The 72,089-nt window shown below is 40.4% G+C and overlaps 1 protein-coding gene across 2 annotated transcripts; it reads right to left on the bottom strand.

Moving 5' to 3' along the window:
* Positions 1-36,247: 36,247 nt before the first annotated feature.
* olfm1b (olfactomedin 1b) lies at positions 36,248-59,288 on the bottom strand. Of its 2 annotated transcripts, none has more exons than XM_034238931.1 (6): positions 58,777-59,288; positions 52,428-52,577; positions 51,115-51,270; positions 48,595-48,814; positions 43,150-43,256; positions 36,248-38,347 (listed from the first exon to the last, which is right to left on the bottom strand). In XM_034238931.1, exons 1-6 carry the CDS (start codon positions 58,840-58,842, stop codon positions 37,673-37,675), a joined length of 1,374 nt encoding a protein of 457 aa, XP_034094822.1. In that variant the 5' UTR covers positions 58,843-59,288; the 3' UTR covers positions 36,248-37,672. The 2 variants fall into 2 exon arrangements, with proteins under 2 accessions (XP_034094822.1, XP_034094821.1); XM_034238930.1 differs by lacking the exon at positions 58,777-59,288 and adding an exon at positions 53,920-54,501.
* Positions 59,289-72,089: the final 12,801 nt, after the last annotated feature.

Genomic DNA, 72,089 nt, shown 5'->3' with positions numbered 1-72,089 from the left:
TGGGCACAGGTAATTGGCCTCTTTTGAAGGTCCTTGTCTCATTTTGTCTCTAATTAACATAACAAAGCTCAAATGTCCAGACCTCCCTTCGTGGCTGCACTGTTTTTTCTATATTTCCATTTCACAGTATTCTCGATTGTTATCCCATTAACTTCTTGTTTCTCTTCACAATTTAATGAACAAAAGTGTTTTCATTATTATTTTTAGACTGAATTGTTTGGAATTCAGCTCATGTGTTTGGCTCTAACTACATGGATCCAATTGTTAAGCCATTGAATACATTACATTACATTGCATTTAGCTGACGCTTTTATCCAAAGCGACTTACAATAAGTACATTCGACCAGGAAGACACAACCTTGAAGAAAACAGAATCATATAAGTACATCAGGTTTCATACAGCCAAACATTTCAAGTGCTACTCAACTGGCTTTAGATAAGCCAGTCCTTTATTAGTATATAAGTGCTTTGTTAATAAATCTATCGCTCGAAGTGTAGTCGAAAGAGATGAGTTTTCAGTTTGCGCCGGAAGATGTGCAAGCTATCTGCTGTCCTGATGTCAATGGGGAGCTCATTCCACCATCTTGGAACCAGGATAGCACACCCACGTGTTTTTGCTGATGGGAACTTGGGTCCCCCTCGCAGCGAGGGTGCAGCGAGTCGTTTGGCTGATGCAGAGCGTAGTGCACGCGCTGGGGTGTACGGTTTAACCATGTCCTGGATGTACGAAGGGGCCAGATCCATTCGCAGCATGGTAAGCAAGTACCAGTGTCTTGAAGTGGATTCTAGCAGTTCCCGGAAGCCAGTGAAGGGAGCGGAGGAGCGGAGTGGTGTGGGAAAATTTAGGAAGGTTGAAGACCAGACGAGCCGCTGCATTCTGGGTGAGCTGCAGAGGTCGGATGGCACATGCAGGTAGACCAGCCAGGAGGGAGTTGCAGTAGTCTAGGCGTGAGATGACGAGAGCCTGGACCAGAACCTGCGTCGCTTTCTGTGTCAGCTGGGGACGTATCTTCCTGATGTTGTAAAGCGTGTATCTGCAGCAACGGGTTGTAGCAGCAATGTTTGTAGTGAAGGACAGGTTGTTATCTAGGGTCACACCCAGATTCCTTGCAGTCTGAGTCGGGGAAACAACTGAGGTGCCGATGTTGATTGTTAGGTCAAGAGTGGGACAATCTTTTCCCGGAAGGAAGAGCAGCTCAGTCTTGTCAAGGTTGAGCTTGAGGTGATGAGCAGACATCCACTGAGAGATGTCAGCTAGACAAGCAGAGATGCGTGCGACGACCTGGGTCTCTGAGCGGGGGAATAGACTGAAATACGTTTAATGTCATCTATGTTTCTTTAGTCATCATTTATAATAGCTAAGCTTTTGGATCATACTCAATAACTGCTTTTTAAATCACGTGCTTTTTAAATCACTTGTATTTTAAAGTGCACCTATCATGCTATATTTGAACAATATATTGTAGGGCCATACCTATATAAAGTATATAAATATATATTTTTTTTCAAAATACCAAACAGATCCTGCATTTTAGCCATGCCTCATTTCGCTCTATTTGCTCTTTCCAGCCCTGTTTTTATTGGGGCTGATTCTGTGACGTAGCTTTAATGCAAATGAGCTGCAGCTGACCACGCCCCCCTGCAGGAGAGGGGAGCGTGCTCTGAGATCAGCTGCTGGGCTGTTAGAAGAGGGGGAGAAAAAGAGATCTCTGTCCTCCGTGTTTTATTCTTATATGATTATATAGAGTCATTATTCATTTGTTTTAAAGCTCAATAAATAACAAAGAAGACCTTTGACCGGCATTTTTCTAATTTTGTCCGGAAGGTTTCAACTTTAACGGATATGTTGACCGGCGAATTTTTTTTTAACTGAAACTCTGCCGCACGTCCCTTGGAAGAGGCGGAGAGGTGGGTGTTTGTCATCTGCTGGTGGCAAACCGGAGAGAATTACAGTGCTTGCCTTGACGGGGAGGGATTGCATTGAATTACAGCAGCAGGAGCAAACACTTGCCTCGGGGAGGGAGAAAAAGAGCCACAGCGGAGAATAGAGTGGCGAAGTCACGCCCATCTACTTCCGGTCCATGGGACCTTATTTCGGAAAAATAATGTATTGAAGTCAATGGAGAGAGAAAACGTATATTTCGATCCTGTTTGAATTGTGCCATGAATTACACATATGATGTTTGTCAATCTTAAAAAATAATTTCCATGTCAAAAAAGTCACAGTTTGTCGTAAAACTGTTGAAATATAAGACTATGAAAAATACGCAACTAGAAAGACTACAAATCCCAGAGTCGCGTACGTGATGTCACAATTGTTTTCCTCCACTAAGAGATAGCTAAGATCAGCGCCATATAGATACAATCTATCTATATGGCGCTGGCTAAGATAAGATAACTTTAACAAGATGCTTGTGTGCTTAGTACCAGGTTGTTATCATACCAGCAATTGATCTTGCTCGTTCTTTCGCTTCCCGTCTGATGAAAGGACCAGGAGTGGCTGGATCAAGTTAGCTACCTAGCTAGTAGCTAGCACGTTAGTTAGCATTACAGCCTTGTCATTTTTAGTAGCCTTAATATGAAGTAACATTAAGAAACCCAAAATGTTAAACAGTAAGAGTAGTAGTCATATTTCGTGAACCCTTTGAAGAGTACTGTCACCGGTGTGATCATTCTATAATACACAATTTAAGCCCAGGGGAGAAATGCTAACGCTCGGCGATCGCCGTTCTTTTCTACTTCATGCTATCTGCACAAATGGTTGACATTAAACATTAAAAAGACCAGGCAGTTCAGAGAGAATCAAAGGAAGGCAGGCAGGCAGCTTTGCATGACATTCTTCTGGACGTGTTTCATTATGGTGATAGTGAGGGTAGTCAATCATTTTGTTGACAAGACAGTAGTGACAGCCATCTTGGTGACGTGTGTTGTTGTGGGAGACCAGAGATGTAGTTCATTGAGCGTTTCACACAAACAAATGTGGTACTTCACAGTTTTACGACACATTATTATTTTTTTGACTCGGAAAATTATCTTTTAAATTGACAAACATCATATATGTAATGCGTGGCACAATTCAAACGGGATCAAAAGATAATCTTTCTCTCTCCATTGACTTCAATACATAATTTTTTCGAAATAAGGTCCCATGGAGGTCCACCGGAAGGGGAGGGACTTCACCACTCTATAAACAGAAGGGCAACCATGGCAACCATGCGCGGGAAGTCTTCTTCGCTGTTTTTGTGGCAGACTACAGCACCACTTACTGGCCTGGCATATGTACTACAGCGTCTCCAGCGCTTTCGAGCGGCAATGGCCGGCCGTGGCCCAACCCCACATTCCCCTGATAGGTGGAGAGTTGCCCATATAGGCGGAGCTCCTCGTTCCTGACGTCAGAGAATTTTCAAATCTGTATCAGTCTGTATCAGATCCGTTGCAGCCCCGTTTTTAGAGATTTGGGTATGGAGGAAAAGAGAGAGGGTTGTGTTTTCTGACACTTGGTGAGTTCCCTGACACACCGGGGACACATATTCATGCATAAAAGACGTACAAAAGTGCATTTTGCATGATAGGTCCCCTTTAAGTTAACATCTTTTAGATTTTAGTGCTGTATTGTTTAATTCCTGATTCATGTTGTGTCCCAATAGGATTTCTAAAGTTTTCCATTTCCTATTGTGTGTTAACACTAGGGCTGTCAAGTTAACGCGTTAATAACGCGTTAACGCAAAACAAAATTAACGCCACTAATTATTTTAACGCGATTAACGCATGTGTATTTTTTGTCCTCGGCCGCCCCGTAGTTTCAGAGCGCATCGAGTTTAAAATACCATCTACAAGCTGATGCTGACAGCCCCGCTCCTGCCGCCCGCTTGTGGCAGACCACACTTCCACGCTCACCGGCAGGCACCGACTGGCCATCGGGAGGACCGGGAGGGTGTGTGTATGTGTGGCGCGAGTGAGCGAGAGAGAGATCTTACGTCACGTGTATTGTTGTTGTTAGCATCTGGTGCTAGCTAGCAGCGCTAACGGATATAAGGAGCTGTTTCAAAGAAAACAGAGGAGCGACATTTCGCCGACAACTGCGCCGAGCACTTGACTTTATGCAGGAAGCCAGACAGTGGGACATTGTACGAGAAGTCAGCACACTCAGCATGGGTAGTGCGCGTAACATGATTGCAGCGTCCAGGCAGCTCCCGTTCGAGCATATGCCTTGAGTTGCACATAGCTCCAACGATCCATCACACACACACACACACACACACACACACACACACACACACACACACACACACACACACACACACACACACACACACACACACACACACACACACACACACACACACACACACACACACAGTATTGTATTATTGAATGAGAGGTTCCAGGTTGAATTGAGGCGAATATTTGTAATGTTCAGAGGTTGTTGTGTTTAATATTCATGAGAATATTTGTCATTGTTCAAATGATAATAACATTTGCATAAAGCATATTTGTCCACTCATATGTTGATAAGAGTATTACAAACTTGAAAGATATTCCTCTAAGGTACATTTAGAACAGATAAAAAATGTGCGATTAATTTGCGATTAATCGCGATTAACTATGGACAATCATGCGATTAATCGCGATTAAATATTTTAATCGACTGACAGCCCTAGTTAACACATGTTATAGCAGACCATTAACATGCACATATTGTGCATGTTAATGGTCTGCAAAGGCTAAAATCCCTGTGTTCCTTCCAGAGGGAATTTCTCTCCCACACACTCCCCCCCCTGCCTGAAACGCCTCCATTGGTCTGCTTGGTTGACTTCCGTAACATAGTGACATCACTATGTAACACTGGTGCTTCTATTGGCTAGCGATCCTACACATTGTACGTGATAGGCTTATGAGCGGGACATCTCTAAGCGGTTGACAAATCACAACAGAGCCGGTCAGCTAACCAATCAGAGCAGACTGGGCTCTGGTTTCAGACAGAGGGTGAAAAGAGGTGCTGCAGCACGAGAACAATAAAGAGACATGTCACAGTAGAGGCACAAAATACAAATATGAAACTGAAAATAACTTATTATTGACCCCTTTAAATACTACAGGACCCAGAGTTTTGTCTGCAGAAAAACATTGTTTGGACGGCTAGTTTGTCAGAAATACAAAATAAAAGTAACTGGTTTATCTTTTTACAGTACAGCCAATGCAACTGTTGTTTTAATAAGGAAGTCTGCCAATAATCAAAAATGTTCCCATCATTTAATGAGCTTCCAGTGTGAGTTCTACCACTGAAATCTAATACAGTATATATCAAACTAAGTATCAAAATAAAGTCAATGCCATTAAAGGTTTCATATCTTCCTTAATTGAAACATAATGTCATAGTCTAGTACAAATCTGGTGGGACATTTTCAGATGTGACACTAATCACAGATGCCTCCCAGATACTACGGTACTAAAGATCACAAGGGAAGTGACATTTGTATAGGCTCAGCGTATTACTTTCACCCATCCACCACCGAAACTGCACACACACACACACACACACACACACACACACACACACACACACACACACACACACACACACACACACACACACACACACACACACACACACACACACACACACACACACACACACACACACACACACACACACACACACACACACACACACACACACACACACACACACACACACACACACACACTTCGCCCAGTACCATCCACTCCATCATATGAGGTGTCAGAAGAGGATCAAGAGATGATGAAACAGCTTCATGTGCCAAGACGGCTTGCTTTGATCAGATCCCCAAACCCCCCTCCTCTTCCTCTCCTGCTGCCTCCCTGCTATTTCCCAGCTGATGTGGGGAGGAAATGTGCCTCCCTGAAAATGAAAAAGTGTTGACCTCACTTTGTAATCCCCTGTGAAACTTGACATCTGAGGCAGGCAAAGTGTTAAAGCAGAAACTCTCCATGCTCAAAGAATGTAATTTAGCAAATAATTGCATGTTTTGTTGCAAGAGAGGAAATAAATAAATTCATAATTCATGGTTCTGGGATAAAATGTATGACCTGATTAATGAGAGGATATGCTGAGAGCTCAGAGGGGGAGGAGATGAAGACAGAGATGGAGTGGGAGGGAGTCTGTGTGATAACAAAGAAGATGGATGATACTCCGGAAGGTGAAAGCATATTTATTTTCTGTACTTTTCACTTAATTTTACATTTTTATTTGCACATTTGCAAGCTCACATGAACATTACCAGTGTCATGCATCACTTTATGCCTGGGACACATCACCCACCTCATATGGTAATAAGATCTACTTTTATATTTTGCTACTTTATAAATTAATCTCGGGATTTGTCACAGTTTTGACATGCAGAAAAGCAAAGCAGCCACCAGTGTCTGCAGTGACTGTGCAGGCCCTTTCTAAGATAACAACTAATTTCTCAGAATTGTTGTCACTTGTCATTAGCACTTCACTGATTTATCATGCCACTTCAATAAATTCAGAACCACAATGTATATCTTCTTATACAATATTTTCTTTATTGTAAGGGTCTTACACCTAAATTACTTACAATGCAAATCGATAGTCGAAAGTTTGTTCAGAGATTGATTATGCTAGTAACGGCTAATGTAGCCTTGAGCCACTAACCTCAATAAATATGTTTTAAAGGGGCCCTATTATGCTAATATTTAGGTTAATATTTGTATTTGTGCCTCTATTGTGACATATTTCCATGCTTTAATGTTCAAAAAGGACTTTATTTTTCTCATACTACCTGTGCTGCAGAACCTCTTTTGGGCTCTGTCTGAAACCAGAGCCCATGCATGGTCTGATTGGTTAGCTGGCCGGCTCTGTTGTAATTGGTCAACTGCTTAGAGATGTCCGGCCCCTTAGCTTATCATGTACAATGGGTTAGAGGGCTAGCCAATAGAAGCGTTAGTGTTACGTACTGATATCACTATTCTCCGGAAGTAAACAAAGGAGTCCAATGGAGGGGTTTCATTTCACTCCCTCTTGGGTAACTTTGGCATTTCAGCCTCTGCAGACCGTTTACATGCACAAAAAACTATATAACACACTACAAGAAAGGGAAAATCCTAAGGAACATAAGGACCTTTTTGGTAAGGCAAACGGAATTACAACTATTATTCACTTCTAAATACTATCTTTATATGAAGTGCATCCATAGTTCTTCCCTGCTTCAAGCCAGCCAATAGAGACAATCTGTATAACCGACCATGTCCATGACTATTTTTCTCTGTGTAAAGATACAGACATTTCCTTTTTCCTGGCAGAACACATGACCTTGTCTGGCCATCACTCTTTGTCTGCTGGGTTGTGTATCATTATGCCGTTCCAGATCCCTGACTCAGAAATCCATACTCTGATGCTGCCGCTGACAGCAATATGACTCCGCAGAGAGTAACAGACTAGTGAGGCTTGATTTTTGTCATTCTCAATATTTGTCATTTTATGTTGTAGAAGCTCAAAACACTTTTTCAATACGCAGAGCAAAGATAGTTGGAAACTGGAACAGGAACCCATTGCATCAGCTGCTCTCTTCCACAATTTGCCCCATATCATGTGAGAAATCTCATAATAAAGGGGTAATTTATATTATCCACGGCTCTTTGTTAGGAATTTGCATACTAGAGCAGTGCTGGCATCTATTAATAGGAACATGAAGATTCCAGGATTTCCGTGTTGCTGATAAAAGAGGACGAAATTAAAAGAAATGAGGCAAAAAGAAGGTAATTATGATTGTTCTATTTTGGATTAACCTAAATGCCTTTCATGCTCAGTCTGCTTTGTTGACCTTTGAATGGTGCTAAAATGCTACCAGAATAATGCATGCATATATGTGGTGTCAACAATCTCACTGAGAAGTACTGATTACTCAGACTCCAGCTGATCAGGAAGAAGCCTGAGAGCCACTCCCCCCCCCCCCAAAATAAAGAAAGATGTAAAGCCTCCTTCATAAAAAAAAGCCTCTTCAATAAAAAATAAAATGCCTCTTTAATAATGAACAAACACCCCTGCTGCAGGCAAAGTAAGGCAAGCATAAACTCATGCACCAATAGCAATGAAATCTGCCCTGATTCAGGTAGCAGAGAAACATGTAGTCAGTGGCGATCCTAGAGTCGATGGGGGCCCTAGGCAAACATTCACTGGGGGCCCCTCGAACCAGCTTTTCATCACCACGCACAGCCGACAGCACCCCAAAAATGTAAGAATTTCATGCATCGGCCTACAGTGGGAAAATTGTTTAATGTGGTGGAATAGAGTAGAAATATCAAATATCACTACTTTTCTTCTAAATGAAATGCTGACATTACAAAATGCATGGTTTTATACTGCAATGGCAGTGAGATCAAAAAATGTGGTTTGAATGGAAGTCAATGAGGCATTTTTGAGAGAAATTAAATAATTAAAATAATGAAACAGGCATTTAAAGGGTTAAAATCCTGACAATGATTGAATGTATGCTAGTTTTGAGTACGTTAGAAGTTGTTTAATTGATTCATGAAAAAAAAGTAGAACAAAATATTGATGTATGATGATTTAATAGCAGTTGTTTGGGGCGTGTACATTTTTGCCACGAAGGTGTCCAGAGGGTGCAAAATGCATCACGAGAGTATACAAAACATGAAAGAGTAAACGACATTGGATTTCAAACATTTGACTCAAAAGAAGACTTCTTGCAAAAACCCATGCCAAATGCTGTAACACAGCTGAAATGATCAAACAAATCAAAAAGAAAAGTCAGTAAAAATGTACAAAAAGGCCCGAGGAGGGCACAAAGGTTAATAAATGTAGTCTTTGATATGGTTTAGCCTTTCTCAGGCTACAACATGGTTACATTTACGCGATTTATCGCGATCTCTCGATTTATCGCGATCTCCCGATTTATCGCGATTCATCGCGATCTCTCGATTTATCGCGATTTATCGATTTATCGCGATCTCCCGATTTATCGCGATCTCTCGATTTATCGCGATCTCTCAATGTATCGCGATCTCCCGATTTATTGCGATTTATCGCGATCTCCCGATTTATCGCGATCTCTCGATTTGTCGCGATTTGTCGCGATCTCTCGAGTCGGTGGACGCGCTGGCGCGTCCAAGTGCACATTTATTTACGTATTTAATCATAGATTTTCGCTTGTAAGGAGTAGAAATATGATTCAGATATCTGCGGAATCGCTAGAATCGTAGCTTTTCAAGAGTATCTCCTGTGAGACTGTACCCAGGGCACCGCAGCCAATATTGCCGCTCAAAGCAGCTTGATTACACTGTGATTGGTGGATTTGTGTGTCAGTCAAGGACAGGCAGCCATGTTGGTCTGAAATGACCAATGGACACTGGAGAAATCTAAGGACCTACCCACCAATAAAAAAAACATATAACGGGTGTCTCCCATCAGTTTCAGTCTTTTAGTCTGTGAAGAAGATAGAGAAAATGGCTCGAAGGAACTTTACCGTTGCGGACGCGCTGGATTTTATTCGCGAGCGGCAGTGACGAAGATGGCTCATAAGAACCTGAAGGCTTCGACTCTTCTGAAGAAGAAGAATACAGGGACAGCAGGGATCCATTTGAGGATGGGTAAGTGTAAATATAACTTGTAGTGCATTTGCCATTTTGTGAGGAGTACCGCGAAAATGAACAATGGATTTATCAACCTTTTTATTTTCCCCTCTTGAACTTTTTCTCGGGACAAAATAGACTCTTGATTAGTAAACGTTTACTCTGTGTAAATGTTATTTATGTGTAAACGTTATTTTGACATGTATAAGTAAGGTTACATGTGTAGATGAATAAAAAGAATCCTTTATTCGTCCCACAACGGAGACATTTATAGACATGTATTTTTATTTGATCATACTGTTCTGTACAGATGAGACTTTGTCATAGACTTATTTACATGTGTGCCTGTGATTATTTTTATCATACTGTTCTGTACAGATGAGACTGTCATATACTTATTTACATGTGCATTTGCCATTTTGTGGGGAGGAGCACGAAAATGAACAATAGATTCATCAGCCATTTATTTTTTTCGTCATGAATTTTATCTTTGGACAAAATAGACTCTTGATTAGTAAACGTTTACTCTGTGTAAACTTTATTTATGTGTAAACGTTATTGTGGTGTGTATAAGTAAGATTACATGTGTAGATGCATGAGATAATCCTTTATTTGTCCCACAACGGAGACATTTAATTTATTTATATGTGTGCCTGCCATTTGTGGGGAGTGCTATGTAGTAATGGGGAGTACAATACGTGTGTGTGTGTGTGTGTGTGTGTGTGTGTGTGTGTGTGTGTGTGTGTGTGTGTGTGTGTGTGTGTGTGTGTGTGTGTGTGTGTGTGTGTGTGTGTGTGTGTGTGGTGTGTGTGTGTGTGTGTGTGTGGGTGTGTGTGTGTGGTGTGTTGTGTGTGTGTGTGTGTGTGTGTGGAACTTCGTAATAATTATTGTCCCACAATTTGTATTAGTTTTACAGAGAGGTTTCACAGCTGCCTGGGCCTAGCGGCCCACAGATGACATTTATCCAGGAGCCTCCAGCTGTGCCTGCCACCATGTTGAGATATACCGTGGATCAAGGGCCTTCACCACTGCCATCCCCACCAAGGACTAGCGGACCAGCATCACGACAGCTGCCTCCATCTCTGCCTGCGACGAGGTCAAGATACACCTCAGCTCCACCACAGCCACAGCCATCACCATCAACCCGGACAGCAAAGAGGTCTCGTAGAGCACACGTACCTCCCACACAGCCACCAGCTGCCCATGCACCATCACCCCCACCTGCACAGCAGCCAGCTCCACTGTCTTGGAAGACAGGCGAAGACCCTGACACTGCTCCCCCTGTCTCCACCTGCTCGCACACCCGGGCCACAGCTCAGCTCAACAGTATCAAACAAACCCCTTGACCTGTTCAAGCTGTTCTTCAGTGCACTAACAGTACAGACACTCTGTACCAACACAAACAAGCGGGCTGCACAGGAGATGGGAAAGGGTAAAACCTACAAATGGACTGACTTGACTGTAGAGGATTTCTATGAATACATGGGGCTGCTTCTATACATGGCCCTGCTGAAACTGGACAATGTATTGGACTACTGGAGGAAGGATCATTTTGTCAGTGTATAATGAAGGAAAAAAGTTCTAATGCTCAATTCTTTTTTTTTTTACACATCACATGAACCTTGTTATGTATTATGAAGTCATTATTCAGTCCTGATATATCTCAGTCCCTGCTGTGGTGAAAGTAGAGTGATTGACAGCTGTTTTACTCAGAATTCGAATTTATAAAATTTCATTTTAGACATGAATAACACATTTATATACAGTGTAATTCAAATATTTCACTACTTTTGTAATCCTAAGACTTTGGTAACCAAATCTAAAACACCAAAACAATTCGATCACATGAGTAAATTTGTGTTTTCACAAGAGTTTTGAAGATTTTCCGAAAATCGGATGTCAAATTTTAAGCTTTTGAGCTACTTATCTCATCAAACAGTGCTCTAATGTGAGTAATTTGCATATATAGCAATACTAGAGATTGTCCTGAACATTTTGATATGTAACACATGGGTGCCATGTTAGAAGAAATACATTTAAAAGGTGATTTAAGAAAACATCTAAAAATCGAGAAAATACCCTTAGACTCCAGAGGGTTAAGAAATACAAATCCCTCTTTGCAATGTTTACCAGCCTCCTTAGGCTTTTCAATCACAATAATTAAACTGGAATAAATACAATATTGTTAACATGAAAATATGATGTTATGTTCATTGTTTAGAGTTATTCTAAGGCTTTACTCATTGGGAACTCGGTATGAGATAGAGCACACTGTTGAGATGTCAAATCTGCCTGTTTTACACACTTTGACCAACAGGGGGTTTTGTGTTTAAATGAAGCCCATGATGAAGCCTCATGAGATGAACCCTTTTGCGAACCAATTGGCTGGAAAGCTTCATAAGGCTTCATCTCGCCATCACTAGAAACACGTACTGCAGCTTTGTTTCATATTGCTTAAAATCACACTGTGTAAATGCAGTTTAAGTCGGGACAGGATCATAGTGGCCTGAGTGAGCAGTTCTACCTCTTTGAATTATTTAAACAGGGCATCCCACACCCTGATTGGCCAAGAGGTGGAAATGCTCCAAGCTGTTGTCAATGATTAATCACGAGCCAGTCCTCACACCTGGAGCAACAGGTGATCAGAATTACCTCCAATCAACTCAGGGGAATTGTACGTTTTAGCTCAAATTATTTGTTGAAATTACAAAAAATTAGGACGGCCCTAGCATAGTTGTCAATTTAAAATATGTTTTCTCTAATTCTTCAGGTATATCCAATGTGATTTATTTGACCTGTGGAAAAAAAATTGTTTCAATTAAATGCAGTGGCTGCTTTACAACATCTTTGTAAAATGTTTACTGGCATTGGTTTAAAGCCCCATCTAGATGAGGCCGTAAAGAGGTGCTGCCAATTTCCTGCAAGGCGTCGTTGGAGATTTTAGTGGAAACCTTGGCTCTAAGTTCTGTTACAAATTAATTCACTTCTTTCTTTGAGATGAATCCAGTTTCTACCCAAAGATCCCCACAGAGCCCAAGAGAAGGGTAAACATAAATGACTGATTACAGGTGCTGGAATGAAACGGAAAAATACAGAGCTGAAAGCGTACCAAATGACAGCCATGGTCTGGGGCCTCATTTATAAAGCCTTGCGTAGGATTCACGTGGGAAGGTTGCTTACCTAGGACAAAGCAAATAAATACGCACAGACATTTTCCGATTTATAAAACGCTGCGTACCGGCGTAGTCCTACGCCGGTTTCCCTTTATAAATCACAATCAACTCAAAATGCGGCGCAGCTTTTGCCCATATTTGCCTATAAATAGTCAAATAAACGCCCATTCATTTTGACTGACTGCATGAAGAAGATCGCAGGAAATGACGACAGAACAGCTAAAAAAGACATCTCACACCGTGTCAGATTTGGGTTATTTTGGGGAGGTGGAGATAAATCATATTGTTTGGTGGATGCAGTTTGAACCAGAGTAGCAGCATGGAGGTCGGATCGTCACCAAAATAAATAAATAAGTGGTCTGAAAAAGGTTAATGACAAAAAAAATACACATAGCCTTCCTCAGGCAGTGTGTTTGTACCGGGGACAGGAGACACCCCCTTGATGAGAAACTGTAAGAAATGATCGGGGAATCCCTCTGGAGTGGAGTCATGACGACTGGATCTTAATTATGTTTTTGTATTTGGTGGTTTGTGTCCCAGCTGTTGATCAGCAACTATATCCATAATCCACCAGTTAAAGGAAATTACAACTAATGTGGTGTGTTATATTCAATCCGGTATCACGGCAAGACGTGAACATGTGACGATTTACCATGCTGGGAGACGTGAAGATGTCACGATTTCATCACTTCAAACGTGACGGTTACACGGTATTGTTAACATGGCCCAAACAGTAGAGAAATACCCGGAAATGCCAAGCAAATGCTACCCCGACGGTCGGTTGTTATTGTCAATATTAATATAATAATGATTTATTTTGTAATAGTCACACTCAATTTCGCCGATGTTCTTGTTGCCCCAGCTGGTCGACACCTCTTTTAGCAGAAACAAAGGCTACATTAATGTATTAAATCGATGTTAATCCATGTGTGTGGTTGTGGAATTAACGGACGTGACGTTGTGCGATTGCGTTGCCAGGCAACAGCTTCGGTTCATGTTAATTTACAAACTCTTCAACTACAACCTAGTTATATTTAAAAACATTTTAGAAGGCCTCACAAAATACTTTAATGTACATTAAAATGTAAATGTGAAGGAATGTGTGTACAACAAAATACACCCGTCATAAGCAATACCGGAAACAGACGTAGGCAAGATCCTCAGCTCGCTGATTGGATGGTTTAGCCGCAATGCACGCTGGGATATGGGGTTTACAGTATGCGATGTGAAATCCGAAAATATTTTTTTTAAATAATACTTTATTCAGAGTGTTGTTGCTTTTCTCTTTGCAAGTCATCACATAACGGCATTGTAATACACGGTTCGGCTGCATTAAATATTACATATCTGCCATAGTTCTCTATTTATAGAGCCCTGATGAGAAGACTTCTAGACAAACAGGAACAACTGCCGCCAAAACTGAAAACGTGACGCGGATCTTAAATATATAAGCAATTATCAAATCAAATCAAGTTTTATTTATATAGCACATTTATAAACGATTTTTGGTCGAGCCAAAGTGCTGTACATATAATAAAATAGCCTACAGTAGAGACACTTTACAGCAAATACAACAGCACAGATTGTTCAGAATATCAGTATGAGAAAAAACGACACCCTCTATCCTTAGACCCTCACATCGTACAAGGAAAAACTTCCAGAGAAAACCCACAGTTTAAAGGGAAAAATGGGAGAAACCTCAGGGAGAGCAACAGAGGAGGGATCCCTCTCCCAGGACGGACAGACGTGCAATAGATGCCGTGTGTAAATCGAAGAGATAATACATTTTACATCATATAGACCGAATGTTAGGAAATGCATGTGTCTGTAATAAGAAGATGAATCCACGAGGATGTCAGCTACAATCCTGTGGAAGCCATCAGGGAAGCAGCATGACGAGACCCAAGGCAGGACCGCAGAGACAGGTTCAGCCACGACGCGAACTCCACGACTTAATCCAGAACTCAGAGGATCCAGGACACAGGACTACAGCAAGAGGATCAGCCTCGACTCCAGATCCCGGCGTAGATATAGATGCAAAACAAGAAAAAAGATTTGGCTGGGTTAATCGGAACAAGAGAATACACAGACACAGACAGAGAGGGAAAAGGTCATTGGATAAAAGTTATTCTTGATAACCCTCTAGAAAGATCTCATGAACTTCCCCACTCAATCTATCAAGACCCGAGCAGTTCTATTAGATATATGATAAGAAACAGAGAGAATTAAACAACATCTTACATTTCTTTTCACACAATACGTCTCCTTGCAGTATCAACACTAATTCGGCTGACTTTTATATTTGATCCAATTGGTAGAGAGGCTGTGTTTACACCATAAAGGTGCACAGCTGATAGAAAGGGACACCTGGTGGTTAAAGCACGTTATTTAATTTTATTATTAGATATTAATAGGATCCCTATAAAGTATATTCATTACTCGTTATTCTCTACTAATAGTTAATTAAAGACTGTATATAATGACTATTTTGAACATCCCTTTCGAGGGGTGATCAATAACATTTCCGTATTTTATTTCTCCAAGTTATGTTTTTGTGTGCACTGAGGAGTCTCAAACAGGCGTTTGTTTAATCATTTTAAGATTGGCTTTAATCAATTTGTGAAAATTCATTCGTCATGCAGGATGGAGGTCGGATTGTCACTAAAATAAATAAATAAGTGGTCAGAAAAAAGTTAATGACAAAATACACATAACCTTCCTCAGGCAGTGTGTCAGTGTGTTTGTGCCGGGGACAGGAGACCCCCCCATGATGAGTAACTGTAAGAAAGTATTGGGGAATCCCTGCGGAGTGGAGTCAATTCATGTTTATTTTTTTATTTGGTGGTTTGTGTTCCAGCTGTTGATCAGCTGTGCCGTTGCACAGGGGCCAGAGCCGGCCAGGGGCCCATGCAAAAAAAAAAGAATATCTTTTAAATATCTTTTTAATAATTATTTTTGTTATTATTATTTTGTTGGGGCCCCAATGGCATTGACCGGTTCACCCAGTCTTCAAAGTAACCAAGCAGCCTAAATTAATTTGTAATTTCTCTGTCCAATGACCTTGCTCCCTTTCATGCCATGTGATACCTTGCTTGACGAGTGAAACGTTTAATTAACCTGTACTGTACTGTAGCTAGCAGCAGCAAGTTCAGCAGCATTATAACAAATGTAATAGCTTGCATTAATGATGTACAGCAAACCAAAGCACAAGAGCGGCGCTCAAAAGAGAAAGGACAAGAGAGAATAAGGAGATGTAACAGCTAAACTGACAAAATTAGACCGTTTTTTTTGTCATACATCGTCCTCGAAATCGAGCGCTAACGTTAGCAATGTTGATGTGCAGTGGCAGCCGGAGGCTAACGATAGCTCACCTGCCTCACCACCATCATTGCCATCTAGCTCCACAAGTGAAGCTATATCCGTGGCTGTGCAACCTTCTTCTCCAGCCAGCCAGGAGGAGAGGCTAGATTTGGCTGTGCCCGGCGGTGGTCCAACAGTTCCCCCAAGGGCCCCAACCGATAGGGGACTCTATGGCGCTATTGAGACCCCCGACGCCAAGATCAAAAGCTATATTATAGCAACCGGTCCATGTAGGCCTACCGGCCCATTCCCCAGAGACAAACATCAAGGAAACTGGTTTAATCCTCTTCTTAGTTCGCCGTGACATTGTCAGGCTGTGGTGGTCTGAGGCCAGGGCAGGCTGTTGTTGATAACCTATAAATATGGCGCTTCTGAGTAGTTGTGTATGTCCGTGCGTGTGTGAGCGCATCAGCGTGCGCTTATGTTTGGGGCGATGGGGGGGTGGGCCCCAAAACAATATTTGCACCGGGGCCAATCACAACCTTGTTACGCCACTGGTGTTGAGTTATATCAGCTGCCAAATCAACAAAATATATGGTGTTCTTAGTTTCCATACCTCCTGTGTTTTATGAGCGACTTATCAAGTCTTAGCAGACGGCATAAAACATGATTAAACATGATAGTATATAAAACCATGCTCGTATCTATACAACCTATAGAAATACAAAACGGCCTCAGTTTAGACGTAATTATCTCCTTCTGCATACCGCATCATTTATGAGAATACATGTCATAACATTAAGACAATATATTTGAGGTGGTTTTCAATATCATATCCGTAGGCTATATATTTATTTCTCCAAGTTAGGTTTTTGTGTGCACTGAGGAGTCTCAAACAGGCGTTTGTTTAATCATTTTAAGATTGAATTCTTCATATATGATAAATGAGGTAACATTCTATTTATGGTATTATTTCAACATATTTCTCTCCATTCTTCCTTCTGCCAACGGTGTCACATTTTCTCGTCTCTCCCGTTGTTGTGCTTAGTGCGTACGCATGGGTCAGAGTTTGCGTGGAGGACCGCACATTTTCCCGTCAAGTTTGTTTTTTATAAATTGCAAACATTGCTTAGAAACTGGCGTACGCCATCTTTTGAGCGTACGCACCGTTTATAAATGAGGCCCCAGGTCGTTTCATCAGACGGGAAGCGAAAGAACGAGCAAGACCCATTGCTGGTATGATTACAACCTGGTACTAAGCACACAGGCATCTTGTTAAAGTTATCTTATCTTAGTTATCTCTTATATTTAGTGGAGGAAAACAGTTATGACATCACTTACGTCATATGACTCTGGGATTTGTAGTCTTTCTAGTTGCGTATTTTTCATAGTCTTATATTTCAACAGTTTTACGACAAACTGTGACTTTTTTGACATGGACATTATTTTTTAAGATTGACAAACATCATTATGTGTAATTCATGGCACAATTCAAACGGGATCGAAAGATAAGTTTTCTCTCTCCATTGACTTCAATACATACTTTTTCCGAAATAAAGTCCCAAACTTGTGTGTGTGTGTTTTGACCATTTCACCACATGCAGTTACATTTAAAACCTCATTGTTACCTCAGCATGTAATTTGCTAAGTGAAGAGTGGTGATACGGGACCAGTAACATGTAAGTGAGAACATGAGTGCATATATCTGATTCCTATGATTGTTAAAAACCTAATTTGAGGAAAACCCTTGTGTTAACGCATCATATTTACCATCATTATAGGATCCCTTTTTGTGTGTGTTATTTGTTATTATAATGTGTTTTGGTCAATAATTGGCAAGCTACAGTGCATGATATGCACTGCCCCAGGGGCCTCATTTAAAATGTGCGGTCCTCCACGCACACTCTGACCCATGCGTACGCACTAAGCACAAAAACGGGGGAGAGACGAGAAACTGCGACACCGTTGGCAGAAGGAAGAATGGAGAGAAATATGTGGAAATAATACCATAAATAAAATGTTACCTCTCATGTATCATATATGAAGAATTCATTTGCAAACATTGATTAAAGCCAATCTTAAAATGATTAAACAAACGCCTGTTTGAGACTCTTCAATGCACACAAAAACATAACTTGGAGGAATAAATATATACGGATATGTTATTGAAAACCACTATATGGGGCATTCTACCGAATTAGTTCAAAGTCCCACAACAAGAAAAACTATTTAACAAAACAATTAAGTATTCAGACATAGATATTTACTAAGAATATGTTATGGCCTATTTTAACACAAGGCATTACATTAGATAAGCTTAATATATACAAAAACATCATTTATAGGGTACTTTCTATTGGGAAGTAGCTGTCCCCAACCCGGACATTTCAATTTCTGTAAATATTTTTTTTTAAATTTGATGGTGTATTTAGAAGATCTTTATGATTACATTCAAACAGAAGTTGGAATATTTAGATTTATTGTGGGTATCATTTTTTAATAAAAAAACTATACTCAAAAAATCATGTCCCCAGTTTTCATGTTACTACCGAAACACAAGGGGTTTTAGTCCAATGGCTGAGCCTGGTTTTTAGCCACACCCCTGCCTTTTTGACAAGTCAGTGACACTGCATCCCTGTCCCTCATGGCTGAATGGCAAGTAGCTATATCCCATACTTTTGATATAAATCTGTTTTCAAAATTTGAAAATCGGCGTGTAACCTTAAGAATTGTCACTACCGAACACATTATCTTCAATTAAGTAAACTTTTTGGGGGTTTTATGTATTAATGTATTTAAGTATTAGGTTTTTATGTGTGTAAACCTCTTCAAAAACGTGTATGCTAGCCATGTACTTGCTAGCATTCTTTAGTTATGCTCAATTTTAGCATCGTCACTACCGAAACAGTCACTACCGAAACACATGGTTACGTTTCACACAAACATTGTCATCTGCTCTTGCTCGTTTTTCAAAGACCAATATTTGGTGGCATTGACTGATTTACTTCAGCTGACATTGTAGTTTGAAAAAGAAGAATCCCGAGTACACCCAGCTCTAAGGGAGTTTCAACCTTGAGTTTCAAAATGAGACGCTTTTCAGATAAAAAGTAAGTGATTCCTCGTGCTACCCAGCTAATTAAAAGCAACCTAGTACCCTGTCGCCACCCATTCCTCCTTCTACACAGAGGTCGGCAGCAGTGGCAGCTTTCAGCTCTGGGAGCAGTGGGGGGTGTCCCTTAACTTGCCTTAATTAAGCAAGGATAAAAGTGCAAAACAGAGCGAGTGTGGGACAGCAGGTTCAAAGACAGCGTATACCTTCACTTTCTGGGGGAGAAATCGTTTTTTTTTAAGGTATCTTTTCTCTATTAGAGATGTATACAGTTGAAAGGAGGAGACAGAGGGGAGGACATTGCCTGAATGCAGAGGTGGGAAGTAGTGGAGTACAAATACTTCGTTACTGCACTTAAGTACATTTTTCTGGTATCAGTACTTCACTACTTATTTTTCTGATTACTTTTTACTTTCACTTCTTACATGTTGAACACAAATACCTGTACTTTCTACTTCTCACATGTTGAACACAAATACCTGTACTTTCTACTTCTCACATGTTGAACACAAATACCTGTACTTTCTACTTCTTACCCGTTGAACACAAATACCTGTACTTTCTACTTCTTACCTGTTGAACACAAATACCTGTACTTTCTACTTCTTACCCGTTGAACACAAATACCTGTACTTTCTACTTCTTACATGTTGAACACAAATACCTGTACTTTCTACTTCTCACATGTTGAACACAAATACCTGTACTTTCTACTTCTTACCCGTTGAACACAAATACCTGTACTTTCTACTTCTTACCTGTTGAACACAAATACCTGTACTTTCTACTTCTTACCCGTTGAACACAAATACCTGTACTTTCTACTTCTTACATGTTGAACACAAATACCTGTACTTTCTACTTCTTACCCGTTGAACACAAATACCTGTACTTTCTACTTCTTACCTGTTGAACACAAATACCTGTACTTTCTACTTCTTACCCGTTGAACACAAATACCTGTACTTTCTACTTCTTACATGTTGAACACAAATACCTGTACTTTCTACTTCTTACATGTTGAACACAAATACCTGTACTTTCTACTTCTTACATGTTAAACACAAATACCTGTACTTTCTACTTCTTACCCGTTGAACACAAATACCTGTACTTTCTACTTCTTACATGTTGAACACAAATACCTGTACTTTCTACTTCTTACATGTTGAACACAAATACCTGTACTTTCTACTTTCTTCTACCTGTTGAACACAAATACCTGTACTTTCTACTTCTTACCCGTTGAACACAAATACCTGTACTTTCTACTTCTTACATGTTGAACACAAATACCTGTACTTTCTACTTCTCTCATTTTCCAAACAGGCTGGTTCCTTTAGTCTGAATGTGTGTTTGATGCGTGATCATTATTCTTTAGAGTCATTGCGTGCCTATTGATTTGAACACGATCCGTGTATCCATCATTTCCTGGTCTTCTCTAAAGAAGAGGGACCAATGGAAACGTTGTCATGTTGCCGTTGTTCAGCATGGAAACATTCATTAGCTAACAATGACATTATTGTTCTATTAATATAAAGGGAGGTCAGGTACTCTTTAACACAGCTGCTAGTTATGGGTACTTTTTACTGAAGTACATTTCAAAGCCCATACTTCTTTACTTTTACTTGAGTAAAGAAGTTTAGTCAGTACTTCTACTTTACCAGAGTATTTTTAAAAATGAGTATACTTCTACTTGAGTAAAGGATGTGTGTACTTTTGCCATCTCTGCCTGAATGTTCAGACAGCTTGTTATTCAAACCAGTTTACTAGGCAGCGGTTTACAATCTGTAACCACTGAGCTATCCAGCGGCCCAAATAGTTGTTTAATAATCTGTATTAATAAACCTTCTGTAGCAAAAAGTACAAATGTTTTTGTCTGGTTTACCGATTATGTGGGCGTAATTGAAGGCTCATTGTGTTGTAGTGTTTGTATAGCTGGTGACATCTACATCACTTCATCCCATAGAGGACATAAGCAATCAGATGGCGAGGGAGCTGGAAATCCTCCCCTCCTAATCTCAAGCCAACTACCAGAAACTGAAATTGTTTCAAACCGATGGGACATTTGGGATTAACTAACCACAAAGGACTGTTTCTCTTCCCCTGTCTTCCAGCCATATTTGTTTGGAGTGCCAGTCACTGACGGGCTGCATGCCAGATCTGTCTCCACAGGCCGATGGAGACACGACTCAGCAGTTTGCCCCAAGTGAAAATTGGGGCAACACAAGTCCCTGCTGGTGTTTTCTGAGAGTTTTTACAAAAGAGAAGTCCCAGCAGATGACAGAGGGTGATGTTCATAGTTCCTCAGCGGTAATAAACACATAGTATGTCTTTCCCCGTTGGCTACATTTAGGAGGTGTTAAAAAGTATTGTACATTTGTTATGTTCCATTAAGCATCCCAGCAACTGATCGCCCTGTGTAACCCATTTTATCCTAAGCATCTCTGTTAAATATTGACTTTTACTCAGCAGTGTTTACGGAAAAAAAACACAAAACCGATGGAGTCAAGGTTAATTTAGCGGACAGTTTTTTATAGAAATAGGCTCCATTTGGCTGCTTTCATCGTTATCACCAGTGGACAGCTAGGAAATGGCTGTTTTAATGTGTGCAATCATTCAGGAAATGAATGAAAAAAGGCAAAGTCTTGTCTCTCTGGGAGTGTACCTGTTCAGAAAACAGGGACAGCTCTCTGTAAATGACACTCTTAAGCGCTGCTGTGACCCACCTGTTTGTTGAAAGTCTTACAGTGGATTGTGAAACCCATTGATCCCTGATTTCAATAAGTTAAGTTATGTTAAATTATGTTAAAAGGTGAGGCCTTGTGTTTGGTGTTTTAAAACCTTGGCTTTTCGCCATCGCCATATTGGCTTTCTACAAATGAAAATGAGAGGGCGCAGCAAAGTGCAAAGAAACACTGGAAAAAGAGGCCACTGACTGTTTGTGTTGATGTGTAAACAAAAGTCCACTTCAAGTTTACAGTGCAATGTTATAAGGTACATTATTTAGGAAAGATCACTAAGGTTGGTTGGTAAGGTAACACTTTGGGATTACTTTTAACAATGAAAGATGCTTTACAAATTAAATGTATTATTATTATTAGGGCCTGAGCTCGACAAAGACGACTGAACTCAAAGCATAACCCCCTGGCAGAGTTATAAGCATTCTTGATGCATATACAAATGAACACAACAATCTGTGTTTGCACAAAGCATTCATCTCATTTAATCTATGTTGGCAAACCTGTCAGATTAAGGTGATTTTGTCATCACACAATAAATGATCATTGCTTTATGGAGTTTTCAAGATAATGAATTGTGAACGTTGCTGTGAATCTTAAACTCCACTCTATTTTCCTCACTTATCGTAACATGAACAAAGATAAGTTACTTCTTTTGTCATCCTTAGAACTCAGAACGTATTACTTACTGAGCGACAACAAAAACAATATTTGATTCTATCTCATATTCAAATGATAAAATAGGAACACCTGAAGGGTTAGAGTTAGCTTTATGGTCAGCCTATAATCTCAGTTCCAGTCACATAGGAGAAAATGCTTTTCATTCGTTGATGCTTATGTGTCATCTTAACGTTGAAATTGAGAACAGAAGTTTGTGTTGGGGTGTTACACGATGTCTGCTCTAATCCTGCTACAAGGCAGATAACAAAGTTGTTGTTTTTCTTTTTAGTAAGATGTCAGTTCCTGGGTCATGAATCAAAGAAAGAGGCGAAGAAGAAAAGGAGGAAACGTGTCTTGAATAATAGGACACCCAGAGCAAGGAAAGAATAAAAATACACTCACAGCTTTCTTGCTTCCTTTATCGGATGTATTTGCTGGTGAACTAAGTATCATTTAAGTATAAACCAATAGGATATGGAAATACAACTCCATTTCCAAAAGGATTAGAGGATGCAATTTCATGTAAAAGATGTATGTAGAGGGCTACGTCGTTCCTTATGTATGCTCCCATTAAAATGTGTTGTTTTTTTTTAGGTCAAAGCTATATTTATTGAAGTAAATGTCTTCCCCGAAGTGATTTTACTCAATGGGTGCATAATGGACAATTTCATTATCTGTTATTATGACTTTCCCAAGGAAATGTTATTTGTTTCTATGATATAACTGAACTTTCCCACCTTAAAGTTATGTCAACAGATCTATCTGTCCGTCGAAATGCAGTTTTATTTATGACTTTATGTTAGTTAAAGTGGAAAACATTTGAGAAGGAGCTGCATCTGAATGTGAATTTAATTTTAACTTAATATAAATGCATTTCCATTAAACAGGCGACATTGCGGATTTCCTTTCTTTCTAAAGTCTCACCTCTTCATTTCCGAGCCAAACGCATAGATTTCTCATAATGAAAATTAGATGTACACCTGTTCTGCAGCAGGATGAAATGAAAGCTTTTCTTTGTGTTGGCTGAATGAGCTTCCACACAATCCTCTGTGCACCTTGCTGGAGCTGGCACAGTTCTCCCTTCAGCCCTGGGGCTAATGAAACCTTTGCTTGCTTTCCCACATATTGCACATCTTTCAATTTTGGAGACGGATCATTCTGACTGGCCTGATATCTCTGGCCAACTCTAATTCTCTCCTTCTTATTTGTATGCGTGTAAACCTTTCCTTAGAGAGCGTATATCTCCTGTTTTGTACACTCTAAAAACGAATTCAGGCGACCTTTCACCTCCACTTAATTAAATGCATGGTTGCAAGATAAAAATGTGAGTTAATTGATTTAGATAAACATTTTAAGTTGCAAACATTAATTTATAAGTTGTGTTGATGTAATAATGTTGGTAATTACATCAACTTAATATTGTGTGTAATTTGAACTCTGATTTCTGCGTTAATTGACTTAAAACAAAATTCAAGTTGTAGTAAGTAATGCAATTGCCTTGATAACTTAATTGTTCTACACCTTGAGTTAAGGGTTTCAAGTCCACTCCCACTTAACATGCCTGGACAAGTTCCCACAGTTAAGACAAATAGAAATATACAAAGGACATTTTAAGGTGAGTGTCATCTTTTGTCATTCAAATACAGTAGATAGCCTTGTAGTTGCACTGTATAGGCAAATTGCTGTTTGACCAAAACTAGCAGCCTTTGAACTGTGAATAGTTCTGTGAGAGGATACAAAGTAGAGGCTACTGTGAGAGTACAAATACTTTGGTTACTATTGTGATATCGCTTTTTATTCAAAATGAATCTCGGTGAAGCAGATCAAGGACATGCTTCTTGAGGTACAGTAGGATTGTTATTTAGAGTTGTCATTGAAATGCAAGTTGTTGGCAGTCACCCATTCAGAATATATTCATTTAGGTCATTTCTCTTCTTTTCCATTTTCAAAAATAGCACAATACAATTGAAGTACGCAGAGAACTATAGCCATCCGCTGCCTTGTCGTGTACCTTGGAGAAAAGGAAGAGGACCTTTTCAAGGAGTTTAGCGAAGTAATTCAAAATCTTGAAATAAAAATAAAATCCACGGGCACAGTGACACAGGACAAAAGCACTGCTCTCTGTCAGCTACATTTTGAAGCATATTGCACTTTTGGCCACACCCCAATCAATAATATCTTAGCAATGTTCAGCATGGATCGGTGTTGACAGCAATGGCATGCAAAGGATTGTGTACAATTTGAAAAGTGGCTTCTGCTCTTCACTTAACCAGTTCACATATTGTATGGAACCTGCAAAAAAGATGAGAAGATACTCTAAAACTTGCACAGTTGGGATTGACAAAATCTGTCCACATGCATTTAAACACTAGGCAAAGTACTCAAAAGGACCACATTGCCATGACAACACACACATGCAGACTCAATCGGTGAAAACAATACCAGCGTTGCTTTAGCAGCTGGTAATAATGGCTCTGAATTCGCTAAGAGTGACAGTTTAAAAAGTATGCAGTTACCTAATTCATGATCTCTTATGCGCTAACCTATTATTTAATGTGCTTCAAAAGGACATGAATATCGCCTTCATCAGTGACCGGTCCACCCCAGGATCTGACCACACGATGGCAACCATCGTGGTCGAGGGAAACAAATGAATGAGCATTCTGCGTTAAATGTGTTCATACTGTTTGAAATAATGACTGTCGGCAGTGTAAACATCTTTTGTAAAATGGATGTGTGTGATCTGCAGATTGGTGGCCATTGAGAGTTTGTTTCTGTAGTTTTACAAAAACTTCACAGATTTGACATATTTGGCACTGGTTTTAAATATGCAAAGGCCTCTAACTTCGATATGATGGCAGCATGTATTTGCTGTGTCCCCATGTCCCATGGTAATATGGCTAATGTGTTTATTTATTATTTGTGGGGCAATTTAAATTTGTGTTATTTATCTTTTTTTTCAAGATTTAAATGAAGCTCAGCGCAAGTTCTTTCAGGAAGACTGGGTGTATATACATTCACTCCGCAGCTGCATATAATCAGCTCATCACAGGCGTTCTCTTTAACCTATTACATTATACCTCATTCTCCAGCAGCCAATCACTGTGCTGCAGCCAAACTATAAAATGGTTCTCCTCTCTCCTGCAGTCAGCTGTGATTTCAGGTGTTCATGCACCTTATCATATGGTATGTGTCAATAAATGTTCAAACAAAATCAATTCTCTCCTGATTGAAACATCATGTGTTGAAATAAACAACTGCAGTTCAAAATAAAAAGTCAATTGCCTAATATTTTTGTTGTGGAATCAATTAGTTTCTTTCTTTAAAGGCAAAAACATGAAAAAGCTAAGAAAACAAACTATTGAATACAATATATTTGGAGCAACTTAATTTATAAATGTTTGTCAACATAAAAACGTGTGTTCACAATGATGGTAATTAAGTGCATACAACTTAAAATTCCTTTTAAATCATGTGGTAAAACTAGTCGGAACAACTTAATCTTTTGAGTAATCAACTTCAAAACTTGTGTTTATAATACCAATTATTAAGTAAGTGGTAATTAAAACACCTGATTGTAGAGGGAAAGCCTTCTCCCCTAACTCAAATAACTTTGTTGCTTTAAGACAATTTCATTAGAAGTTGTCTTAACTCAATAAACAACAATAAACTGTTGCGTTGATTTTCTTTGTTGAACCAAGGCATTTGTTTTTAGAGTGTAGTTTCTTCTTCAGAGCCTTAACACATTCAAATGGCTTCTTGAAGAACACCTTTTGCAACACAATGAGATAATGTTGAGGTGACTGCAGCTACAGCTGAAGGCCAAGGTACATCACTTACCAAAGGAGAAGAAGTGTTTATTGTAAAAACACCCATCAGTATCTCTTGTTAAGACACCGCTTGTAGCTTTAATCAAACCGGTCTCTGTATCTGTACAGCACACACTGAATTATTAAACTCCTTGTGAGAAATTGTAATGAATACACATAAAAGACTTGTCAGGCATTAAAACACACTTTAAATCAACAGATGTGTTTTGGTTTAAAAAATAGGGATGCTGTTTGAATTTTGTTTTGTATTTCTACTGAAGCCCAAGTGATACTGCTTGCTCAGCATTTCCGACCCCGATATTGAACTGACAGACGCTGCTATATATTCTGGAGTATTGCATTGGCAGTCCAGACCTGAGAGAATTGTCTGCAATGTGAAGCCCTGTCTATTGTAAAAAACTCCATCAACAATGAGTGGAGAGCAGGCAGGACTGTTTGGATGAACCATGATTTGAATCCCAATACATAATTGATTGGCCATTTAGCTTTGTTACGTTTTCCCGGAGGACAAGGCGCCCATTGGATCGTCTGTAGGTTTAATAATGGCCACCTCTGCTTCCACCATTTCTGCTAACAGTTATCCTTACCGTTGTTTTATATATTGACAGCACATTGTGCCTCTATCAAACCAACTTTGTGCTTGAAGGAGACATCCATTATCCTGTGATATGCATCAGATTCTTTACTTTTGCCAGGATTTTTCTGTTTGATAGAGGTTTCCACAGAGAGGAAGTGGAAGTGACGGGTGACATTGGAGCGTTTAGAGGGGCTGAAAGCAAGTCAAGCTCTGGATGAAATACAGGGGCGAAGAAACTGCCAAGCCAAAAAGGAGTTATAGACCTGCCCCGTGAGCTACTCTGAAAACAGCAGCTCCACATACTTCTGAGCTCAGACAGAATCTGATGCAAATGTAAAATGCAAATGTCTGCTCACTGAAGGCAGGTAGAACCTGTCTTATTGCTTAATTCCTGAAGCCATAAAAAAGCCATATATTGAAGAAAAGGTGAACAGAGGACAAAAAATAAAACTCTTGTAGCCAGACCTTTGTAAGTTATGTGTAATTAATAGTTTTCCTAAACCAGTTGTCCTTTAGATTACATAATTCGAGTGCTTTTACAGTACTTTCAGACCACTCTAATAAGCTATTCAGTAACTATAAATCATAGAGGCGGATGTCCTTTAAAAAGGGCAACAGGTCACCTTATTAGCTGCCTGGGAATTGTACCGCTGAATTAGAATGAGGGATACCGTGACTATCCTGTCACAGAGGCCACTGAGGAGCATGTGGTGGTGGTGGGGCAGAACAGGGCAGAGATGCAGGAAAGAGTTGGAGAGATGATGAGGGAATGTGCGGATGTAATACATGTGGGAAATGGGGTGCGGGGGACGGGACAGGTGAGAGAGAGATGGTGAAGAAGAGAGAGACTGTGTGTTGGACTGAGAGAGAGCCATACCAGAGTAAGTGATTGGTGCTGTGCTCTCCTGTTGTATGCACCAGATGGTGTTCATTGATTATTCATTGCATGCGTCACTGTCACCGCACACAGCCCTGCTCCATCCTGCACTCTGCCTCAGTGCACCTGGGGGCAGAGGGGGGGGGGGAGCGCTGCATGGGGCTGGTGGAGCAGTGTGTGGACGCTGCAGGTGTTTGGAAACTGCATCACAGCAGCAGTGGTGTAAAGTCACTACAGTAAGTACATTTACTCTCGTATTTTGAGAGACTTGTACTTTACTTGTGTATTTACATGTTTTCCTACTTTGTACTTCTACTTGACTACAATTCAGAGGTAAATCGTGTACTTTTACTCCACTATATTTATTTAATACCTTAAATACCTAGTTACTTTAGTTGATTTGGATTAATTATGTTGAATCTAATCAAGTGTTAAATCAGACTTTACTTCCACCAGGAGTAAATCCACCAGCTACCCTGCAGTATACAAAGTCATTCAAACTAGCTGCACCTTTACCAGCTTTGAGAACACTTTCATGATCAATCATTATAAAACATATCATATATAATATTCTGAAATGGACCAAACAGCAGAATGTGTACTTTAAGTACTGTACTTGGTACTTTAAGTATATTTTGATGCTAATACTTTTCTACTTTTACTTGATTAACATTTTGAATGCAGGACTTTTACTGTAACAGAGTATTCCTATACTCGGGTACTTCTACTTTTACTCCAGTACAAGATCTGAGTACTTCTCCCACCTCTGGACAGTAGCTCTAACCACGACACACATACTGTATGTACATGTCGATGCTTCAAATTATGCATGTGCATTTGCGACGTACAGGGATCAGTGGGATTTAGTCTGGAATGTGAAATTGGTTTAGGATTAGTCACCGCTCAATGCTGATTGGTGTTCAGGCGTCAGTAGATAAGTATAATAAACCTGCACTGGTCTGGTGGATATGTTGAATTTCCAGTTGATTTACTGTGCATCATGTATCATAATGTTAGAATCAGGATTGTTTGTCATGATTTTGAGGCTAAACAGGGATTCATACTCCTAGTTTATTTAAATGTATAGATGACATCCATCATCGAACGAGCACACAAAATGACAAAGTTACCAAAGAGCTCAATCACCAACACAGCTGACTTTCTCCCAGAGATCTCAGCCAAGCTGTTTTACTCTCTTTCTCTCTGTGATGGAATTCACGATTGCTCTGTCACTCCAAATTTGCATTCTTGATGACTGAGGCAGAGTCGGAGAGAGATACAATGTGGCGGGGGGTCGGGAATGAAGACAAGCAACACAATTACGATTCCACGAGAGATGAGAAGCAGCGTTTTGTGGTGTTTAAACGTGCAAAGTAACCTTTTAGAGTGTGGGTCAGAGACTGTACGTGTGATTGAGGTGGAGAGGTTAGGCACATAATTATGCGTTGATGGTGAAGAGGAGGCAAATTGCCTAGAAGTATTGATCTGATTACATCAAAAGCTGTTCTCCCTGCTTCTGTGGAGATGTGCGGTGTCAGGTGAGACTGAGTAATCAGGTTGCACTGACAGCACAGAGTGAAATGGATGAACACAGCACCAAATGAGAAGATATTTGATAATAGCTTGGCTTTCTGTGAGCAGGCCCTTATAGTGTTAAAGTAATTGAGTTATTGATATCTTTACCAGACAGTCACAAATCAGAGTACACTCCAAAAAGCTGCACTGCTTTAATGAGGCTCTCCACAGATGAGGAATGTGTGTGGCTCCATTTGAAGTCCCTCATCGGTGGCAGGTGGCGGTTTTTGAAAATGTCTGTGATAGTCTGAAACAAGTTAGAAAAGGGAAATTGTTCTAATTCAGCGCCACTCTCTAATTTCAATCACCCACATCATTTTGATTTCATCTCCTTGGCTTCATTCCAGGTGAACAGCCGATACTGAATAATTCATTGTTCTGTCACAGCCTGTACCCAAATCATCTGGAAGCACGGATTAGGAATGCTTGTAGTGAATCAGAATACACAAGTCACCGCTCACTGAGGACTTATTCATAATCCTCGATGATACCAATCTCAAAATTCAGTAACTGCTAACAAATAGTGTTACAGAAAGAGCTTAACTACATATGTCAAATGTAAATAGGATTGACACAACTACAAAAAACTGTTTTTGATTTCATTGTTGCAGTTCTGGCCAAGTTTATAGGACATATTATGCTCATCTTCAGGTTCATGTTTGTATTTTGTGCATCTACTGCATTGTGACATGTTTACATGCTCTCATGTTCAAAAAGGTATTGTCACCCTCTGTCTGAAACCAGAGCCCAGTCTGCTCTGATTGGTTAGCTGGCTGGCTCTGTTGTAATTGGTCAACCACTTAGAGATGTCCCGCCCCTTAGCCTAGTGTTACATAATGATGTCACTATGTTTAACCACGTAAACAAAGGAGTCCAATTGAGGCGTTTCAGGCAATGGGCGAGTGTGAGGGAGAGAAACTCCCTCTGGAGGGAACACTGGAATTTAGTCTTTGCAGACCATTTACATGCACAAAAACCTATAGAACACACTACATGAAAGGGAAATCCCCAAAAGCATTATTGGGCCTCTTAAAATCAAGACTTAATTGTTGCAGACATTTTTTTTTTAAATATCGGATTTGCTTTTAACTTTCCTGTGTTGTGCCTTTATGCCTGAAAGAGAGATACATTTCTTAAGATGCTCTTTGAAACAAGTATAAGGCATTCATATACTGAAACTCCATGTGGAGAATATATATTATTGCTGATCAGCGTGGCGAACATGTGACTGGCTAACAGGCTGGAGCTTGTTGCTCTTTGCTTCCCTGTGATGATTGGCCAGTGTCCCCGATGAGAAAACTGGCACAACTCAAACACGAACATGAGTGTGAAATCTCCCATGTGCACAGATGGCACACATTTTGTCACCACAGCTTGTTAGCAATGCATACCCACACACAAATACACATGCACGTACACATGAGCACACACACACTTTACTGCTTGACCCTTGACAAAACATCCGTTATGCCAAAATGTGTGTGCTGTACAACTCTCATCACTATGTGGCCACTTAAATGTGAAAGCAAGTGGGACACAGTCATGGTACACAGCCGAGTACATGAGCGTACAAGACACATTTCACACACACAAATGAGGCGCCCATATATTCACAAATACACACAGCCCAAAGCCTTTTGACTGGGGTAGAGCAATGGTGGGAATATGAAAAGTGCTTGGCTCATTAGTCCTCAGTGAGCGCTCTGGCAGTCAAGGGTTTAAAAGTTCCAAAGAAAAATCTGTTCTAGGTCTGGAAGAATTGGATGGAAAAACATTTACCAAATAGAGTTTTTGCTGCCCATTGAGCATTCACAAAGTATTCAAACCTGTTTTCATATTAAACTCGAGCTGGGTGAGAAGGCAATAAAACCTGGTTAGTAGTAACAGCTGATTTGCCATGTCTTGCTTTATGTTTGGCTGTGGTTTTGTTGCAGTAAAATTCATTCGGATCCACTCCTTCCTAGTTTTCTGTCCCTTTTGTAAGACAGATTCAGCTCTAGGGCACACTACATCAGCAAAGTGTGTTCATAATTATAACAAATGCATGTGTCAATATCAACCACAACGGTTTGTAATTTTAGGCGAAATGTAAAGTTGTTGTGATGATAAATGGCAAGATTACCAGAACCTAAAATATGTTACTTTTATTTCTGTCAGGTTGTTTGTGGGCAGCCATGTTCAGGTATTTTAAGAGATGATTGATTGAGTTCAAGTCCAGGCTGTGGTTAGGCCACTCAAGGACATTAACAGAGTTGTCTCTAAACCACACCACATGTGTTGTTGCTGAAAAAACACCCACACAATACTGCCTCCACTGCTTCACCACTGCAGCAGGGCCTGCCTTCCTGCAGACATGACTCTAAAGATGGAGGCCAAACGGTTGAATATTGGTTTCATCTAGACAAGATGAAAACATGTATATCTCAGTCTGAAAGTACTGCTCTTTTTGCACCCCTTCATATGCCTTCTAAGTTCCCTAAATCTATGACTCAACACAATCTGTCTCGGTGCTCTGCAGCCAGGTCTTCTGACCTCATGCACAGTTTTAAATCGGACCTGCACTGTCAGGAGCTTCCTTATATAAACAGGTGTGTGCCTTTTGCAATCAGATGAATTTAGGTTGACTTCAATCAATGTGCAGGAACATTTCAAAGGTGATCAAGAGCAATGAGAGGCACCTGAGCTCAATTTCCAGTGACCTAAGAGGCTTCTCAATTCTTACATTTCCCCTCCTCGACTCCCCTCCTCGAGACTTAGTCCCGCCCACAGGAGATGCGAGCGGAGGACCGAGGAGGGGAACCGAGGAGAGAGAAGGGGAAGCAGCAGACGTTTAAAGAAATGAGAACTCCTCTCCTCTGAGCGGTCATATTAAAGCGACGTCCGTTCATTATTACGTGGCAACAGCTGCATCAGCTGTCGAGTGTTTTGTCATAGCGCTGTATCTCTGTTAGATCAGCTGAACATTGTTCCCCCACATATTTACTTTGAATTCATTGAGAGTGCGGTATAATGAGACAATAACAGGCTACAGATGCGGACACACACACACAAATATATTTATATAAATATATACAATTTAAAGTATGAGAGCAGTGAGCACATCTACTAAACTAAAGCAAATAAAGAGAGTATAGGCCTGTTATACTGAGTGATATTATACACACTGCTGTGCTTTCTGCATGGACCTTACAGCTGTTCTCTCTGGAAACATCGCGACGCGATGAAAGCAGTTTCTAAAATAATATCCAGAGGATGCATGCAGAGCTGTCATTGGCTGAGATAAGTCCGGCCGTGCGTCACGCCTCCACCGTTCCCGGAAATACAGCCGTGGAGGAACCATCAGTGTATCCTCGGTTAGAGCTCCTCCAGAGAGCCTCCTCGACGCTCGATCCTCGGTGTGCATTTAGAGAAATGAAATGTCCTTCAACATGGCGCGCTGAAATCCATTTCCGGGTCACTACCGGAGGACCGAGGAGTCGAGGAGGGGAAATTTGAGTATTGAGAAGCCTCTATAGCAAAGGGTCTGAATACTTATCAATGACATAAAGATATATCTTGTTAATTAACTTTGTCTTTAATGTAGATACATGTGGCAAACATTTTGTAAATGTGAGAAAGTCTCAATTGAAAATGTTATACACTTTGTCACCCTTAATGGATTTTTAGAATGTAAAATAAGTAAACCTAAGTAAGGATTGTCGACTTCCTAAAAAATACGTATTCATTTGAAATCTATTTGCATTAGCAAATCTGTTTTGAAATAACAATTTGCTTCGCAGATTAAAAGATTAAAAAAACCATATTGAAAATGTTTTCATACCGAACGTATCTGCTAAATATTTACTGTTAATTTATTTATCTTATTTCCCTACAAACAGCTCCTGGCAGCTATAGCATGATTAGCATTTTCATGGCTTGAGATAAATGTAAAGCAGCAGGTGAAGATTGAGGTCATGATTAAATCTAAGTCTAAGAGTTTGTACGGAAAATTTGAATTACAGAGGGAAAAAAGCATACTTATTTACAGACATCTCTTTCACAAGATAAGTGTATTTTGCAGAAAAAAGCAAAAAAAAGCTTTGTAATCTAATTTTGTATGCAGTACGAAAAATCTGTTTGTCTTTGTGTGGTGTCTATATGAAGTACAACCAGCTGTATAGTATAGTATGCGTACACGCACCCTTGTGATAACAGTGCATTAAAAAAAATGCAAATCAAGGAGAGATTTAGCATCATAGCAGGTGCTGAATTGCTGACAAGGACACAATTGTAAAAGAAAAACCTGCTGCACTGAGAATTGCAAACGGGACAACTGAGTTATTTTTACTTTGCCTTTTTATTGCAATGTAATTAAAATGAATTGTCTTTATTGCTGTTGTTTTTCTCCCCCAGTCCCATTTGTTATGGTTGTATTGATTTGTTATCGGCTGTTAATCCAACCCACACCGGGCTTGTAATAGTTTTATTTTGGAGATTGCTCCCAGCTACAAAGAAAATGTGAGGCCCAGGCTTCAATTGTTTTTTTTTACGCTGCCGTTGTGATGAACCTGAATGGAAAGTTTCGTAATGGAAAATAAAAAATAAACTGCTGGTGTGTGTCACCCTGCGTTACATTTGAAAGGCCTCACAGTAATTGCCTGAGTGCGGGGCAGGTCCTAGGCTGTGGAAATGTTATTACTGCTAAATAAAAACCTTAACTATTTGCTGGATCTCAGAGAGTAAAGGGGAAACTAAACCCATTGTGTCTCTAAAATGAAATAAAACTGTTAAACTAAAAGCAAGGTTATAGTTTTAAATTGGCTGTAGTATCATTGAAATTCTCAAATTCACGAGTGAGTCTGACCTTCTGAAGTAAAGCACTTGACACCAACATCTAAATGCAGGTTGTGATAGTGATTACAGGTACACCTCTAAATAAACTAGTCAAGGCACAGAGAGCTGGTTCAAAATCTGAATTTCCATGAATTGACTCAATATGACCTTGGTTTAAAAAAGCCGCAAAAAGCTTTTACATAGTGTTCTGGACTACAGAGAAGGGAGAGTTTATATTCAAACAGGTCACACACCTGTTGGAATATGATTGGATGTTAATATTCAGCAGCTAATGAATTAGTCACTACACGTGATGTCAATTGAGTTAGTAATGCAAGCACACCTGCAATGCTGTGCTTCAACAAATACTTCATATGTTGCCAATCTAATATCCTGTTAAGTGAAGTTATGATCAATGTTCCCCTTGCTGTTTTGGTGTATGTTCACCTCTCCCCAAATCATTTGAAATAGATTTGTTGCAACGTCTTGCACTTGTTAAGCGCCAATGCAGCTGCAGAGATAAGTCATGGGGATTTTGAAATAACAGTTTGTGTCAGCTGCTGTAATGCCAGTGTCAAACTTCTCAAGGATACATAAGCCAACTTTCAAATGTACAAAGAGGCCAGACACCTGAAGTCAGTCTCAAAGGAAATGATATGAGAAGGTGTCAGGAAACGTATACAATCATGACAACACGCCATCACTTTTCCTGCAGCAGTATAACTTGTAAACTGCAGTGCTCTGCAACATTTCTGCAACCCTCCTGTTGGCACATACGCGCTTAGCTTTCTATCACTGATAAGTGGTTTTGTCCTTGCGACAAGGATGGACCTTACAGCTGGCCAAAGCAAGGTCAAACTCTCACTGTGTCCGTCCTTTTCTCCCAGAAGTGCTGCTGCAGTGGTCCTGGCATTTAGAGGGCAAGGGTGCATGAGATAATAACACTAGTGCAGTCTGGAGTAAACAAGACATTGGTGCAGAAATGAAAAAAGAAATGCAACGTTCAAAATGATGAAATGAGATGCAACTGTCAGGATCACAAGTGTATGCGTGTGACGGGGGTGTGGGGGACTGGGACTAGAACGAGTGCTGCTATGTCTCTTGATACGCCAATCACCGCTTTAAGATGCTCCTCATGCCATACGCTTCGAGACCTTCCGCCAAACGTGTTTCTCTCTGCGTGCTCTATCTCTGTCTGGGGAGCAAAGCAGCCTGTGTTGGCCAAGCACTCTGAGTGAAAATAGAAGCAATCATTTATTCATCGATTGAAACATCAGAGGACTAAGAGGCAGCGAGGGAGTGGGAGCAACAAAGAGCGGGAAAGATAGACTGGCTGGAGGATAAGAGAGGGGAAAAAAGGGCTGGGGAGGCGGTGAAGGAAATTGAGTTAAGATCAAAGAAGGAGAGAAAATTGTTGAGTGAACAAAAAGTGGACAATTTTGCATTAGTAAGAAGAGATCACAACGTACAAAAGGAATGTCAAGTGAGGCAAACCACACAAAGGGTTCTTTCAAGTCATAATACTTTTAGATGATGACATAAATGCCTCGCAGTTTAGAAGACTTGTTTAGCAACTGAAACATTTTTTTTCTTGAAGAAGGCCTGAGGGCCGAGACGTCATCTGAATATGAATCAATAGTGTGGGCAATGTTTTCACTTCTTTTTAGCAACCAATACAACCTTAAAATGCTTGATATGTATTGTTTGTCGAGGGGAAGGAACTTGATGGTAGGAAAATAATAAATTCAGACGCAGGAAAATTAGCCCTCTGTGGCAACAAAGCTAAAGGATGCTATCGTTAGCCACTTCAAGCTAATGGCTATACTCTTTTCCACGAATTCTACAAAAGAACATCAGCTCTCTGTAATCTTAATGGCGGATGACACAAAAGGCAGGAAATAGGAGCCTTAGCTTAGATGCTTAAGTGATCTCCATATGAACAATTTTTCACTAAGTGTGCAGTCACATGGCAGCTTATAGCTTTTCTAAGGCAACAATCGGAGCAGCAGATTTCTCTGTTTTATTGACACGAATCATTAACTATCTCATCTTAGATACAACATTATGTCCAGCAAAGCACAAAAAGAGTGAAAAGCTTTTGTCCTCTGCAAGGGTATACATTAAAACAGCATTATCCTTCACTAGCAGTGGGGGGAAACATGACATGAGACAGGATTATCCTCTATAAATAAAAAAAGCTCTCCCTATAGGCGCATGAAGATAGGAGGACCAGGTTCCCAGGATACAATACTCGATACATTCTGTTTTTGTTTTTTTTACTTCTGAGATGTGAGCTAGATAGATTCATCCCACACAGTCCAAATAAACAAATACAAAGACGCAAAACCAGTGCCAACAGTTACAGTGATACAAGAACATTCGAAAGGAAAATAATTGCAAAGAAATAGAAAATAAACAAAACAACAAGGATATATAAAGAAGCAGGAGAAAAGTAAAGATCTCAGCAAATCCTCAAATCCCAAAGGTATTCCACCTTGTTCCCCCTCCACTCCCTCCCCCTTTTTTTAGTATCATACAGCAAAAGACATTCAGAAGAGCAGACCGGAGTGATCGAAAACACTCATGCAAAGGAAGCCTTTTTCACACATAGTCACTAACACAGGAAATTCATCTCAAACAACAGCGCCGTCAACAGTCAGTGCCTTCAGGTCTTTTAGTAGATGTTGTTATTGTTGTTTGCTGTTTCTCTACAGACTTTTGATTTGCTACTGTACTGGATAAAAACGATATGACAGAGCTCACCCATTAGGCCATCAAGTCTTCTGACTAGACTGACCTCCCACCTTTCTATCTGTCCATGGAACCCGGGGGTCCAACAGTTTATTAACCACAGTCTTCGTTTCTGGACCCCCGTTGACCAAAATAAAGTTCAGCTGGGAGGATTTCTACAGAAGAACCGGAGCCACAGGAATGAGCTTGAGTTGATACTCCAAAATATAAAAAAAGGCGTGAAGATATTTTTTTTTGGCATCTGTTCTTATTCTTTTAAATCTGATATGTTACTACTTTTACAATCATTTTCTATGAGGCAAATAATGAAAGAGTTTCATTCCAAAAGAAAATACCTCTAAGAAAATGATATAAAATAAAGTCTACTATGCTCAAAGTTATATTACAGTAAGACCTATATAAAACAGTCCTGTTTTATTAACAATCACCTAGGATTTTGTGATATGAACTGATGAAGCAATTCTTTTTTGTAACACATTTTGGAATGAAACACTTTAATTTTACTTTTATTTTCAGTACATTCACTGTTGATGCAGTCTTTCAGTAAAATGTGCTATTATAAATAGAATGGTCTCGCCATAGTCTTTTTCTTTCGCAGGTATATTTTTGTGTATAGGGAGATCTCTACAAAGACAATATGTATTTATGTATGTAATCCATTTTTCCGCAGTTACAGTTCTTCTGAGTTGATAACGTGGAACAGTGTGACATTGTAGAGAACCTGGTGGCCATTGTTCCAGGCGTAGAGGGCTCGGTCACGCGGGTTGTAGTCCAGCATCGAGATATGCGAGTACTTATTCTGGAAGGCAATGTCGATGTACTCGTAAGTAGAAGAGTTGGTGGAGTAGGCGTAATACACCTTGGTGCCTCCAGAGTAGCCATTGGTGACGTAGAGCGTCCCACAGATCATAAAAGACTCGCCGGCACTCCTTTTGGGGTGGTTGGTGGTCCAGCTTTTGATGATCTGCAGCGTGCTGGGGTTCAGCTTGCTGAGGACGATGTTCCCCGCGTTCTGGTTGGTGGCGTAGACAGCCCACAGCCCCCCCTCGTCCGCCATCAGGTCGATGTCGGAGTGGCCGCCCCAGGCGTAGTGATACGCGTTGTTGAAGCCGGCGTAGTCGAGCTGCCGGGACTTGCTGATGGAGGAGGTGCGGAAGTCGAACTTGATGATGACGTGGCTCTGGAACTTGTTGAAGTAGATGGAGCCGTTGTAGACCACCTGACCTGTTCCTGACCACGGGTGGGGCAGCCGGTGGGACGTGAAGTTATCCGATGTCATAAAGTCCCGCATCGACTTGTACTCCCGCACAAAGCGATTGTTATGGTAGCCATCCATATACCAGACCTGGACATCAGGAGCAGAGGAAGACAGACGAATTAACACCAAACACAGCAGCATCTCAGAGAGAAGAAGCTAAACTGCAGTTTGAGAAGTATTTTTTCTGGCTGAGGGAACTGGAAGCCATGATAAGAGCTTGTTATTCTAAGGAAAGGGGCTTCAGTGTGTCCTTTCTTATCTCCTTGAGCGGAAGGTATACTGGACCACCCTTTACCAAAGAAAAGGAGATAATGCTGTCCCAAAATTCATTGCTGCAGCAACATTTTATGTGACACCCCATTTGTAATCATCTGTCTTTTCTGTTAAATCGTACTCTTATCTATACATTTTAAGATTCTTTAAGGATGAATGATTGTAGAGCATTGAGGTTGTCAATGTACTCTTTTTATAAGAGTTAAAAATAGAGTTCCTTTATAAATAATAAATGAAGACCTTTTCCGCCTTTTTATCTTTCCTTCACCTCATGACGTTTTCCAACGAGGTCAATGAACAGTGGTTTAGAGAACACATAGCATGTATTCGACCACAGCCCTTGAATCCTCATCTTTTGTCAGTTTGCCTACATTGAATCTTCTTAGCAGAACACACACAGAATAAATCAAATCACACCCTCAACAAGCATCCCAATAAGGTTAGTGCTGAGACTTTGTCGAGGAGCGGAGGAAGCTGGGATCCGGCAGCTTCTGAAAACAAACAGTCAGCATGACAGCCCCAGGGTGGCATGAGCCGGGCCCCGCAGGGATAATGCCCATCATTCCAGATAAAAGCCTCAGCTGCTTCGACCCAGCTTCCTGTTGGCCCCTGCGGTGGTGGGCAGAGCTCTTAGCCGGCAGCTGCTAGAAACTCAAACACTTCCTTAGTCTCAGAGGGAAGTCCTATACTTCAGGGAGACACCTGAAACCCTTCCTCTACCTGCTTCCACGAGCTGCTGTGATTGACTAAAAAAATTATTCGTATCAAGGAACCAGGTCTCCAAGGGCCCAGTGAAAAAAAGCCAAGGTATGGAAACCAAAAGATAAAAGGAAATGCAGCAGAACTGTCTGCTCCCGTCAATTATACTCATACTTTTTTTGTTCTGCCTTTGATAACGCAGCACAACTATCTTATGTTCAGTTCAAAATGTATTAGTTTTTACAAAATAAAGTAGCCTTCAAAGTATGCTAAATATAATCTTAGTCAGCAGTAAGCTTTGCACTTGCTGCGGAGGATCTTCTAAAATATACATATTTAACACCCCGTGTTGTCATGACATTTCAACCCAGTCTCACGGCATTTCGTGTTATAGTCACGACATTTAATCTATTGATTCGTGTTCACCAACACCATTTTCCCCTTTTTTTCGTGTCACACAGAACGATTTTAAAAGCAATGTATTTCTACTGGTAATGTGTTTCGTGCCTGCAGCACGTCTTTTTCTCCGGTCGGGTCGTGGAAGACGGGAAGCTGTGTGGTTCATAAAAACATGTTCTTACTCAATATCAAGCCACGATTATTGTTTTTATTTTAAATCGTATAATTTCGGACTTTTGTTGTCGTCTGTGAGGAAAATAAATGGGGCTCAGAGCCTCAGGATACTGAAATCTGTATTTTTTAAATCTTTTTTCCTTCTAATTTGTTATTCTTTTCTAAATAACACACTGTTATTTACTCACCAACAACACACAATTATCCTTGTTTTTATTTATTTGATTCCATAATCTCTGGCTTTTTTGGCGTTCGTCAGGAGGTGAATTTCAAAATAAAAATAACCGGAAACAGACGTAGCATCATTGCGATACACAGCCACTGAACTGATTACCCAAGATCCTCAGCTATGGTTTAAGCTCGCTGATTTTATGCATGTAGGGATATGGTGTTCATGCCATATCTACGGAGCCCTGGAGGGTTCATAGAGAGAAAAATAAATAAAACGTGGCCACGTTTTACTTTCTCGTGCGCACGCTTTAGTAACTCGTGCGCACGAGTTACTAAAGCGTGCGCACGAGTTACTAAAGCGTGCGCACAAGTTAATAAAGCGTGGCCTCGTTTTATTTAAATTGAGGGATTCCTGTCCGTGACTCACAGTATCTGCTGCCCACAGCTGTTTTATAGAAGGAAAACCTCCTTCACTTTATGAAATCTCAGCGGCACCAGTGGCCTGTACTACGAAGCAGGATTTGCTATTTACACTATTCATTCATGAAGTATGACGCTGCACTGTCAGCACGCGTCTCCATGTTTGTGATTGGTCAAATGTTGCTAACCCCGTCCCTTTCACGTGAGCGCGCTCTCAGCCGGACAGAGAAACCCTGGTTGATTTACTGAGTTGATAACCAGCTTCGTAGGACCGCTTATCGACATCGCGTTTGTTAGGGTCAGTTAAGCCGGGTAAATCGAACATATCCAGGTCCAGGGTCTGTTGAACTGGCTTCGTCGTACAGGGCACTGGAGGCAGTAACGTGTAACTCAGCAGAATCTGAGAAGAGCAGCACCAGCTGCAAAGAGCTGTGCCTTTTACTGTTTACTTCACTGCGTTTCCCTTCATTAGAACCGCTGAATAGAGATCGAGGCTGCTACGTTTAACCACACACACCTATACACACATCGAACTACCAGAGTATTCCCCCTCGCTTTATGAAGGAGATGTCCTGTCACCGGGGCGCATGATGTGTGTGTGTGTGTGTGTGTGTGTGTGTGTGTGTGTGTGTGTGTGTGTGTGTGTGTGTGTGTGTGTGTGTGTGTGTGTGTGTGTGTGTGTGTGTGTGTGTGTGTGTGCTCAGCTCTGTGTGCGTGTTCGTGTGTATCCGACACCACCGGCATTTGTTTTCAAATTACCACGAACAGCACACGCACACACACAAAACGTGGCCACGTTTTATTTATTTTTCTCTCTATGAACCCTCCAGGGCTCCGTACATATCAAATCCGAAAAAAAATTTTTTTAAAAGAAAATAATACTTTATTCCGAGTGTTTTTGCTTTTCTCTTTGAAAGTCATCACATAACGGCATTGTAATACACGGTTCGGCTGCATTACATATTACAGAAAAAAAAATACAGATTTCAGTATTCTGAGGCTCTGAGCCCCATTTATTTTCCTCACAGACGACAAAAAAAGTCCGACATTATACGATTTAAAATAAAAACAATAATCGTGGCTTGATATTGAGTAAGAACATGTTTTTATGAACCACACAGCTTCCGGTCTTCCAAGACCCGAACGGACAAAAAGACGTGCTGCAGGCACGAAAAATACTACCAATAGAAATACATTGCTTTTAAAATCGCTCTGTGTGACACGAAAAAAAGGGGGAAATCGTGTTGGTGAACACGAATCAATAGATTAAATGTCGTGACTATAACACGAAATGCCGTGAGACTGGGTTAGACATTTAGCCTAAGGAAGCAAACTGCAAATGTACTCCACTGCTTCTGGTTTTGCTTTCTGTTTCCTCCCATTTGACATTAAGAGTTCTGTCTCTTATAAATGTGTCTCATACAGCTGCTGGACATGTAGATGACATACACTTTCCTTATTTCCAACTCCCTCCCTTCCCTTTCTTCTGCTTGGCATCTCCCCGTTAGGCCCCTCTAGATGTATCCCTGCCATTTCATTTGAATGAGTTTCGGTAAGGGAAGCAGACCCTGTTATTGAACAGTTGCACCACTCCGCAATCAGAGGGAAATTAGACGCAATCAGCTGATAAAAGGACAGTGACCAATTAACAAAGACCGTTATTCAATTCCACAGCGATGGTTGACCTACGATCAAGGCTGACTCCTACTTAGAGTCAGAAAGCTGTTGCAGATCTGCAGGAGCTCGTCTCTTGGACAAACAGACCGTCATCAGGATCAAATGTTTACAGCCAGTGTGATTGTGTTCACTTTCTCGATGTGTGCTCGTTAAATGATGTCCTGCTGCAGCTCATGAGAGAATAATCTGCTGATAATTATTCACAATATCCCAAGCTCAAAGGTATATACTCAAATTGCTTGTGATGTTTGACCAACTGTTTAAAAAAACAATGATATTCAGTTTACTATCATTGTTTCTCAACCATTTTTCGAGACCGACTGACCTAAATTATTTTTAACAATTCTATCAGTCATTTATTACATATTGATATACTTTTTGCTAGGATTAGGGTGAGGGTTGGGCTTGGGGACCTCATCATTTATCCAATAACTATGTGGTAGCAAGTCATTTGTGATTTGACTTAAATCAAAATGTATGATTTCTTTAAATTAGTTGGGTACTCAACAACTTCTCTGTTTACCCCCTGAGAAAAACCAATATACAAATAAACATGGCAATGAAACTTCCCCAGTTGAATACATGCATTAAGACAATTCATTTGGAATCAAACGGTTTCTAAAGTGTTTCTGAAATAAAAATAAGGCATTGTATAATGTTATAGATAAATATTTTAATAAACATCTGAATAAATAATAAACTAGTGGAGGAATTAAAAAGAAAACTACTCATACAGTATAGGATTGACAAAGCTAGTTATTTGAAATCCTAAATGTGTACTTGGTATGTTTTCTTACTAGTGTTCTAAAGAAAATGTTCTGGAATAAAAATACCCAAACATTTCAAAATCTTCCAGTGAATGAAAAGCGATGTTATTGCCAGATATGTCTTAGTAATCAGGACACAAGTAGCTTTGCAAAGGTTTTGCGTGATCAAAACAAAATAAAAAGTTACATTCATGATTTAAATCAGAAACCGTTTCATCAAAAATCGGTAAAGGGTGAAAATTCCATGTTAAACATGATATAAGGACATAACATTGTCTATACCCATTTATTGTGTGCTGTGAAACATACCCGCGTATCTCCTTCAGGGGCCAGAGGGTCGGTCATCCAGGAGCCGAACCTAGATCCAGACGTCTTGATGGTGATAGGATCACTGATGCCCGTCAGCTTGCCACATGCTGCAAGGGAAAGAAGTGAGACGGGAACTTCCAGAGCAACGTCCAAGTGGGTATTTTATATGTACTACCAGGGATTTACTTTTGTTTACTTTAAATCCAAATGAGTTCCCATGAATATTTTAAGAGTCCATGTCCAGCTTGCTACTTTTCTCTTTAAAAAGTGTGATGTTCTGTTCACAGGATGCTTATTATTCAGTTCACACATGCTAATGGCTGTTTTACTCTCTGTGTGGATGTGTGAGAAAGTGAGAGGAAGAGGGAACATTAGAGGGAAGCTTCAGTGTGGTGCTGCTTTAAAGCTGATGTCGTTTTAAAGTAGGGTTGATTGCGGCGATAATGTGAATTTGACCAAACTAAAACTATTTTCTGTTTCTCTTTTAGATTTCACGACACAACAAAACCTCACAACGCCACTACAGCAGTGGCGAACCGTCAGGGCCTTCAAGGTATTCAGAGAATACCCTGCAACACTCAGATAAAACAAACAAAAAATCGATTTAATTATATAAATAAAATGTAATAAAATGTAATAAAATGTATATAAAATGAATAAATGAGAATCGTATCTGTGTTGTTGATCTGTAATATTACAGTGTTACGTTGATTTGTTTGTCCTTCTCGGACCATGCACTACGCATTTCAGTGGTAGAATATCCTTCAACCAAGGTATTTTACATCCTTGATAGAATGCCCTGGCCGTTGCACTGAATGAGAGCGTACGTTTGGACTGACAGTTTGATCAACCAATCATATATTGATTTGTAGCCAATGGGCGTGTTCTTTCAGAGTTCCCCTCGGTTCCAGGGTACTCTAGAAGGCCCGCTAGTTAACTGGCTCGAGGCAGAGGATCTAGAACGAATGCGACGAAGCAATTCATGCCATTTTATTGTTTTTAACGTTGAAATGACAAGTGCAACAGGTGAAGATGAAGTTGTTGCGGAATTGTTGTGAGTACCCTTTTCAAGACGACAATTCAGTGAAAAGACGGACATTATAACGGTGGGGGCGGCGGCGGGGGGTGTGTGTCTATAGAAGGTCCAGTTGTGATAGACACGGTTCGCCACTGCACTACAGTAGGCCTATATCCATTTGTTGTGGCATAGGCAGTTTTTCATGGAGAAAAGTCAATTAGATGATTTTGACTGATCCATTTTATTCCATGAACCTAATGAGTCGTTCTGAAATGTTAATTTAAAGAGTGGGACTGTGACGGTGGCTCACTTACAATTTCCATTAAAAATCTTTCTCTGTGAAGCATCCATTTACCCCTCACTACAACATTCATCATCCCTCTGTGTTTGTATTATCTCTCTTGCTCTTTGTTGTTCTGAAATATCCTTTTAATTTGTCAACGTTCTTTTTTACTCTTATTTATTTATCTGTCACCTTACCATCGTCTCATCTGGTCAAATCTAATTCTCTTACATAATGAATACTGAGTATAATGAGTGTGTGTGTGTGTGTGTGTGTGTGTGTGTGTGTGTGTCTCCATGTGCAACATATGTCGTGCCTGTGAGTGTGTGTGGGCATCACACCTCAGCATCGGGCTGAGAGACAAACACACGGTCACATGAGCAGCAGCTACTATTCTAGTGGGGGCCTTACGTAACCCTCAGTGGGATTACAGAGCGCAGAAATACATTGGCCCTGGGTTAATTAATTAATTTTCTCTAATCGTACCCTCTATCTTTAGATCAAACTATTGGAGGCTGCTGGGGAGCCTGTTGATGGGTTTCAAGTCTCGAGATGCCCACAGGGTCTAATCCCCTTTTGGCCTGAATTCGCCTGCTCCGAAGCAGCGGGCAGAGCAAATGGAAAACTCAATGTCAAAGGGAGCTGACATTACATATACCCTGAAATATAAGGATTTATATATAGAATGAACACTTAATTCCTGAGGTGGATGAATATTTGTTTTATGTTCATGTAAATGTAGGTCTTGTTTTTGATCAGTTATGGTAACATTGTACTCACCAAAGTAACTGATAAGACACTAGGTACAGCCGAAATATCAAAAGCAAACATTTTAATTCATCTTTGTTGGATGAAATCCAAATTCTGGTTATTTTTTGATTGTTAAAAAATGTCATAAAATACTGACAAACAGCCTAATGTCTTTAAATGTTCCAGTTCATTTGACCAACCGTACAAAACGCAATGATATGTATTACTTTACTCCATCATCTCTACTCCATGACAACCAGTAGGTCAATGTATAGAAGTCAATCGATGACTGTGTAATAATTGTACCGTTCTTCTTCCTTTTCGTTTAAGTATATGTTTGCCTCTCCATAGTTAAGTTTAAATGCTCAAAAGCATAATTGTCTTACTGACTGATGGAGTTCACACATTATTTTGGCAAGGTTAAAACCCTTTTGTTATTACACCTGAGAGATTTCTGTATTTCAATGTGCTCTACTCACTGGTTTGAAGTGGGTGGAGTTTAGCTGGTCCTGTCATGTAAATTATATACTGTAAGCATATTCAGTCATTCATATTTAATGTTATAAAGAAATAGTTCTTGGGGTACTAAAACCTGTGTGAACGTCTTGTCTGACCACTGACTTATTTGTAGAGATGTCTTCATGTTCCAAGATATCAGTAATTAAAAAGGACATTAGAAATGGTTGCCTTATAAAGACTGAGGGCTGTCGTAAAGAGGGAAATATTGATTGTGTTTCATGAAAATTTGGCTACAATATTATTCCTTGTCATTGTATTCTATGCAGAGAAAAGGGAAGGTAAGAAAGATGGCTGTAGAGGTTTATGCTGCCTTTCCTGCTCTATTCATCAGTGTTTTGGTGTGAGGGGACTGGATTTGCCTGAAGCCCCATGCAGGGGCAGGACACAGGGTGATTTATTTATTTGATTATTGCCCAGCAAGCTGGCACGTCCCCTTGATCGATGGCCATTGTGTCCCAGCAGCCGGCGGCCTGTTAGGCTCTCCGGCACAAAAAGATCTTGAAGGACAGCTCTGCAGGCACTTCAGTTTCTCTCTTTCACTTTCCCCGCTCGCCTTCACTTTATCACTCTTCCTCCTTCCCCTTTAACACCTTCCACCAACTCCTCCTGACGCTGTATCTATTATTCAACACTGAAATTTCCCTGGCCCTCTTTTATTTTCATTTTTTAACCCCCTCTGTTATTGATCTTCTGATGCAAATTTGGTTAGTGACCTTCTCAAGATTAATCTCAAGAAGGGGAGTGTAGTGGAGTGTATTTGTGTGCACTATGCATGAGTGCCTCTGTAATCGTGTGAGGATAAAAGGAATAACCACCCTCTGTTCTGCCTGAGCCAGTCCCTCTCTGGGTGACCTCGCCTTTATCTCATATGATCTCACACACACACACACACTCCCACAGTTCCCCGCTCTCCTATCTTTTGGCAGCCTGACCACTGATGTGAGCAGCGACATGTGCATTTAACCGAGAGTGAAAACAAATCTGAGGCTTACTGACAGCAGATGTGATGTTATAAGACAATTGTGTGTGCATATATTTAGATAACAATGACAGATGTAGTAAGTGCTAGTTGAGATTAGGGTATCTATTCTACACGCTTGAATCCAATTTCCGTGTCTCGACTAGCTTCACTAAATGAACAGTAGGCTTTGCAAGAGTTTGCCCCAAATGTATTTCGCTCATCTTGTACTGTGAATAATTTCAAACAGGGACACAATATACCCGTGATGAGCATTGTGTAAGTGTCTCTGCTCTTGTAATATATCTTAGTCACTGTAGTGTGGGTGTGCATCTATTAGCACTGTGGGCTGTGACAGAGGTGTGAAGTTGAAAGAGACAGGGACTAAAAGCAAAGATAACTTGCTGTCAGCAGCTCTCCTTTCTGTGGGCTTCCATTGCTGTGTGTGTGTGTGTGTGTGTGTGTGTGTGTGTGTGTGTGTGTGTGTGGTGTGTGTGTGTGTGTGTGTGTGTGTGTGTGTGTGTGTGTGTGTGTGTGTGGTGTGTGTGTGTGTGTGTGTGTGTGTGTGTGTGTGTGTGTGTGTGTGTGTGTGTGTACCTGTACCTGTGAAACCGTGTTAAACACCTCATACCTATTCCTGCATTTAAACACCCCATCTATTTTCTCACAGGGAGTGTGACGCTACCAGAGATTGATGCAGACTTCCACATTACAACACAATTTGATGATGAGTTAAAAGGTGGGCCTTGTAGGACCGTCACTAACGATTATTGTCGTCATTGATTTAGGATTTGATTTATCAACCATCATAAAATTGTAAAACAAGTCTATCGCAAATTCCCAGAGTGTATTCTGGTGTCACACTTTCTATAAGCTGGATGTCTGTAATGCATTATAAGCACATTCATTAGACTTTATATTGCATTTATAAGGCTTATAAAACACATCATACATGTGTGTAATCCTTCATGACAATTTATAACAAGGTTTATGAAGTAATGTATATATAAAAGGTTTAGCATGGTGCTTACCCTAACCCTAATACAGATGTTACATGCCTTTGATGAAAATTGTAAATATTTTAAATGTCGACAATTTACTTGGAGCCATCAAGCCCCTCTAAATGTGTAATAGTGTCATACAATTGCTAATAACCTTTAAAAGTGCTTTTAATTGTATTAAAAGCTCCTAAAAGGGTGGATGTTAGATATGATTATTTACCGTTATGATACATAGAGCAGTTCTGTTTCAGTCTTTATAGTCTTATGTAATGGTAGATCAAATGTTCTCAGGAAACAAAGACTCTGTTGTTACTTAAGTATAAAGGTATAAAGCACTATGAATGTTGAGCTTATAATACATTATGTCCAGTCATATTTAATACACCTTGTTATAAGTTGTCATGTTTGACTATAAACATTTTAATTAGATTTATAAAACCAAATACATTTCTTATAATGTATTATGAATGTGCTTATATTGCATTACACACATGTTCTTCAGAGGTGTAACCCAAAATGTTCATTAACTATTACATCTTCATTTTAAAGGGCTGGAACCCATACATGTAACTCCAGTTCTATGAGCACATGCATACTGTAGCTCTTAAATGGACTTTATTATTGGTTGAGTTGTAAAATGTTAGAGTATACCAATAACAGTTCATAGTTAGAAGGTGAGCTCGTACAAATAAACCATAGATTGAGAATGGCGGTTGTGTTATAAGTCTGCGTAAAGTGCATTTGAGTGCTAGAGTATCTCAGCCAGACTTAATGTTCCTGTGAAGTTCTGAATCGTGTGAATATGCCTGAGGATTTCTTTCTGTCCACTCACAATATGCTGTACTACATGTCAGTGGGTGTTTTGTGCATGCACATGTTTGAAGCAAAGTGTGTGCCAACAACTTTCTGTGCCTACCTAATTTTTGCATGCATGCTCGGAGTCTCTCCTCAAGATTTGACACTCTGTTGTGGAGCTCCTCGTAGTCATAGGCCCCCATCTCCTCCTGAAGTTCGCTTAGAACTGTCGTCAGATTCTGGACCTCCTCCTTAAACTGCAATACCAATTTGGCATCGGCTTTGTACTCCTCCAACACTGGTATCAACGGTCTAAGCTCCTCCATTTTCGCTTTTATGGCCTGAAAGGATTAGAATAAGCTCGGTTGAGTGTCATGCGTGACGAAAGTCCATAAAAGAAAAAGAAAAGAAAAAAAAGAAAAAAAAACACCTGTCTGAACCTGGCTACTCTGACTCTATCCTGCCTCTTCACTGACCTGACCCCCGGTGTGTGTCTGTGTTCAGTGTTTGTGTGTGAACAGCTGTGTTTTGTCCGTGCAAGTGTGTGTCTGAGCAAACAAACCCGTAAAATATTCTCCGCCCGCTGGTACGAGCAGAGCAGGTGGCTCCGTCCCCTGGCAGTGACCAGCCGTTTAAAAAGCAAGCCCTCGGTACACCGACAACAATTGGGAAAGCTCTTTATTGGTCATCATCGTTTAAAATGCAACATAGTATTAAGGGTTACATGCTTTTACATGTCACACACAACAAAGTGTCTCGAATTTTACGTCTGTAGTTTTACGTATAGATTTGTTGAATAACCAAATATGCATAGACAAAAGCCAAAATTAAAAATAAAATAAATATAACAGCAATTATTAATAATTATAAAAAGAATAGTTATAACAAAATAATTAAAAAAAGTTGTTTTACGTTTGAAAAAAGCTTTAAAATGGAAAACTTTGACAGCAGTAACATGCAGGAAGAGATCAGTGGTGGGGTGGTCTGGGAGAAGGGTGGGGTTTCTTAGTCTTAATGGTGCTAAAGGTAAATTAACTGTTTGACGCCCAAATGCTCTCAGTACTGTGGCCCAGTTCAGGGGAATCTGGAATTGACCTGCCTCTTCTTCCCTGTGGCTCTCTTTACATGTCTTAAAGTTAGCCCTGCAAGCAAGAAAATGACAGACTGTTGACAGGAGCTTGAGCTTGCTAACCTTGCTAATAAGACACACAAACGAACGCACACATACAGTATTATGCACGTAGACATGTTACAGGGAATTGCACACATGCACTGAATGTGGCAATGGTTGCATGAGGTTTTCGAGCATTGGTTGATGATAACACAAATGTTTTCTGTGCAGGTGAGATGATGCTAACACTGAGGCGTGCTAATGGTGAGAAAACAGGGAAACTGGAACAATGCATTCATGTGATTAGCAGAAAGAGGGCTGGGTATCAAACCGCAATGCATTTTGGTACTTTGTGAACTGTGTCAGTAGCAAAGAGTAACAGAAACGTTGCAGTATTTAAAGGTGACATCTAATGTCTCGTGGAATTGGCAAACTTGTTTACTTATTCTTTGATTTTGAAAGTTCTTGTACGGCTGCTTGTATTTGGAAAACATTCAATAACTTAAATTGTTCAATGAAAAGCTGTAACAATTAGTCGATTATGCCATTACAAATGGAAGGCAGATAATCGTCAACAATTTTTGAAACTTGGTTGACTGTTTAAGCAATTCAAACAAAAGTGCCCCAAGTTACGCAATGAAAGCTCCTCGATTGTGGAGGTGTGCTTTTTTTTGGGCTTTGGTCAGAGAACCAAATAATTTGCTGAAGCCACCCTGTGCATTTAAAAAATAATTACTGTTATTTTTGAATATTTGTAAGGGTCAACAAGTCAAGAAATCATTTATATATATATATATATAAATATAAATTATTTATATATATATATAAATATATATAATTAATTATTTTTAATTTAATCGTTTATTTCGCAGGGACAATGCACAATAATGAACACTTAAAACATTAAAATATGTCAAGCGTAACAGTGCCAGATTTAGCTTTTAGCTAATTTCCATCCGCAGTCCCTCACAATTAAAGACATTATCCTGCATATTGTTAAGTATTTGTGGTCCTAATTGGATTTTCTTTTTGGATTGTAAGAGAGACGGAGGAAAATCAGCAGGTTTCAGAACATTACAAATGATACCCCACCCTACCTGCAAAACAGCTTTATACTATTTTTGATTGGATAGTAAACCCTTCAAGAAAAAAAGGGTTAGTGTCTACTCTTAAATCAGATTAGATTACGGATGCGTCTCCTATGTGCAGATGTCTTGTTGGTACAACATTTCACCATTATCGATGAATTTAGTTTTATTAAATATCCTTATTTCCAAGTTGATTAAGATCTCCATCACATTGTTTTCAGAAGAGAGTTAGTGAGAAATAAGGATGTTAATTATTTATGGTTCCAATTATTGAATCCCTTGTGTTGTGCATGCATTATGGATTTATTGGTATGGTGGTATGTTGAGTCCATTTTGAAACATCTCCACAGTGGGAACACACAAACACAGAATGGGTAAGGGGCTACAGAGCAGCTATGAAATAATGATGGTTGGGTCAATGGCTGAAGATCTGTCTGCGTACCTTGAATTGCTTGGCGATGTTCTGCTTGTGGTTCTCCTCCACCTGCCTGAACTTGGTCTCCAGACCGCGGAGCTGAACCTCCATCTTCTCCACATACTGCAGGTCCCTCTGGGTTCGCTGGTCCAGGACCTGGATGGACTGGGTCATGTTCTGGACCTGGAGCCAGACGGACACATTGGACTGAGTTATGAGAAAAATCTCTATTTATCACAGTTAATAAAGCAATGAGCATGAGATGCAGATAAAATGAAACAGACTGTCAATATGTTGTTTTGGATAGGCGTTCTTCCTCCAGTGACTCACAAACTCTGACATGAGGCCAACTAGGCAGGGGCCTCAGACACATGGTGGAAGTGTAGAATGCATACTGTTAAGACATTTGGTTTCTCCAAAATTGTTTTGGTCCAGAAATACCAGAGACTTGGCAAATATTCTATCATTCAGGAAAGATCTGTTGATGTCTGTATCTTTTGGGTGAATCACCTAGTATTTGGAGATTAACTCGATCTTTGGGTACAATGTCTTTTTACCTCTGCCAAAAGGTTCTGTATTTTTCTAGCTTGGGCTGTTTGTCTGTCAGCTGGATTTTGGAAGATCTACTACCAGGTGTTAATGAAACTTGGTGGAAAAGTGCTGCATGGATCAAGGATAAACCCATTACATTCTGGAGAAGATCCAAATCACTGGGCGGGTACACATTTTCAATTGAATGACCATAGCGAGGCATTTGTGCTACATTCATGTGGTGCTGGAATAATCACAGAAATGTGTTTGCATGTGTTTTAAACACTCAATAAAAAACAACATATTTTTCTTCTTGTTTCCATTTTACTAATAAAAGCATATTTCCACACTGGTGTAAAATGGAAACAACTTGCTAACTGGGAAAATGGGAGCATCAGAGGAGGAATGCACATTGTTCTTGGCAAAGGTCTGTGTTCTCCAATCGCGTCCTAGTTTCAAAAAGGTTTTATTCTTGTGTAAATGGGTTATCTTCCAGTTGATGTGCATTGAGGCAGGTTGCATCATTAGATGTGTTGCTTTGGATGTGTGCAGTTACAATAGAAACTCACAGGGAGTGAGTGGCCTCCCATGATGCATGTCGGGTTTCTAGGGAGCTCATTAGAGCATGATTCCTATTCTCATCCGACGAGCAGACCTCAAACACTGGTGAGCTCGTGTGTGTGCGCACATGTCTTGCCGTTTGAAGAATTGTTGGTAAAAGCAGTAAAGGTGGCCACTCTGGGTATTGTATGACATTTCTGTATTCATTTCTGTGGCCATGAGTTGCAGAGGAGCTAAGCTGTAATTACCTTTTCTAACAGCTGCCTCAGTTGTTTGGTGCGCGCATCCCGAGAACACATGGACTGCTGGGGCGCCACCACAGTGCAGACACACCTTCCCTCACTATCTTGGGCTGAACTGTACACCTGCCACGAATCCTCTGGGTTCGCTGGCAACACCTGCAGACAAGGGAGTGATTAAACAGAAAGGAACATCATAAAAAAAAAGCTCTCACTAAAACAGAAAAAGACCAAAAGGGTACAAAAAGACATCCTTGCTTTTATAAAGGAAATTGCAAAGGTCACTTTACTGCTATTTGTCCATTAAGTAAAGTGTGATGCTAAAGCTGCATTGCATGTATCTCCATCTGGATGCCCCACGCTACCAGGCTCCACCCGTTTTGCACCACATGAAGTATTCTGAAGCGACACAAAGGGAACATGTAGCCAATGGGAACATGCAGCCAATCGAAACAGCGGAGGCTACTACCATTATTCAGTAAGCTGTGTAAAAGCTCTGTGTGTAAAGAGGGATGTGAACGACGTCAGACAGTTTTTTTTCCAGTGTGAGTAACCTGCTGATCAGTTTAGGTCTGAGTGACATTTAGAAAAAGATATTCATCACTGCAGCAGCGCTTAAACAAATCACAGGACAGAGGTGCTGATTGAGCCAATTAGAGAGGAGTGACTTTACAAAATCTAAAAAGAGCAATAAAGGCTGACAGTCAGCTGCAACGCTTTCTACCAAAGGATGCGCTGACAGGACAAAGAAAAATCACTTTGAAGCTCCTGCATAGATATCACTCAATACTCTTTCACTGGCTGCTGACAAAAATGATTAGAAATAACTCACAAGTCATGTAAAAATGCTTCAATCTTCTCAAAATGAAACACCTCATTCAGGAGTCAATATCAGTTCACAGTGTTTTACTATACTTGCCTTCAACATCCATTGTTCTAACTTCCAGTGCAAACCTTCACCTGACAGATCTCTCACATTATTATTCTGGCACAGAGACAGCTCAGGATATGCGGGAGCGTCATAGAGAAACAAAATAAACGCTTCTTCTTGACTCTATAACAGACCCTGGCTTTGACGCCTCTCTCATTCACACAGGCAAGTGGAAGAAAGAATGAGGACTCCCTATTATTTAGACGGGGAAAAAAGACTGCCTTGACATTTTGTCACGTCAATCGCCTTATTTTCCCCCGTGGATCTCTTATTCTTATCAATACCAGAGAAGGAAAAAAAAGACATAACTTTCCACTTAGTGCAGGCTACTCATATCGACAAGGACATCAGCCCATGGCATTGGAGCCACATCAAATTCATATCTATGATGCCTCTCCAAGTATTATTTTTTACTTCTGCATGCTTCTTGCAACACATGACATATTTTCTCCTCTTATTAATTAACCAAAGCGCACATATGTTGCATATATCTTATTGGAATCTAATTGCAACATTCATTCAGGAAATACCCAACCAGCTGCAGGACATACGCCAAACTTGCGCACTTACTCCTGTACTCCGGTCTGGATACCCTCCCTGTGCTGCCGTGAGCTTGGTGGTATTGAGCCCCACCAAAGAGGGGAGGGTCTGCGACATCCAGTTGGTGATCATCGCCATGGTGCTGAGCACGACGCCGATCTTCAACAAAGGCAACGACATCTTTGCGCGTTTAATTTGACTTTTTTTTCAAGCCGTCTTCATTCTACAGACTCCGGTGAGAAACAAATCATGGTGCCCAGTTGCGGCTGCTGTTTCACCCGGGGACTCCGGCTCGGCTGGTCTTTTTTTGGACATCTCCAACAAAGCACGCCAGTGGGACGCGAGAGGAAACGACCTGCGTGGAGGTGTTGGGACGGGGACTAAAACTTCAGCACTTGCTCCAGAAAAAGAAAGGGAAAAAATCAGCTGCAGGAAACGTCCTCTGAATAGCTCCTCTGCCTGCGTTGTGTCACCGCACACTGCTGCCTCTCCGGTTCTCCGTTACTATGTCGTTCACGCCCGACCGGTCCGCCTCCTGCCTTGGAGCGCTCTGTGATTAAGTGCCACTGACTACTCACAAAGGCGGCTCCAAATGGATGAGAGGGAGGAAAAGGGGAGGTACTACGGATCTATATATATCGCCAGACGCAATGATGTCAGCCAGGTTTGGGTCTGTTCGTGGTAAATTCTGGGATTGCGCGTGATTCGCCCACAGCCCGCCTGACACCGACTGTCCCCTGGGGGAGTGACAATGAGCAGTGCGGCTGGGGTCGTCCCACACTGAAGCCCAGGGTTATTATTTATACCGGACAGTGACATGTATTTCTGCACTGCCCCGAGAAGGACATGGGACTCTATGGGATCAATGCATGCAGCTCAAACTCGTTGACACTAAACTGCAGTATGTGACAGTGCAAACGTCAAAATGCACACATAGTTGTGCAGAATCTCGCATTCAATGACAGAGGGGTGTGAGGGCTCGGGTTATGTTTTATTGATGGGATACCCGATGCCTTCTGCTCAAACTGAGAGAGGGGCTTTCTATTTGTGAGACTCTGGCGCCATCGTGTAGCTGATTTTGGTGTTGCTGCAATCTCAGAGTACTGATTTTAAAATGAAAGGAACAGCACAAAATATGCACAAATAGGATAAATTACTCAGAAAATAACTACAACAAGACAACTTCCACGATTTCCATTTGCGTAACATTCTATAAACTATCATGTTTATGCACAAAATTCATTTTTAAAAAGACTAAAAATGGGGTTTGTGCAATGGCAAGTGCAGTTAAATGATGCATATCTGAGACATTACAATTAATTTATTTCCACAGACGGGTCATCAGCAGGCCTAGGGGCTAATGCTCCAGACCACGGGCTAAATTGCCGCCCTGCATGATGCATGAAGTCCCCAGATTCCAGGAGTGGCTCTGTGTCCACAGCTATTTCTGTCCGCTCCATAATGCATTTCTCTGGTAAACTGAAAGATGGAGGAGTGTTTGCACTCACTGCACCGCCATAACTCTCCCCCGTCTCTTTCCCTCTCTTATCTCCCCCACTTCTTTATGACCTTTGAGGTGAGGGCTCACATAGTGATGGCTCCACAGATTAGTGCAAAGTATCGGCAGGGGTCAGCTCACCGCGGCGCTGCTGTCTAGAGTCCAGTCTCCTGTTTAATACAGGCCGTTTCATTGCAGAGCATGGCCTTTAATGCCCTTACGTGTAAAGGGTACAGCTAGTTTTCTGCTGTGGATAACATTTGGTTTTAACAGAGGTGGAGCAAATGATCCCCACCTCTGATATAAAATCAGTATCTACAGCTGCATCAGTAGGAACACCTCAAGTGCACTAATAAAAGACACTTGACTCAATAAAAAAAATCAATTAACCAATCAATCATCAGATGGAGTAATCAAGAGTGATTAATGGAGAGGGTTGTCAAATAAAACCACTCATTAGAATTGCACTACAACACTTATAATTCTGTAAACTGGATCATGCAATACAGTTTGAGATAACAGCCCTGCATAAATGAGACAGGTGTTGATTACAATAATGTATATACCATTTGAAGAATGTAACTTGTGGAGTGTTGCTGTAACCTGAGGTCTATCTTCAAAAAATGCAACTTCAAAATAAAAGCACGAATCAAAAAGACACTGGATTAACACCTACCAGCTATTTTTAATGTCTATCAAACTGAGATCTTTTTTGAAGAATGTTTTGGATTCTGGCCTTGGATTTTTGATGCAACTGTTAATATGTTTGTCTTGGATGTGCAACCTATTTACCTTAGTACACAAATGTCAGGGAGGTGAAAGGTGTAAAAAACAGGCAGGCACATCTTTATTATATTTTACATAAATATATCTTTAAAAAGCTTCAAATGGTGTTTCTGACAGGGCTATTGTTCTCTATTGCATTATATTTAATGTATGTATTTAATACAATCACAAAACTGGAAACAGTGTATCCAGTGAAAAACATTTTCACAAAGAATCATGTTTCTAGCCCACAAGTGAACTACAAAACGCAGGCCTATCTCTACTCCTCTTCTGCTCGCCTTCTCTCTCCCCACTTGCTTCATCGTTCTACCAACCTTACTGAATAATAAATAGCTTCAGCCCCAGCTGCAATTCAGCTCAACTCCATCTCAGCTTCTCACATAAAACAGGATTGATTCTTCTGTTTTCTAACATTAAAATTCTAAACTGTTTCCAAAAATGTCCTTTACCTGGGCCCTCATACTCATACTGGCGCACGTGTTGGCAAAGCAGATGAAGTTGTTTCCAGGGAATTAGAAGCTATTTTTTTTATCTTAACTTACATCATGCATGCATTGCAAACCTGACCACGTGCGGTGTTTTATAGCTTTGCATGATGATGGTTTGAGCTATGGCATGTGGGTTACATGGTGTCAAAGGGCCGGCTATCGCAGCCCCATCTGTGTTATCAGGTGTCAGTGAGCTGCTTTAGGATGTGGGCCTGGAGCTATGGGGACTAGGTGAGGAACAGATGCCCATCTGCTTACTATTCTTCTCTGTGTGAACTGCCGGCAGCCGCCAAATCCTTCAGCGGAGGGGAAAGAGGTGAATAAATGCAGGCGGAATTAAAGAGGAGAGTGTGCCACTAATCAGGCCCCTCCTTGCTCCCTCAGCCAGATGTTAAGAAAACACTCTCAGCTCCCACGCAGTCTGAAACTGTGTGAGACTTTTGAAGCAAGGTGGTTAGCACGGTCATTAAGAGACATCGTTGTGCACCATCAAAGGTGGAGGCCATGCTGCCCGGAAAGCTTTTTTCCTCTCCTTGTGAGTAATATGGCATTAAAAGGCTCTCTATCTCTCTGGCTACACCTCTCACTTTGTATATCTGTCTTCCAGCTGAGAATGGAGAGGCCTGGCCCTCCTACAGTGAGATGTACTGTATGTTTCTATAGCAGGGGGCTGTATAAATAGAGCCTGTCAGAGTCTCTTGTGTTTCTGTTCTCTTGGAGGGAGCAGACAGGCAAGGCTGTGGACTTGTATCGACTTACCTTCAAACAGAAGACACAGGCCATAAGAGAAACCGTGTCTTTGTAACGTGGGACCCTGACCGTGTCGGACCCGAACCCCGACTGTCATGAAACCCGAAATGAAACACGCTCTCTTTTCCTCCTACCTCTGACTGATGGCTTCCATCAATCAGTGCAAATAGACCCATTGTTCCATTGTGTCAGCATTTGTGTGCACTCTGCTGCTGCACTCTATATGTCCAGTTCAGATTACAGGCTTACACATTACAGGCTTCAAAACGCAGCAGTAATAACAACTGTGTAATTCCACATGAATGTTGTTGAATAAAAAATGTTCCCCTCTCAGCACACTGACATTTATCATACATTTACTGGGATCAATTGCTGGCATTTTTGTGTCAAGGCAAAACAAATGACATAAATATTTGTGTCACACATTGGTTATCAGGGGCAGCAGGATTTGCAGGCAGTTACCCGCTTCCAACACATGTTATGGACTTAGGAGAAAAGTACATTACAGATACTCTGGGAACAGAGATTCATTTATTGATAGTAGCCTACCTCTCTGGCACATTTTATTTTTTGTAGGCTCCAATTACCAACCACAATTGGATTCACACAAGAGTGAAGCCCATGAAATATGACTCTCTGCTGAAGCAAGGGGCAATTAAATCATTCTTCAATCCGGTGATGGCAGGGCCTTGTAATAGCCTAAATAAATTCCCTCCTTCACTCTCTTCCACACCATGATGCTGTCTGTGAGAATTGATAAAGGCAACAGTTTAATGCAACAGTAACTATTATTGCTGCCAATTGGCCTTTCAGATAGCAGGAAATAATTCCAGTGAAGCATCACATTTTTATCGACCAGTGAATTTGTTTACTGCTGCTGAGCTGGGTGGCTTTACATTGTTGGACTAAATGTTCTTTTCCCCCCTCACATAAATCACAGTGTGGTCATTAAGTATGCTCAAAACACCTTATTTGAGACATTGTGGAGCCCTGATATCAGAAAGACATCCCATTATTCAACAATGGCCTTTTTGTAGAAAGCTACAGGCATCATAGGTATCAGAACAGCCCTGCAGTTGATTAATCGACCATTTGCTAATACGGAAATTGACAGATCCTTTCACAATTCTCCCTATATCTGTCACCCCGGTGGAGGGGATAGCCTACCTGCTGATCTACCGTCAAACACAATGTATCCACATCATGTAATCCCACCCGTTAATCTGTTTAAACGGGGGTATAGGGCTAATTCACCGGGGCTCTTTATGCGAGGTAACAGGGTAATCTCCCGGCGTATCTGAAAGCCAATTAACCGCAGATTAGTTTATTTTCTTAATACAGGAAAATGGCGTTAAAGAAACCTACTTGGGTGAGTTCTGTGCCCAAGAAGATGAGGAGAATCAGAGTCATGAGCTTGTTTGCAGGCTGCATCTCTTGCCTCCGGTGTGTGAGGACCAGCGGTCTCACATGCAGATCGAGTCCGGTCGCGTCCCCCCGCACAGCAGTCCTGTCCTCCCGGCGTTGCGAGTCGCTCGATTTTCTCTTTTTCTCCTAAGTATTTTATCCCTCAGCAACCCAGAAGCAGAAAGCGACAGCTGTGTTTCACGGAATTGTCTCTGTGCATATTCATTTTATATCGGGAGCCTGTGTTCGGTGCCTCTCCCCTCTCGCGCTCTTCTTCGTGGCCGTACTTATTTATCGCTGCGACGGACTGTGCTGAGCATCGGGATGAAGCCGCGCTAACACTGTGCTATACACTGCTGTGAACCTTCACTCTGATATTGCCAAAAGTTTACCTCCCCGCCTCAAGCTGCCGTATAATCTCTCGATGAAAAAATGAGAGTGGCTGTACATGGAGCTGAAAGCGGAAGTTGCATCGCCAAGAGAGGGAGATTTAAATTGGCATGCAGAAAGGGAACATGCATGATACACCCCACATCCTAATTGGCTCATGCACACTGTAGGCCTACTGTATGCACATAATGATGCAATTAATATATCATTATTCCTTTCAGAATGATCTAGAATAGACTGCTCCCCTTATATTTGTAGCATATTTAAAACAATGCAATTTATGTGGATAAATTCCGGGTTTTTTCGAGGGCTTTGAGAATTGTTTTTGAAAAAGGACAATGACAAAATCACCAGTAGTAGAAGTTTACATGTTAAAAAAGTGATACAAAACTATAAAAACACTCATTTGCAGGGGAAAGTGACTCTTAAACTAACTTTGGTATATGAGTATAGATAATAATTTGTTATTTTTCATATCATCCTGATCTATGTTTATAATAAATACGGTACCACTTTACAATAAAACTACCCTTATAAAGGGTTTACAGATAGTTTGTAATTCATTTATTAATTAGGTTGTGAACACTTTATAAATCATTAATAAGCTTTTATAAGACATGAGATAAACAGGGCGACTGTGACCGGTTGCTTGCCAAATAGTGAGCCCACATTTATCTGTACTGCTAAGTCTTATTTTGGCTACTTAGCATACTTCATCTTCTTCATCAGCCAGCATCCTTTGTATCTGTTGTTCTCAGAGTTGACTCCCCCCCTTCAATCTTGATGTTTCTTGGCATCTCTTATGACAATTTATTAATGAGTTACTAACATTTATAATTGGTAAAAGGGAGCCTTATTGTAAAGTGTGAAACACATCACCATCTATTGATGAGTCACTAACATTTATAACTACTGAAAGGATGCGTTGTTTTTAAGTTTACACATGTCCATTTATGAATGAGTTATAACATTCACGCTGACCTAATACACATTGTTCACATGAAATGCAAAGTAAGATGCAAAAGAGCAAAGCAAAACATTTTATTCACACATGAAGAAAATAGGACTCAAAGTAATGACTGTTTATGACTGATACACATATTTAAACATAAAAGCTTTTCTCAGACATAAATGAAAGACTTGGTAAGACTAATGGTACTCAGACTGGAAAGGCTTTGTGTATATCCTTGAACAAGCGTCCAAGCAGTCCATCAGGGTGAGCAGAGCCAAGATGACCATTCAAGAACCTTGAGGTGTTCCTCCAACAACTCTCTGTACGGTTTCCTCTCAGTCTACGGACATGTCCTTTGACGGTCGACCAAGCTTTCATTATGTTGGGTATGACTGCCGTCTGGGGGTTCACAAACCACCTGCTGTGGTTTATGGTGCAGTGGTTGTACCCTATGTTACTCAGCACTCTCCTGTATGCCCTCCACATCATGCTACTTCCTGACTTAACATGCCGTCTAATCAGAGGGACAAGGTGGCATCTTGATCGTTTCTCCACTAGTTTCAACACTAGTCTCCGCCTTTTGTCTTTAACTCCCATCATTCCGAAGACCCATTTCTTCCTTCTCAGGTGTGTCCAAAGCGTCCATGTGCATACTAACAAAAAATATCATAACATCATCTTAGTTAACAACAAAATGCACAAAAATGGTTGCACATCATGTTTCAAAATGCCATACTTGTTATTGTTTATTCAGGACTGTGTGGGCTTGTAGATAATTGTATTGACATCCCCCTGACCCTCATGGTACAATGTCACACTTGTAAAAGCGGGACAAATTGCATTTTATCCTTCTTATTGGAGTCCTGTGAACTTATGTAATTCCCATTATAGCTCACCTTCCACAACTTCAATGTGAGCAAAGGTCCAAAGGAAGTTAAAACCTAGGTGGCCAAGGCAAACAACGTTCTAATTCCTGGTCCTCTCATACATACATATTTTATGTGTGTCTGTCAGGTTTTGAAGAATGCTACTGAGATACTAATACACTCTCTGAGGGCACTATAGTGCCATTAATAATGTCAACAACAGGCTCTTAATTGGGTGGTCATGTGGTTTTGAGGCTGCTCTTCTCCTGCCTGCCTGTGACTGTCTAAACCACATGTTATGCTAACAGCTCAGTGGCCTGTGGACAGACTCGCAGGTAAAATAAATTCTCTTTTGGTGACACCAAGATGCATAAATCAGCTTAGTAATGCAACCAGGGGGAGTTCATATTTGTATTCTCTCCTTTGGACTCTCATGTGTCTTAGCAGATGTTGGCTGCACCTCAACAGAGGAATACAAGGTCTGACTGCAAAAAGGTTCAAAGGCTGAGAGTAAGATAAAGGTTTTCAGGATGGAAGGTCAAAGTACACTGCTCCCTCGCTGCTTGTCATGAGGCAGGTGCACTAAAACACAAATGCATGTGTTTTATTCGTGCTACTAGAATTAGTTGCAGCTCACTCAGTGAAGATTTGATTACGGGGCCGTGGAAAGAGAACTGAGTGTAACGAAAGAGCAATGCTGCCGACACAAAGAGGAACATTTGTTTGTCGGCAGGAGCCTCCCTGCGCAGCGGTACACAGCCCACACACTGGACAGCAGGAGACACCTCTCACTGGCACCAGGGACAATATTAAAGTTTCTGCTGAAGCATGAAGCCACTAAGCACAGTGGAGCCTTTGATCATGCTTGAAGAGCTGTTCCGTTATTAAGAGTTGGCAAAGCAAAGACACTGTGCATGTGTTTGTCTTTGGATGTTTAGTGCGTGTGCAAGAAGTCACCCAGCTCCTGTTAGATTAATTAATACATAATAGATTCTGTCATATTTTAGCTTGAAGTTTGTGCAAAAACAATAATCCAAATATGGTGGGAAGTTTGATTATTCCGTTCACGAAATCTCCTCACTTTATAGTCTACTGATGCCAGCAGACAAGGGACTGATGTGAGCGATCAGAAATAGGAAATGATGGAGAACCACTGAGATGTGGAGCAATTCAAACAGCAGTTCTGAATGGGGATGTTGATGCAAGTTGCCAGCTAGTATGGATATTTCTTCTGAAGATTTAGTTCCTACCCATTGAGCTGAAAAGTGAATTGGATTTATTAGTTTCTTGTTTGCATGCAGATGTATGTAAACTGTCTTCATTGCAGGTACATCAGAGGGGAAGTCACTCTGAGCGAAATGCACGTGCTGCCTTTACACTCTTTGAAGTTGCTTTGAATTCATGAGGTGACGGAGACTAATTAAACACCCCAATACACATTCTCAATTGAGAGAGGCCCAGTCTTTCACAAGTTCTCATTTTTGCACTGTATGAGAGTGCATGAAAGAGAGAGTCAGTGAGTAAAAGCTCCAGTTTAAATTTAGGTCCCAATATAATTGGTGTCTTTCCTTTCAGGCACGCTGCCATTACTCCCCCCTTTCATCACTTTTGCTCCCTCTGCAGGATTGATGCTACAGATAACTATCAAAGATATGTTCCCCATGTCCCTGCATTGCAGCGTGCACTGAGTGTGCCTGGTTAGTGTGGGTCCAGGACCTTGATAAGTTCTGTGCTTACAGAGAGAGCTTCATAAAAAGTATGAATGGACTTCCCCCTGCGTGTTGATCTTAAGGCAGTATTAATGAATTAGGTAATCACTCCATTGGCATTCAGCCTTCAGACCTTTGGAGGATAAAGCCTCAGTGCTGCACAGAGAATACAAAAAGAAAAGAGGCGAGGAGGAGGAAGGAAAAGAGGAGCTAGAAAAAAGAGAATAAAAGATGGTGGAAGTAAGGTAAACAAGGATGGAAACATAATCTGTCTTTATTTATCTTAAGAATGACAAGTGTTTTAGATTTTTAGAAGACAACAGACAATTATCACTTCTGAATATAATGCATGCTACTGCACCTATTGAGTTGGCATCTATGGCATTGCTGCTTCTTAGAAACTGGAGATATCCAAGGCCATCAGACAAAGATGAATATGCTGGTGTGACGGTGTGGTGTAGGTAAGAGTTTGAGTTGCCAACAACGCCACCTAAGGGAGTTTCACCCCTAGGAACTAACTATTGATTATAAAAGATTTAACCCACAAGGAACACAGGTTCGTTTTACATAATGGGCCAGAGACAGTTTCAGTTACAGTTAACACAATTACTTTATAACAATCAATTAACTATTCTAAAAACACCAGATAAATACACATAATACAATCAGCTAAAAGTTCATACTGGGGCATAGGAGGTACAAGACAGGGCTGGGGCTTACCAGGTGGCAATAAATCAAAAAGGGGGAAGGGTCCAACTCAAAACCACCCGTGACACAGAAAACCAAACAATAGGACTCGTGAAGACCACCACCACCAGGGACTGGGGTTGCCGCCTCAGGCCCACAGCACCTGTCTGACAAGAGGAAGACGGTTAAAACCTCCACACAGTAGTACACTTAAACAAATAACCAAACAAATACAACCAAATGAATTAACTTATCCAAATAAAGTCTGTACGCAATGGTCAATGTTAAAGGAAAACACTAGTATATAAAACTTAAAGAACAAAACCAAATGAATGAAGGTAACCAAATAAAGTCTGCGCACAATGGTTAATATTAAATAAGGAAAACACTAGTATATAAACTAAATCAACAAAACAACAAAAATAAAAGTTTCTCAAATTAAACAGTGAGTTGTATCTGTGAGAATCGTCGGCGAGTTCCCGGAGAGCCCGAACCGCTCCAGAGTCCAGAAGGGGGGGTGGAGGGGGCACGTCACCAGCCACGGAGCTCGCAAAGCAACGGCAAGTTTATCCCAGCAGTGAGTCACTGCAAAGAGCCAAAACAGCAGGACCAGTTGTCCGAAGGTGGGCCTAGCAAATAATAGCACCCCTGAAAAGGGCACAGGTACATATAATATTATTTAGAGGCCAAATAACCACATGGATGTCAATAACTGAAGTGTGAGGTGATAAAGGGAGGCAGACAACGGCAACTAACCAGGTGATAACAACACTAAGCCCAGGGAGTCTTCAGCGGAGCAATATTTCTCCGCCACCGCACCGGTGTTGCGAAACGGCTGCCACGCCAAACAATTCATTTAGGCCACGCCGTGCTCCAGCCACCAGCGAAGGAGTTGACCATGGAGTTGACAGGTGAGTCACGACCTACGCCACACCCCTGTATTTATACTTCCGGCGCCGCCCAGTAGTGATAAATGCGCGGAGGCCCATGGCACAGTGCCGTGCAGCGGTACGGAGGGAGAAGACCTCCTGTCACATCGGCATAAAGCTCATCAATCCTGGATTCCAGCTATTCAAAAGAAATGGTATGATGAATCATTTTTCACTCATTTATTTCCATCCGGACAGATCTGTGTGAGCCTTTGACACTTGTTGTCAGTTGCCAGATCTTAAACATGGTTTCACATCTGGCAACTACTGCAAAAAACATTAGTTCAGATGATTACTGAACATGATTGTGCACCAGCAGCTGACGGATATTAAACTGTGTTTAGTATCAGGTTCACACAGTGATGCACACCTTTCCCTGGTGCTCCCATACTGCAGGATTTTAATGTCACCAGACACACTGCTAGAGAAATTCTAGAGCGACTTCAATCGATGTCAGGACAGAGTCAAACACATTATTACGGCCTCTCCAATCACCATATCCAAAAATCATTAAAGCTTTATTGGAAGTTAGGAATCATGAATGAGATGAATTAGATCGTTAACATCTAATGTCCATGACCTAACGTTGTACATCAAAGAATTGGAGGCTTTCCCTCAGGATGGACTTATATCTCTCTAAATACAGCTGCAGACTTTAACAGCAATCCAAGCTAAGTCATTAGCCAAGACACCTTCAGCCAACTTTATGTTATCCTCTTCTCTTTTAAGTTCAAATATATGAACAATAAAGCATAAATCCCATGTTTGTCTAAACTATCCTTTTATCATGTTGTACTGCACGTTACACTGAGACAAACTACTTTTACTCTACTATTGAAATACAATGCTGGTCCTGCATGCCTTCTACATGGATTCATGGTCAGAGTGCTGATGTTTTTCCTGGGACTTTAGCTTAGCTTTAGCATCAGTATGTTATCATGATGTCAAGTATGGAGCCATGTTTTCACTGCATGGTACGCCTCTGCTTGACTCAACTTACTTTTGGTGTCAGATATATATTATATATTACAAGACTTTAAAGATTGTAGTTGCAAAACAAGCTAAGAGGACACCATGACACCATGATTAGCCAACCCAGTCTCACGGCATTTCGTGTTCACCAACACGACTTTTAATCTATTGATTCGTGTTCCCCAACACGATTTGCCCCTTTTTTTCGTGTTGCACAGCACGATTTTTTTCGTGTTGCACAGCACGATTTTAAAAGCAATGTTTCTACTGCTTGCAGCACGTCTTTTTCTCCGGTCGGGTCGAGGATGACCTGAAGCTGTGTGGTTCATAAAAACATCTTCTTACTCAATATCAAGCCACAATTATTGCTTTTATTTTAAATCGTATAATTTCGGACTTTTGTTGCCGTCTGTGAGGAAAATAAATGAGGCTCAGAGCCTCAGAATACTGAAATCTGTATTTTTTAAATATTGTTCCTTCTAATTTGTTATTCTTTTCAAAAATAACACACTGTTATTTACTCACCAATAATACACAATTATCCTTGATTTTATTTATTGGTTTAATTCCATAATCTCGGGCTTTTTTGGCCTCTGTCAGGGACTGAATTTCAAAATAAAAATAACCGGACATAGGCATTACCCAAGATCCTCAGCTATGGTTTTAAGCTCGTTTATTGGATGTTTTAGCCGCAATGCATGCTAGGATTTGGTGTTTATATTATATGAAATCCGGAAAACATTTGTGTACCTTGTGTGCATCTAGTGGTTAAAGCACGTTATTGAATTATTGTGTTTGATTAAAAAAATATTAAGAGTACATACTTTCATAGGGGGAAAGTATAAATATAGAAATATAGAATATAAAAAATCAAGAAGATACTATAAAGTGATCTCTACAATAAAACAGTTTAGTGCAGCATGTACAAATATATGAATAGGAGGAGGTGCAAAACAGAAAAACGAATTAACCTTTATTTAAACATTAAATAACAGATTAAGGTCTTCTTTTAAATAAGAAAAAAACGTTGGGGGTATCTATCTACAGATAAATATTAAGCCTGACAAAGTACTTAACGTCTAATATATTGCTTTCCTGCAATGTTAACTATGTTGAAGCACTTATTTTAACTGATATTATACATATTAATTATACTCTTATGTATGTAGATAGAATAAGAAATGTGCAGAATATGACAGTTTAATGGTGGAGGTACACACATATTGATAGATGTCTTGTAATGCACTGTTGAGGAACCTGTGACCCAAGTGTTTCATTCATTGCATAACTACACCGTAGTTGTGTATATGATATGTCAATAAACCTTTGAAAATCTTGAAAGGGATGTGCAAAATAGCCATAATATACAGTCTTTAATTAACTATTAGTAGAGAATAACGAGTAATGAATATACTTTATTACTCGTTTCCATTCATGTCAATTGCAGATACATGTTTAGTCTTCTCAAGCACCAACTATCAAATATCTCTCCTGATTGTTGGCACTTGACAATCACCTTACCTGAATTTTACTCAGGTGTAACTAAAGTCTGATTTAAGGGTTGTTTATATTTCACATATATAATCAGAATCTGCAAAGTAACTCAAATAAATGCAGTGGAGTAAAAATACCAGGTTAACCTCTGAATTGTAGTGGAGTAGAATTACAAAGTAACAATGAGCTGTCATGTGGGTATATATAGCGATTTTCACCCATTTATTAATTATAATAAATAATATATAATAGTTTTACATTTGATAACGCCAATGTGTTTAATACTGGCAACTTCTAATTGTGGGAAAAACGAAAACGTTCAGAGACGTCCCATAGAACATTTGGCGAAACACAATAGCCAGCATCCAGCATGTGTAGTTCTGGGGGGGGCGTTCGATTCCAGTTTTGGATAGTCTGGCGTGGTTTCGTTCCATTTCACACAGCTGTTTGACGCTCTGCGTAACCTTACGGGGGACTGTAGTCCTAAACGATAGCTGGGGATTATGGGTAGTGTAGTGTCTTCGGCCATCCTAAACTCAGAAAGGTTGACAATCGCAATGACGCTCGAAATGTCCCTTATAGTCCTACATCTGTTTCCGGATATTTTATTTTGAAATTCAGTTCCTGACGGACGCCAAAAAAGCCCGAGATTATGGAATTAAACCAATAAATAAAACCAACAAATATTTTAAAAATACAGATTTCAGTATTCTGAGGCTCTGAGCCCCATTTATTTTCCTCACAGACGGCAACAAAAGTCAGAAATTATACGATTTAAAATAAAAGCAATAATTGTGGCTTGATATTGAGTACGAACATGTTTTTATGAACCACACAGCTTCAGGTCTTCCTCGACCCGACCGGAGAAAAATACGTGCTGCAGGCAATAGAAATACATTGCTTTTAAAATCGTGCTGTGCAACACGAAAAAAAGGGGCAAATCGTGTTGGGGAACACGAATCAATAGATTAAAAATCGTGTTGGTGAACACGAAATGCCGTGAGACTGGGTTGGATTAGCACCTCCTAGCTAGCTATAAAAATGCCAATAATAGTTGTCATTTTAGCCAAATTGACAGTAGCGTGTTGAAATGAATAGCCTACTTTTGTGTAACCTCTGTGAAATCAAGGATCCACATTTTTCATATATGATTAAGAGTTGTTCATGCTAAATCTGATACTTTTATCATTGTATAAACTACATGCAAGCAGTTTAAGAACAGAAAACTGACAGTCAGTATCTTAAGTCGGACAGGTCAGTTTTGCCTCCTCCTGGACCCTGAATCCATCTGCTGTACAGCTGTAGGTATTAAGGCAGATGATTGAGACATTAAGAGATCATTCTTCTGTAGGTGGTGTAGGCTGCTGTGAGAGTCACTGAACCCACACAGTTTTATACGGCAAACATAGGAAAATAAGGCCCCGGGCTGCAGAAGCACTACAGGCCAGCCCTCAGGCCTTGCCTTTGTTTTAATAAGCGTTGTGATTTGACTAATGGGACATTTGCAACAACAGCACAAAACCCTACATCAACAAATATTATGCATATCACGCATCAGTTTCAGCCTTAAACGCAAGTATTCCAGAAATCACTTTCACTGTGCGACATGGTCAATTTAGATGCTCTTTTTCTTGTTTCCTACTTCCAGGACGATAAACTGATGGTATTGTCAAACATCTTTACAGCTGGGTGATGTATGGGTTTCAATGTGTCTATATTAGCCTATTTTCTTCCATTGTGTCTTTTCATCTGCTTCAACCCTTTATTAAAACTAAGATTTATGTATTTCCCCCTTCATCTCTTAATTATCCGTTCCATTTATTTCTTTATTCACTTCATCCAGTATTCTGTGCAGAGGTATTATCATCCACACTCAGACTCTGCAGTCTTTCTCTGTTTGTCTACCCCTGAGTGCTGTTTGTGTGTGTTGTTGCTCTGGGGCTCAAGTCAGCGACTGCTATGGCTCTGATTTATGCTTGTATAAGTCTGTCTGTCTGTCTGTCTGTCTGTCTGTCTGTCTGTCTGTCTGTCTGTCTGTCTGTCTGTCTGTCTGTCTGTCTGTCTGTCTGTCTGTCTGTCTGTCTGTCTGTCTGTCTGTCTGTCTGTCTGTCTGTTGTGTGTGTGTGTGTGTGTGTGTGTGTGGTGTGTGTGTGTGTGTGTGTGTGTGTGTGTGTGTGTGTGTGTGGCCTCTTAGGCATAGAGATCCATGCAGCATAGTGCATCAGCTATACAAAATTGATGACCAGAGGTTATGTATGTCAAACCAGAATGATGCAGCAGACATGCACAGAGGGACAGTGACAGACAATGGGATAAAGGAGAGGCTGCACAGACTGAAGGCCATCAGGTCGGAACAGAAAACAGCAACACAACAAAAAAAAACAGTTTGAGGAAATGCAGCAGGAGACTGACGAGCACAACATGACAGGGGGGAGAATAAACGTGGAGGAGAAGGACGTTGAGAGCTCACTGTCATTCTTGATGTTAGTATTTCTGTCATACGCTACCATCTTTTGTTTGCTCATCACATGCTGCATCTCTGCGTGGTTCATGTCAGAGCTAATTACAGGATGATGCCGCCAGTTGCCAGATCAGTAGTTAGAGGACGGAGCTGCATCTCAGCAATGCGCTTTCCACCCTACTGGGTTGCCAGATTTGTTAATGTCCTAATTACGCTGTTAATGCTTGCAGCTATGCCTCACCTTCTGCGTGTCTTAGAATAATAGCGTTGCTAGGCTGCAGATTTCTTCACTCTGTTTGCCTTGAAGGTTACAGCAGTATTATTTAACATTCATTTAAATGCTTGTTATTGTAGTTGTTCAGATTACAGCTGTTAATGTGTGAAATCAACAATATCTCTCATTGATTTTTTATTGTACTCTGCAAACACTGTAATTGTCATTACCAGTTGTGTGGTGTTTAAAGTGGCTGCAATCAATATTTGAGGGAAAACCAATAGTTTAAATGATTGAATATTTGTCAAATATGTGCTTTTAGTGACAAACTCACAGATGTATAATTCCCCAAGAATATTTCACCTTACTGTTTTGGTTTTAAATGTATCTTAGATGCAGCAACTATATGTGATTCAAACTCACGGCTCTTATTTTAGTCACACACTCTCTGATAAACTATGCTATCCGCCTGCTGTGTGTCCGCTGTTTGACAGTTAACAACTTTTGCTGAATATGGTGGCAGATTTTCCAGCAACAGACTAAAAAAATTACATGATAGGCTAAGCGTTGGGACATCTCTAAGCGGTTGACCTATCACAACAGAGCCGGCCAGCTAACCAATCAGAGCAGACTGGGCTCTAGTTTCAGACAGAGGGTGAAAAGTATGAGAAAAAGAAAGGGCTGTTTGAACATTAAAGCATGGCAACATGTCATAGTAGAAGCACTAAATATAAATATGAACCTAAACATGAGCATAATAGGGCCCCTTTAAGTCAAACTGCTTTACCAAGAATTCATCCTTGACAGTTGGTGTAATATTTCACATACAGTGAAGGATACATGAGGTTTGTGTCCTTACTGGAATGTAAATCAGTCCATACACTTTTATATCTCTCAGCAAGTTATAATATTATGGTCTGGAAATTGATTTGCAACTCTGACACTGTGTTACTGTTTCATAAATCAATTGTTCAATTATACATCACGAGTGAAATTGGTTGAACAGCACACGCGCTACAAGAAAATGAATGCTGAGATGAGTTGACAAGAAAAGTGACTTAGTATTCAAAGTAGGTCCAAAGGGAAACTTCGCCAAGCAGCTTGCACTGATTTATGAGACTGAATATGTGTGATTTGTTCTTGAGAGCAAAAGCTGCCCTCTCAGTTTAACAGTAATTTGAATGCGTCTCAGGATTCCGACATGAATATTATACACAAGCGCAGTGGAGTTCAGTTAGACACTATTTCAAAACCCATCAAAGTGAGCTTTCGGATTACAGTGATGTATTTGTTACTCTGAGACATCGCAGTGAGTGTTACAACTACAAAGTGGCGACTGCAAGTTCCATTGGCTTAAACACAGGGGTGCTATAGCAATACAAATAAAAATATCCCTCTGTGTAGAATAACAGGCGGCCTATGCATCAGACAAAGTTGAACATCTTCAATGTGTTGTATGAGGATAATCTTTCCAACATCCAAAAGAAGCTTTTATCTGAATACTCTTTTATATTTACAGGCTGTTTTGACAGTTGCCTGCAGGGGGTGGTTACAATCTCAAAAACACTAGCAGGAGCCTAACGCACCTGTGCAGCTTTTATGTGTTTTGTTCAAAAATGAGGACTAAGGTGATCTTTATATAAATTGTATTAACATTTTACACACAGAAAGTAAATTATATATACAGTATGCCATGTTTTCATGGCATATCCAACATTGCAATTGTTGATATCTGAACATTAAAATAAACTTTTAACAAAAATGTGGAAATACAATGTATCTGTGTTTGTTATTCTTACTCTTCACTGTTGTGAAAAAGAACTTACTGATATCTATAATCATCAATTAAAATAAATTAGTTTTAACAAGTTGAATGTAATTCCTGAACGTAAAAATAAATCTGTAACATAAAAAAACTTAAATCCACATATCTATTAGTAAAGAATGCTACTTATAATAGTAAATATGTTACCATACTTGTTGTGTAATATAACTTCAATATAATGTTGAAAATTACATCAAAATATCACCAGAAAATAAAAATATATAACATTCCTCAGAGAGATGTGACTATTATTATTTCCAAGCTGTTGGTGCCTGTTATGGGTGGCAGTGTATTAACAGCACCTACTATTTTGCACACCTCGACTGACAGTGTATCCTTTCCCCTTTTTGTATCTCTCTGTCTCTCTGCTCTCTCTTTCTCTCGGTGTGGGACACGGTGCTCATCTTTTTGTGCAGTATCTGGAGGGTGCCCAGGCAGGGGAATTCATCATCCATGGCGTGTAATAAGCCCCACACTGCATTTTTTCGATATTCATCACGGTTGTAATATTTCTGCTTTGCGTGCCTACGGCAACTTCTGCAGCCGGTCAAAGAGCATCATTGAAAAGAGTGAAATCAAGCAGTATCTGGTGGAACTCCCATATGAAGGGATGGCTATTTATTGAGGAAATATGTTGCTGGAGGAGAGGTCAAACTCACACACACATAGCAAGTCAACTAATACTGTGTGAAGATTTTGATTTGTTTTTTCCATTTTGCAAGCAAAAAATGAATGCATGCATATCCCAACTGAATCTATGTGCAAAAAACAAATC

The sequence above is a fragment of the Gymnodraco acuticeps genome, unplaced genomic scaffold, assembly GCF_902827175.1.
Source record: "Gymnodraco acuticeps unplaced genomic scaffold, fGymAcu1.1, whole genome shotgun sequence".
Classification (NCBI taxonomy): Eukaryota; Metazoa; Chordata; class Actinopteri; order Perciformes; family Bathydraconidae; genus Gymnodraco; species Gymnodraco acuticeps.
This window is presented reverse-complemented; position numbering and strand designations above follow the sequence as displayed.

Bases quoted from the DNA above. Each gene is read 5' to 3' on its own strand.
- olfm1b (XM_034238930.1), bottom strand. From the start codon at position 54,069: ATGTCGTTGCCTTTGTTGAAGATCGGCGTCGTGCTCAGCACCATGGCG. The intron at 52,578-53,919 runs GTAAGTGCGCAA...CCTTGTCTGCAG, and splicing joins ATCCAGACCGGAGTACAGGA to GTGTTGCCAGCGAACCCAGA. The intron at 38,348-43,149 runs GTATGTTTCACA...CCTGATGTCCAG, and splicing joins CCCCTGAAGGAGATACGCGG to GTCTGGTATATGGATGGCTA.